General features: G+C 43.7%; 3 protein-coding genes across 3 annotated transcripts in view; all 3 read left to right on the top strand.

The window, feature by feature from the left end:
• Positions 1-6,172, top strand: part of stra6l (STRA6-like) — a 17,317-nt gene extending 11,145 nt beyond the window's left edge. Inside the window, exons 10-17 of the mRNA XM_083655905.1 lie at positions 312-387; positions 589-670; positions 1,554-1,602; positions 2,557-2,674; positions 2,824-2,943; positions 3,904-4,067; positions 5,434-5,577; positions 5,829-6,172. Of these exons, the coding sequence (XP_083512031.1) occupies positions 312-387; positions 589-670; positions 1,554-1,602; positions 2,557-2,674; positions 2,824-2,943; positions 3,904-4,067; positions 5,434-5,577; positions 5,829-6,076 (1,001 nt within the window). The 3' untranslated portion in view covers positions 6,077-6,172. The remainder of the gene's footprint in view (positions 1-311; positions 388-588; positions 671-1,553; positions 1,603-2,556; positions 2,675-2,823; positions 2,944-3,903; positions 4,068-5,433; positions 5,578-5,828) is intronic.
• A 4,396-nt stretch (positions 6,173-10,568) lies between these two features.
• On the top strand, positions 10,569-39,189 carry tdrd7a (tudor domain containing 7 a; the record flags this gene model as incomplete). Its single annotated transcript, XM_083655869.1, has 20 exons — positions 10,569-10,778; positions 12,023-12,170; positions 13,424-13,556; positions 13,789-13,862; positions 17,282-17,319; positions 17,772-17,942; positions 20,501-21,412; positions 22,072-22,259; positions 24,178-24,370; positions 24,503-24,614; positions 26,928-27,139; positions 28,564-28,698; positions 30,793-30,876; positions 30,964-31,098; positions 32,094-32,204; positions 33,887-34,187; positions 34,938-35,122; positions 35,303-35,496; positions 36,609-36,769; positions 38,939-39,189. 20 exons carry the CDS (start codon positions 10,569-10,571, stop codon positions 39,187-39,189), a joined length of 3,948 nt encoding a protein of 1,315 aa, XP_083511995.1.
• Positions 39,190-53,203: 14,014 nt separating this feature from the next.
• tmod1 (tropomodulin 1) overlaps positions 53,204-67,500 on the top strand; it is a 28,127-nt gene continuing 13,830 nt past the window's right edge. The window contains exons 1-4 of the mRNA XM_083655907.1: positions 53,204-53,286; positions 55,111-55,250; positions 62,811-62,967; positions 64,381-64,497. Coding sequence (XP_083512033.1) covers positions 55,128-55,250; positions 62,811-62,967; positions 64,381-64,497 — 397 coding nt within the window. The 5' untranslated portion in view covers positions 53,204-53,286; positions 55,111-55,127. The remainder of the gene's footprint in view (positions 53,287-55,110; positions 55,251-62,810; positions 62,968-64,380; positions 64,498-67,500) is intronic.

Here is a 67,500-nt window from a genome sequence, read left to right as displayed (position 1 = left end):
TGAGTGAGTGGGTGTGCATGCGTGTGTGTGTGTGTGTGTGCCTGCCCGCCTCAGTATGGGCGATTGGGAGTGGGTATGATGTGGGAGATGGATGCTGCATTCATATCATGGGAAAGATGATATTGTTTTTGAGCTCATATACAGTAAGTTTAACAATATTCAAACATCTGAATTTGTTGGATTGAAAATATAAAAAGATTGTATAAAAATAAAAAATTAAGTAAAAAAAATGTAACAAAAAAATGTATAGTAAAGTTACAAATAAAAATAAAGTAAATAAAATAAAGGTGAATGGTTTTGTTTTTGTCCAGAGTCTTGGCTGGCCACCACCATCTTTGCCAGTCTCACCTCTGTTGCCTACACCTTCCATGTCTTGGCATGTTACAGGTAAGAGATACAAGAAAGAAAATTGATATCTGATATATATTATCACATTATCACATTAAATCACTCCCCCGCGATGATTGGCTGTGAGCATTTTTTTTAAAATCTGTGTATAAAAAGGGTTGAATGCAGGTATGGTTTGACTGGAGAAGTTTCAACTTGATGTTGAGTCAACTTGTGTTCTCACTGTATCCTGCTGCTTAGGAAACACTTGAAGAGACTGTGGGCTGGACAGAAGGCTTTTCTTCCTGAGAAGTTCCACAACCCTAGTTCTGCTGTCAGTGTGGTGAGTAACACACACACACAGACACACACACACACACTGACACACACACACACACACACACACACACACACACACACACACACACACACACACACACACACACACACACGGATCAAGCTTTGTCACGGCACTGAACGCTTGGCGCCAGCAATCACAAGTGTCACATGGGCCAACAATGTCCCATGCTGGGCCAGGTGCAGCCGGGCAGCAGGCTCGGGCTTGGACAGAGGAAGTGATACTGAAAGCTGTAGTTCCTGGAATGGCCACTTGAGGCTGGCTCCAAAACCGAGTCAATCCCCATAGGCCCCCATGTTAAAATGCTTGTCTTTACCACAGGATTAAACATGTTTCCAGCCTGGTTCAAAACACGGTTTTGGTCTACATAGCTAATGTCACCTTTCATAACAACTGTACGGTGGGTGCATTTTTATACAACTCGCCCATTTATATTTATATTAAATACTATGTTTTGATTGACATGTTGCCTGTCCAGTGATCTTGCCGTCCAGTGATCTCTGGCAAACCCCTCGTCTCGTGCCATGTCGCGCGAGCTGCGCAGGAACTCAACGGCCACACTAGGCTTCAAAACGCGAGTCACGGTGGACGTCATGGTGACGCCATATCGTTTAGATGGTTTATTCAAGACATGGCCTATAGGTCTTGAAAATTGTAGGCCATACGCCATGCTATCATCAGCCATGCAAAAGCACAAGATGACTATTAAAACTTGGATTTGATCAAAGTTCTGGTCCTAAACTTGCTTTATATGGTTCCTGCGATGGAAAGAGATAGCAAACAGTCTATGCAAGGTTATACCAAGTATGAGGAGGAGTCTGTATTCAAGTGTTTCATGTATGTGAACATGTTTTATTGTTTGTTCCAGGCTGCCATTGCAAGGTACTCTGGATGGCAAATAGCTTTCACACTGTGGGGTAAGCTTCTGCTACTTACTCATTTATTTATACTTTCACACTGTGGGGTAAGCTTCTGCTACTTACTCATTTATTTATACTTTCACACTGTGGGGTAAGCTTCTGCTACTTACTCATTTATTTCGAAAACAGGGGAACTTGATGTCAGCCAATCAATGTTGCCCAATGCCCAAATGACGGGTGAGGAGAGGATGTGATTTTATTCAACTCACTTGAGGGCTGTTTCCACCCTGGCAAGAATACAATTCAAGGGGAAACAGTGAATACTGTAATTATTGTCATGGAAATCATCCTATATCATGCTGTTTTTAACTGTATAAAACATGTCTCATGGGTCTTTATAACAAGGTTATGAATTCTGTTGCAAAACAACAACAACCCTCAAATCCAGCCTGTGTGGGACTTCTCTGTGCTCTGTCTCTCCCCTCATTAACTATGCTGTTTAGATAAGATCAGATAAGATAAGATAAGATAAGATAAGATAAGATAAAGATAAGATAAGATGATCTGGAGAGATCCATCTTTGGGGCAGTTGATTGTTTTCTGGTCATTTTTCCATGCTACACAGTTATGCTACAGACAACAAGGTTTGGTCTTCCACATTCAGTTGGCGGAGCGGCAGTGTAAGCAGGGAAATTAAATTTGTGTTACTTTGTGATGTCACAAAATCACGGAAGTGAAAACAGCTGATTTGGAGGCACGTTTTCCTTACAAAAATCTGGCTTTATCTGGGGACCTTCATGTGTTTTGAAAAAAGTAAAAAAAAAAAAAACATGCACATCCCAGCAGAATCGGGCAGATGCAGAGCAAACTGGAAAATGAAAAAATAAATAATTATAAAATAAAAATAAACAAAACAGCTCACACACTGCAAGGGCTCTAGGTGAAGTTTCTTTTATTGCAAATCGAAATCCGAAATCGACTTTTTGTCATTCATTATGTGTGTGTTTTTAGGCTACCTGATCGTCCACTTTGTCCAGTTCCTGTTGGCCCTGCTGATTGTCTACGTGCTGGTCCTTCCTATCCAACATGGCAGAGCGCTGGCTATGTTAACCAACATGGGAATCCTACTGTAAGAAGGCCTGCCTAGTGTATGGCTGTAGATCAATAGATACAGTACATTGATTGATTCATTGATTCATTCTAAACTAGAGGTAGACGATTAATCAGTTTGGCCGATTCATCTATCTTTACTCTAACCTTGTGTCCCGTGTGTCTCAGTCTGACCCTCGGCCTGGTGATCGGCCTGGTCATCCTCCAGGTGGTTCTGGTCCAGATCTTCTTCCTCCAGGACAAAATGTCTCCCACAGACAAACACAAACCTCTGGCCCTGAACAACAGGTAGGAGGCTCAGTTATACCCCACATCCCCATCTGGACAACTTGTTTATGTCGTCACTTACTAGACTGAAGGTATTCATTCCATTCTGAAATGTGTTTTCTTAGGTTTTTACTCACGGAATAGTCCGCACGATTTTTTTCTGCATAGAGGAAACGAAAATGTATTTCACTTCCTACCACTCTCCAAACAATGCACTGCCATTTTCTTTGCTTTTAGCTAGATTTAATTCAAATTAGCCTTACTGACATGGTTTGAAAGCTACCGGCTGGGGTTGTGGTACATCATCCAAATCACATTAGTAATGTTGCTGTTACAATGTTACAATGCGTTAGCTCAAATGTTAATCGTTTCATGTAGCCTATGTGGATGCAGTATGCTAACCGCCAAGTTCCAGGATGTATGGTAAAATAAAAACACTGATTTGGGTGCTCTAACCTAGTTTGTTAGGGTATTATTCAAGCTCTCTAGTCAAGTATGGTACGGTCCAATTGGTAGTTTGTATTCGTCCTAAAACGTCCGCCTAAAAGAAAGAAGATAATTGCTCCTCGCCGCCCACCTGCAGTACCTCCATGGCCCACTAGTGGGCCAAAGCCCACACTTTGGGAATCACTGCACCGTCTCAAAAATATGGACCGAGTCAGCAACCCATTGGTTTTTGGACTCCAGTTTAAACATGTTTAATCCTGTTGTAAAGATTGGCATTTTAACATGGGGGGTAAACAGGGAACAACTCTGTTGGGAGCTAGCCTCAAGTGGCCATTCAAAGAACTACAGCCTTCAGTACCACTTCCGCGGCTTCCTTTGCTGAAGACCGAGCTTCACCCCCTAAAGGCCCATTCTGAGCCAGGAAAAACCCTGATCTGTTGACAACTGAATATGATTTTTTTTTTTTTTTTTTTTTTTTTTTACATATTTTGAAGCTGTAATGTTACATGGTCATTTTTGCCTCCTCTGCTTCAGGAAGGCCTTCCACTGCTTCAACTACTTCTTCTTCTTCTACAATGTGGTGATGGGCCTCAGCAACTGCATCCTGAGGCTGCTGTTCAGCATCGTGGTGGGAACGTGGCTGGTGGGCCGCATCGACCGCACCATCATGCAGAGGGGCTACGAGAACATGGACCCTGGTAGGTGCAAGTTCAACTCCCAACAACGGCAAATGCTACGTGCCCAAGTGAAGTATTGGTTTGTGGAATTCAGAGATGTGGGAAATAAAAAAGTGGAAACACGCCATAGCAGCTTCATCCAGGAGATGGCAGTATTGCACAGGGACTGATGATCAGGCTTCAAAGAGCTTCTCAGTGATGTCCACCTCACTGGGAAATAAATTGCGGGAAGGACCATGGTGAGCCACCAGGCCGACCCTGAAAAGTAACGTTTTACAGCCAGCCTACAAGAGTGAATGTCATTAAGGCATTCAGCAAGTTATGACACCACTTAGGAGTGGGCTATTTGTAAAAATAATAATAATAATTAATTCATTAAAGAAACTAAATCATCATCTTAACGATCATTGTGGAGGAAGGACCCTTATGGAGGCCTTTCTCTTCTTCTTTTTTTGACTGTTTATTCGTTTTAGTTGTATTTCATTCATATGTTTTTTTCAGATATTAGATATTATTGCATCCATTGCAGTTAAGGTTTTGTCTTGTTTCTTTTTTGTAACCTCTATATTTCCAAACTAATTTCCAAACTGAATGTTTCCAAATTATTTTCTGAAAATCTCTGTTCTCAAGAAAGTGAGGGAACCATGTTTGTGCATCTTCGATTTTTTTGTTTTTGTTTTTTTTCTTTGCCTGGGTTTATCAGGGATTTATGACATCAAGTGGTGTAAAAGAGATTCCATTATGAACCAACATGGACTTGGTGGTATACACTATATTATCTCTGCGGTATGAAGGTGATTGTACAATATGAATCTAAGCAGTTGTATACATTGTATTATCTCTGCTGTATGAATGTGATTGTACAATATGAATCTAAGCAGTTAGAAATGATCTTAGGGCTGGGGGGACAGGAAGGACATTTTTTTTGTTTTTTTTGTTTGTCTTGTTTTGTTTTTTAGGATGTGTTGATTGTTGTTTTTGTTGTTTTGCTTTGATTGTCTTGTTTAAAAAAAAAAATGAATATTAGGGGAGTATTGAGACTACAGATGTTTCTGTACCACTGTCTTGAAATTATACTGTCTGAACTGCTTCCCTGATTTTTTGTCTAAAATAAAATATAAAAAAAAAAAAGAAAAGAAGTGAGGGAATATGCACATTTATCATTTCTCACTAAGAGCAAAAAAGACCAATCATGATGAAATTCACTTTAGTCTTATCATTGTTGTTTGAGGTGTAGTTTTTGCCCAGTCTCAGCATGTGAATGCACTGCCAGGGACCAGTCCAGCTCTGCCACTAGGGGCTGGTCCCCCACTTCTCAAGGCCCCGAGTAACATTGTGCCTTCCTTGACTGTCTGATACTAACAGCATGTCCCCCTCCTTATTCCAGGCTACAGCACATGGGTTGGGATGATCTTTGCTGACCATCACCACAACAACCCTGTCATGGTGTGTTTCTGCCAGCTGCTGGTCTCCTACAAGCTGGAGAGACACACCCTTACTGCGTACTCCACCTTCAGCAACACACCACCTGGTATTATTGTTATTCTCCTGCTGGTATTGACTATTGTTTTGAGTTGTTTTGGGGGGATTGGATGATTCAACTCTCTAACAATGAACAAACAAGACATAATGGCAGTTGTACACTTGATTCATGGAATACAATCAGGAGCCTCAGTAGCGGGTGGAAGAACCATACATCATCCCTTACATATCATCAACTCTGCTTTTAGATAACTCTGAATAACCTTAACTATTAGTATTCTCACGTTTTTCCCTCCCCAGAATGTGCTGTGCATAGCAAGGCCAGGAAGCGCTGGATGCTCCTTTACACGTTGCTGAGGAACCCTCGTCTGATCCTGCTCAGGAAGGGTCATCTCACCTCTTCTTCATCCCCACCGTCCTCATCCCCCTCCTCGCCCCAGGCTGACACAGTGGTGCGGGCCTGGGTCATGGCCTCGCAGGCAACACCCAGCAGCCCAGCGGCAGCACGGACAGCGCCAGAGGTCACGCTCACACCGGCAGAGGACTGAGAAAGAAGCGTTTCCATCTTGTGTTGTTGCTTTTTTTCTTCCCATTTTTCGGCCATCTTCTCCCTAATGGTATACTTGGACAATTCCCCCTGCTGTCCCGCCGGTCGTTGCTCCACCCCCTCTGCCGATCTGGGGAGAGTTGTAGACTAGCACCATGCTTCCTCCGATACATGTGCAGTCGCCAGCCACTTCTTTTCACCTGACAGTGGGGAGTTTCACCGGCAGGACGTAGCGTGTGGGAGGATCACGCTATTCCTTCCAGCACCCCCCCCCCCCCGAACGGGCGACCCGACCGACCAGAGGAGGCGCTAGTGCAGCGACCAGGACTCATACCCCACCCACAGACACGGCCAATTGGGTCTGTAGGAACGTCTGACAAGTCGGAAGTACCGCTTAGGGAATTGAACCCAGGTCCCCGCGGTGGTAAGCGGCAAGTGCTTTGACCTCTACACTGCCCAGACACACCTCTGTTTTAGTCTTGTAGAAATATAAGTTGGGATGCAAAATGGCACAGACCATGTTGTAGCAGTGCTTTGGTGTTTTTAAGGTATGGACATTAAGCAAAGCCAACACATCTGATCTCCTTTGCCAGCAAAAAATCACTTATGTTGACATAAGCACTCAGGAGATGCACTCATTTAGTTGTACAGCTATGCAATGACAATAAATGAATTCTATTCTATTCTATTTCTGTTGACATTTCTTCCACTCCTTGCTACCAGTGCAAGGAGTGGAGCTGAATGGTTGGAGCAGCAATTCAAACAGCACTGTATCTGTACTTTCAACGCTTCAAATCAAATAGACCTATTGTAGATGTGTTAATTGTTGCTTAATATTTCCTTGTCGTTATATATATATTTAAAAAAAATCCAATATCAGATCTGGACTCATTCAGGCAAAGGTGTGGGCTGTTGCCATACCTTCCCATAAATAAATAAAAACAAGCACAAATTCACAATAGCTGCGACCACAAAATGTGAATTTCCGAAATGCAGGATGGTAGGCGCAGCCCACCCTACTCTGCCTCTACCCCCCCCCCCCCCCGCCCCCTTTTAGCCAATTGGCATGAACACACACACACACACACACACACACACACACACACACACACACACACACACACACACACAGACACAGACACACACACACACACACACACACACACACACACACACACACACACACACACACACACACAGACACACACTCTTTCTCTCAAACTTGATGGCCCCCCTCTCAACAGAAATTGTAGCCTGTTTCGACTTTGTTTTAGAGGGAGACATACATTCGTCCAATTAAGTGCCCCCCCCCTCTCTCTCACACACACACACACACACACACACACACACACACACACAGGCTCCTACAGTAGGCTACATAAATGTTTACATCAGGTCTGGTTTATGCTGGGAAGTGTGTTAACTGTTTAAGAAACTGTAATGCGTTGCCGTTGTATATTCTGAATAAACCAAGGCTGCACTTCATAATAGTTTGTACAGCTCTAGTTAGCTAGGCCTACTCAGAGAGGACACTAGGCCTACTCAGAGAGGACACTAGGCCTACTCAGAGAGGACACTAGGCCTACTCAGAGAGGACACTAGGCCTACTCAGCCAAAGCAGTGACATCATAGAAATGGATGTATCTTGATGGCCAAAAATTTTACAAATCGGCACAGAGCTACGTTGTAGCCTACTGCAGTAGAATGAAGAAACAAATATGTAGGCTACATTAGGCATGTATTTTCTTTTAATTGATATGTAAATATGATGTAGGCTACAGTCTATCTTGTAGTACAAGACAAAAATGCATGAACAAATTTAGAATGGAAATCAAACTACAATAACTCTACACAAAATGACACACGTTAAATTATATCACTAACACATGGTCTACTTTGGCCCGTAAACGTTAGCCTAGGTAAACCCAGCCACCACGTGACCTGCTCTCTCAGTTCCCAGTCACTAACAGGTCTGAGAGCAGGTCACGTGGGGGATGGGTTTACCCAGGCTACGTAAACGTAACATCTCGACTCGGCCAGTGGAACTCGGTAAAATTCCCACATTCCCAGCCGTATTAATTTAATTAATACCACCATGTTTGGTCGTTCACACCACACTTGTTCACTTCAGTTCACACAGGCGTTATAGTCCAGTAAAAATGTCACTTGACCTCACACTAATTGCAACAAAACCAAACTCAACTGATTTTGTATCCTCAATATGTCCTCAATGAAGGAAAAAAAGTGTTAAGGAAATGTATGAAGGGACATTTTTGAAAATGAGCTATATGATGCTACCAAAAACGTTTTTTTTTTGTATTTTTTTACAATTTTTGTTTTTTTTCTCCTTGAAGCAAAAAACACATAGGCTACAGGATATAAGTGATGAGATTTATGGCACATTAAAAAAAAAAAAAAAAAAAAAAGGCTTCCATAGGCTTCCATAGGCTATCATCATATTTAGGTCATTTTCAAAACTTTCCCTTCATACATTTCCTTAACACTTTTTTTCCTTCGTTGAGGACATATTGAGGATACAAAATCAGTTGAGTTTGGTTTTGTTGCAATTAGTGTGAGGTTGACCCACATATTTGCGTAAAATGCCTGGACTATTACTGGTACAGTTCCGCCAGCCCCTGAAGGCAGCATCCCCTTATATTAGCCGCTTGGGGACACTACACTCCAACGCACCTGACTGATTGATCAGTGATCACTGTTAATACAATATCAGATAAAGTGGTGTATTTAGTTACATGCCCAATGCATGGACGTGACTATATTTGACGAGCAGATTTAAAAACACGTTTTAAATGTACATGAACAGCTGCAGCGGCTTGACCCGGGGCTGACCTTTTAATTTGGTAGCGTACGCGTGCTGCGCACACACACACACACACCATTATTAGCAGAGGAAGAAGACCACACCTGTTGGATCAAAGACTTTGGCGAACAATTACAGGTAAATTAAACCGCAAAATGCCTACCCTGCAGCCACAGCTGAACTAAAGTTATGGTTTATTGTAAATGGTAACAGGTCGATTGTGGGGCGAAATGTTATCTATCGCAACTCCAAATTAAACATGTGCCGACTTGCTAGTTCGTCAAGCTATCGCTATTGTGTTCTGCCATCTCTGCCATGAACAGCTAGCTACGACCTTAGCTGCTATTTCGCTAACTTTAGCTGTCCCTTCTCGAAAAATGGATGCATGATGTAGGCTAGCGCGTGATGCACATTAGAGTGTAACGCTATTTGCCGTGATTTGCCCAAATTGAAGGGCTTTTTGACCAGGCTGCATCTCGCTATGCCTAGCAAAAACTGTCCGATAATGGAGACATTGGTTAAAAGTTGGCCTCCATGAGCCAGAAGAGAGCCCCAAGCATGGAAGTCACCTCGATGCGGATTTTATGCATCAAAGTCGGTCTCCATGAGCCAGGACAGACCCCCCTGGCCTGGAGATCACGTCTACCCCACACAATTATATCATTTGTAAACAGTTAAGTTTCCTATAAATCATTACAATACGCTCCCGTGAGGTGGGGATGCATTTGGCGGCGCGGGTGCAAAACTCGGCATGACACCTGTCCGCCCATTCAGCCTCTACTCGTATGGAAGAAGATTGACGCCAAACTCCATTACAAAAAAATGGCAGTTTGATGCCGTCTTGCAAACGTTACACACTGAGGACATGAGAGGACTTTTTGAGTAATGAGCCACTCTTCAATTTAGTCATACTCAGTCCTTCATAGCGCAATTATAAAATTTCAACTGTTAGAATAACTCTTTTACCAATGCTGCTACAAAACGGGTGAGTGGAGGGTGGTGGCGTTAGGTAGTGCAATGTCCGCTTGATTAAAGTATCAGGCCCACTAGTCAAGCCGGTTGCAGCGCTAGTAGTGATACATTAGCTAGCAGTGTGGACCAGTTTTATAATATATTTTTATTGTATCAAAGTGCAGTTTATATTTCGAATAGGGGGGGGGGGGGTGTAATGGCTGAGAAGCAAGCTGCATGAACTGCCAGATTTTTGAGCAGAATATGGGGGTGACGTTCTCTCCATACGAAATGCATGGAGGCCGACATTTGTTGACCAAAAAGTGTTGTCAATTTCCCCATTGGAGAAGAATAAAATGTGCATTTGTGAATTGCTTTTCTATCGCTGTTAATAGGGACAAATGTTTTGAAGACTTTATGGGATTGGAAAGATCAAAAGTCATCTACCTAGTTGCCTCCTATAGGCTAGTTGCCTCCTAGCCGTGTCTCAAACCACAAATGAATGAGTCTACAGTGAAGCTGTATTAGCTCGATCAGGCTATAGCTTACATTTGTCTACTTGTCATGTCGCACTGCCAGGGACACATTTTTAAGGTGATACAGCCTTTTGTGCTAACAGCTTTTGGCTAATAACATTAGTTAGCCGCGCAAATGTATTTTTTTAATGTATTGGCACTTAATCACATACATGTCTCTTTCTTTGTCAGTGTATATTTTCAGCATGTCGGACGGCGAGTCTGTGAAGAAAATGCTGCGCTCTGTACTGCAGGCCAGTAAGGACGGAGTGTCTATCAGCCGTCTCCAGTGGGAGTACCGGTCTCTGTGCGGAGAGAACATCCCGCTGAGGAAGCTGGGCTACTCCACCCTGGAGGACTTTCTCCGGAGCATCCCCGCTGTAGTCCGGATGGAGAACCGCATGGGCATGGGGGAGGTGAGGGCCGCTTATTATTATCTAACCAGGTTAGGCCTATTGACTTTGAAGGCACTTTCTCACCTAAAGGTCCATCTGCTCAGTCAGAACCAGTTTGACCTTGAGTTGATCTTTTTTCAGTTGTCTGGTTGGCTCAAGAGTTGCGTGTGGGATTAGTAGAGATCAATTTGTTACTTTTTTACTTGGATGTTATTACCACTATTTTTTGGGGGGAAACTCCAACCCCAAAGAATGCAGAGTGCAACACATGTGTTTTTCTGGGCTTTTCCAAATGTTTTTTTTAAAGTTTGTGTTTGGCCACGATGCCAGTACATCATTTTGCACAAAGCACCATGAAGAGGGGGTAGAGCAGGCACAACACAAACAGTCCCTGAGGCGAGGCGGTCATTTACATCACGTCTTTTACAGATATGAGAGCACACATGACCGAACACCCCTCATCACAGTGTAAAGATTGTTAGCTGATGGCATGATCGCTACACTCAAACCTTTAAAAGGAGAACTTCACTAAAAACAACGCAGATTTATTTTTCATTGAGTTAAGTTGTGGACCAGTGATGCATGGATGACATGTACCGTTAACGAAGCTGGTTGGAAATCGGCGGAGTGTTCCTTAAGTTCTAGAAGATGATTCAGGATTGAACTAGAGAGTAACTTGTGATCCTGTTGACATGTGACATGTTTCTTGTCCAGGCCAAGGCCAATCGTGTCTTTTCCTGGTGTCTTGTTGTAGCCTAACCTAAAGATGACTGTGCTGTGTAGGTCAGATGCTGGTGTCTTGTTGTAGCCTAACCTAAAGATGACTGTGCTGTGTAGGTGAGATGCTCGTGTCTTGTTGTAGCCTAACCTAAAGATGACTGTGCTGTGTAGGTCAGATGCTGGTGTCTTGTTGTAGCCTAACCTAAAGATGACTGTGCTGTGTAGGTCAGATGCTGGTGTCTTGTTGTAGCCTAACCTAAAGATGACTGTGCTGTGTAGGTGAGATGCTGGTGTCTTGTTGTAGCCTAACCTAAAGATGACTGTGCTGTGTAGGTCAGATGCTGGTGTCTTGTTGTAGCCTAACCTAAAGATGACTGTGCTGTGTAGGTGAGATGCTGGTGTCTTGTTGTAGCCTAACCTAAAGATGACTGTGCTGTGTAGGTGAGATGCTGGTGTCTTGTTGTAGCCTAACCGATGACTGTGCTGTGTAGGTGAGATGCTGGTGTCTTGTTGTAGCCTAACCTAAAGATGACTGTGCTGTGTAGACGAGATGTTTTGCAGCGGTGTGTAAAGAGACGGCCCACATCGCTGAGTTGGTGGCCAGGCAGAGGAGCGTGAAGAAGCCAGGTCGCTCCCAGCGAATCAACTGCTTCCTGAGACCCAAACCGTTCAACCCCTACAGGCTGTTTAACGGTAGGACAAACATGGCTGTACAAAATAGTGACTTTATATACTTGGGAATTGCAGCCTGCTTTCTTAAAACAGCTGCTTCCCAACCTTTTTTGTCTTGGGTACTAGGGCTGTGAATCTTCACTGGCCTCACGATTCGATTCGATTATGATTCAGAGGGCTACGATTCGATTATCGATGCATCTCGATGCATCTTAAATCGATGCATCACTTTTTTCCGCAATACATGATTTATTTTTTCTCACTTTCTTTTTTCTCACTGTGTGGCTACTTTTAAAATAAAAGTGCATTTGGAATTGCATTGTATTATGATCCATAATTAAAATAAACAACTGCATGTACTTCCATTATATTCTATTTGATTATAATACTTTTTTTTTTTTTTTTTTTTAATGATTTTTGACATTTGTGAATCGATGCAGAATCGTGCACGTCCGCATCGCGATGCATCTTATAATCGATTATTTTTGACACCCCTATTGGGTACCCCTTGATCTGCTGTGCCATGGCCATGCCAATACATCAATACTGATGCTGGATAGAACTTATTTCAAAAAGTCACTTGAGCGATATCCTAAATGTAATATCGTGATACTGCTGCTCTGAATAGTCCCCTGAAGGAATAGTGGTGTTTAATTTAATTTCTAACTGATCATTTCTCAGATAATATTGCATATTATCGCCCCAAGCCTAAGCAGAAAATATGCACTCACTGTGCCTTTGCGTTGTATCTTGCAGTGCGTTCCAGCCTTCACTACACGAATGGGCTTTGGAAGTCTTTGAATAGTGAAAGGAGCTAGAGAAAGAAAGATCTCCCCAAACGCTGTTCCTCCAAGTCTGTTCCCACCCTTGAAAAAAGCTCAGATAGAGAGACCTATTCTACCAGGACAAAACCTCTCCTTCACTTTCTCTCACATGTACAGTACATGTATATTCACCACCGTTTTGAGTTCTCTACTTATTTGATCTCTTCACTCTCCTCTCCTCACCTCTTTCGGTGCTCTTTCCAGCTATTCACGAGATTCAGCGTTTCCAGGGTTCAGCCTATCATCCCTTCACTCATCCTCCCCCACCAGCCTATCTCCCTCTCCCCATGCCTCTCTCCCCTCTCCCCCTGCCTCTCTCCCCTCTCCTCCTTCCTGGCCTCCTCTCTCTCCACCCCTCTCTCCCCATATCTGCTTCTTGTGTTCATCCTCCTGTCCCCTTCTCCTCCCCCCATCCCTGTCTCTCCTCTGTCCTCCATCCCTTCCTCCCAGCCTCCATGCTTGCAGTGAGCCCCAGGTCGTGTCTCCGCCAGCCCTCGGCTCAGGGTTCCTCTGGCTGGTCGACGGGCCATCCTCGAGGCCACAGCCAGTCCAGATCAGGCTCCAGCGCCTCAGGAGACTACAGGTAGAACATAATATACTGAAGAAAAATATAAACGCAACACTTTTGTTTTTGCTCCCATTTCTCACGAGTTTAACTAAAAGTTACTAAACTAAAACTACTAAAATACTTTTTATATGCACACAAAGGGCTTACTTCACTCAACATTTTGTTCACAGTATGCATTTCATTTTTGAAAGTGAAAACATCAAAAGGAAGAAGCCAAAGTTGTGTTGCTCGTGCTCTCTCCTAACAGGCAGCTGGACCAGAGGTTCCGCTCCGTCATCCCCGTGGAACACAGAAGCCCGGCACTAGTCTACAAACCACCTGGTACTCCGCTTGACAGGTGAATAGAAACAACACGCGGCCAAAACTTTCCACTTTAGCGCCACCTGCTGTCACACTGACCAGATGAATCCAAGTGAAAGCAATGATCCCCTACTAATTTCAACCATTAAATCTACCGTACTTAAGTCACAAAGGGGAGATGTACTTGGCTACAGACGGGTTGAACTATTCAAATATTTTGTCGAAGCCTATTTTGACAAGCATATAATTAGTGATAAACTATGACCTGTTAAGCTCCATGAAACAAATGAGTCTATTAGTTACTTACCTGTAAACTGGTTTAATCATAGTTTATCATTAGTACGCCTGTGGGTTAAACCGATATAGGTGATTACCAGACAGCAAATCATGAAAGGGGTCGCTCTGACCTCAGCAATTGAAATGAAACTATTGAGTGCTATGAGTCCAATATGATGTCAATAGATATGGATGATCAAAAACAGGCAACGAATGAATGAACAATGAATGATAAGAAAAAAATATCATTGATATAATTTAATTATGATTAATTGTCATACTCCTCCAAAAGACGAGCCATAATCTAAAAGGTGGACATAAATTGAAAGCTACAAAATGGCATATATAATCAGATTAAGAGCAGGGGGTATTCATGGAAAACTAATGTTCCATTTATTTTGGTCCGAGTGTATATAACCAATCCGGAAGGGGGGAGGGCCTCAAAGAAAACTCTGCTGGTTTTTAGGGATGGGCGATGAATTTCGGATTTTCGAATAATCGTTTTTATGGTCAAGATCAACTTTAAATATTGAAAGTTGAAAATCGTTTATTGACAATCTTGTCTTAAAAAGTAAATTTTCCATTGTTTTTACCAGCGCCTGTCTCTTTAAGACCAACAAGTTTGTCCATGTGACGATGCCGTAGCTGCTACGCAGTGCGCACTCACGTCGCTCACGCATGGAGCAGAACGAGTGAGTGTAGCTAGGGCTGGCCGATAAAATGATACGATAGACACGTCATCAATACAATAAAAATATATAGGGTGTCTTGTTCAGCCAAGCTATATTCACCTTATGTAGCCACGCCCATTTGACCCGGTTCTGTGGCCGTCCTACGACTTCCGGCTAAAAATAATAATAAAATAAAAAATGTCTGCGCTGCTCCAATATCATCTAACTCTGAATTAACTAATAATTTAGCCAATTGTATGTAACATACCAAATAAAAGCAAACGGCAATGTCTAAGAATGCAACGCCATGTAACTGGCTCGTTAAGTCTCGCATTCCAGGGAATTACGTTAACGTCTGCGGGTCTTTATTGACGTTAATGGCTCGCGCTGCTATCGCGCTGCCTCGGAGGAGAGAAAACTATCCGAAGCTTTCTTTGTTGGAGTCCAGGTATGTTTTACAAGAAAGTGCTCATCATTGTCGACGATAACGTTATCTGACCTGGCTAACAGTGGATACTCGCTTGCTTGCTGTGTACCGGCTCAAAGTAGTAGGCTACGTTATTTATTTTACCCCTTCACTGTCCGCTCCAAAAACAACTCTTTTATTTTGCGCCGTGACCGCCGGAAGTGTTAGAAGGACCCGGAAGAATTTGGTCCACTGTAAGGTCTGAACATAAGGTGAATAAGCACCAAAATAGGAGTTTGTCTGGCAGCCAAAAAATGAAATAATTTTTTCCTCCTAAATTTGATTATTTATTATACATAATATGTACAACAGTGATGTTTCCTTTAGATTGGGTTGTTTTATACAGAATAGTATCATTAAATGAATGTGGCAAATGTAGGCTACTAGGCTATGTTTCTCCATATTTTGTGTAAAGCCATACATGGAATAGATGATGGGGAAGAAGGCGCGACTGTTTTGATGCCATTTGCCTCCCAAGCTGTTTAGTCAGTCTGACGAGCGCTGCCGATGCGGCGAGGTGTTTTTGAAGCAGATGCGACGCCACCATGGCTTCTTGCTGTGATGTGTGATTCTCCTGGCTGCAGACTTTCCCCATAACCATGCATTTAATCAATCACGTGTCTTGAAAACGACATCTAACCCCTTCTACTCTGCCTCTGATTGGCCCTGATATCGCTCAATCATCACTCCGCTGTCCTGTGTGTTTGAGAGAGAGAGAGAGACAGAGACAGTGGGCCAAGGTGGAGTTTTGCGAGGGGGAAAAAAAATCCCTCAACATCTGTTGTACCGGTCAAAATCCCGTTGTGGCGGTGCGCCATAAATGTATCAATGAATGGGAAACACTGGTCCCACACTTGAATAGGGTTAGATTGAAGCACTCTTTTGTGCATCAGTCAATCCTGAATCTAAATATGGAGCTTAATCCCACATCAAATGCATGTTAAAAGCTGTTGAATATTGTCCTTTGTGATTACCGGTATGTTGAATGTATCTTTGTGTCCCGTCTTAATATTAGTTTCTTTTTGTGATTGTGTTAATTGGAGCTGCTGTGATGCAAGCAACATTTCAGACTGGCTCTGACAATAAAGTATTATCGTATCGTATCTTGTTGCTGTAAATGACACATGAAGATGCTCCTTGGAGATGCACGTTTTCACTACTATGTTTCCAATAGGAATGCAAACAGATTGACAAACTACCAGAAGCCTTCAGGTGTGTTGCCTTCAGGTAAAATCTACAAAGCATGGTCTTGGCCAATTCATGTCACTCCTTTGTATGCAGTGATGGGAGATGTTTTGAATTGCACAGAATCACCTACCACAATAAACTCATTAGTGTTTATCTCTTAAAGGAACAGCTCACCCTAAAATACACATACGGTACATATTCCTCTCACCTGTAGTGTTATTTATCCATCTATATCGTTTTGTGTTAGTTGTCTGAGTTTTGGAAATATCGTCCGCAGAGTTTCTGCCTTCTCTCCAATACAATGGAACTGGATGGCACTCGGCTTGTGGTGCTCAAAGTGCCAAAGAAAATACATTTGATAAACTCAACGGCAATGTCTCTTTCCAGAAATCATGACCCGGTTACTCAAGATAATCCACAGACCTTGTTATGAACAGTTTCATGGAGGAACTATTTTCTTTTGACCGGACTACACCCGCTAGCTGCTAGCTAGTTCCTACATGAGACTGCAAAAGAAAATAGTTCCTACATGAAACTGCTCACAACAAAGTCTGTGCATTATTTTGAGTAACCGGGTCATGATTTCTGGAAAGAGACAATGCTGTTGAGTTTTTCAAATGTATTTCTTTGGTGCTTCGAGCACCACAAGCCGAGTGCCATCCAGTTCCATTGTACTGAAGAGAAGGCAGAAACTCTGCGGCCGATATCTCAAAAACTCAGGCAACTACCCCAAAACGATATAGAAGATGGATAAATAGCACTACAGGTGAGAGGAAAAATATGTATTTTGGATTTTAGGGTGAGCTGTCCCTTTAAACCCTGATTTCTTCCCCTCTCAGCACCATCGATTACAGAAAGGACCTCCAAACCTCCCAAGGTACTGAAAGTTTTACTGGAGATTTCAGATTTCTTAACGTGGTGCCGTTCCCGGTTATCTTCTTTGCATTTTTGTCTCGTCCTGATTACATCCCTGATTACATCCCTGATTACATGCTGTGCAAATGGTTACACGACTAGGGCCAGGCTTTTGAAGCGCGCTGTGGCCTCCCTAGCATTATAAGTTTAATGTCTATATTAACTGCAGCCTAATGGGCTAAATGTTCAAAACAGCTCCGAGCTAACCCCTTTTTGTGAACACAATAACTCAAGAACAATACATGATAGAAAGTAACGTCTTCTCCAATATACTGTAAGCCCAATTTACTGGCAAACTGATATTGGTTGAAATCTCTCAATGGATAAAGTTTCAAACTATTGTCTTTTCTACTGTTCTCATTACTGATCTTTTATGTAACACCTATGGGTTGTTGTCCCCCCCCCCCCCCCCAGCCCACTGTCTACGACCCGGAGGAGGTTCAGAGCAGATTAACTCTGCTTCTTGCTAAGTACTGCAGCGGCCTGTGGCTCTCCAAACTCCCAGTGGTCTACGTGGAAATGTTTGGTGAGCAACTTCACGGCCAGGCTCTCCACGATTTGGAGAATTGGACACACATCTGCTCGGTGAGTCAGTAACCTGCAAATGTAGACAAACACACATGCATAAACACACCTACCAAATTTCAAGCCTACAGTATATACCTTCTGTAGAGGACAATATGTGTGGTGATATCACGTGGCACCAAAGACCAGCCAATAGCAGATGGTCATTTCAGTACCATACTTTTCACCATTAGGTGTCAGGCTTCAGTACAGGTTTGGTTTTTGGGTAGTTACTCTTAAAAGGGTCGCTAAACCCTAAAGCACTTTTCCCCCAGCTTTAAACCAATGTATATGGCAGGGGTCTCAAACTCACGGCCCCTAAAACGATTTAATACGGCTCGCGACTTGAAGTTATAGTGAAAGCAGGGCCGCACCTCCGCTCGTTGTAAAACACAGAGCACGCTCCCGAAGCGCGTGGACGAGACGCTGCCTTAATGCAGACGAGCCGCACTTCACACCAGGGTTGCCAGATACATTTCCATAAGTGTGCAGTTCCTTGGGCTGTTTTGTGTGCATTTTGGCGGTTTTTGAACATTTTGTGCTGGAAACCGTCAGCAGTATCTGGCAATAGGGATGTTCATTTTGAAAATTTTCCAAAATCGATAATCGCTGAGAATTAACGATCAATTATCGATTATCGATTTTATTAATACTTAGAAAATTTTCAATATTTTCAATTTTTTTTTTTTTTTTTTTTTTTTTTTTTTTAACAAAATGAATGCCTATGGCAGAAAATACGAAAGACAACGTGTTCTCCTCAATGAACTCTTTATTTCAATGTGTCTCCTCTCCAACACTGCTGTCCCCGGCGCATGCCGGTGTGAATTTCTCATGTTTAAAACAGTTTTGTTGGCACAAAGGCCCGTGCCCAGCCAGAAAACTAGAGACTATATGAAGCTCCACCTCACGTTAGTCGGCTGTGCAATGGAGTGGGGCGAGGAGGAACGAATTCCACCCAAACCTAGTCCAAAAAAAAAAAAAAAAAAAAAATTTTTTGTTTTTTTTTAATAATTAAAAAATCGATCCAAATGCCACAGGATCGATTCCAATCCTTAACGATCGATTATCGATTTTCGATAATTGATGAACATCCCTATCTGGCAACACGGCTTCACCCTCCAGGCCAGCGGGATCATCACTGCATGTCAAATCCACCTCATTATCAGCTGATTCGGCTCCCCCGAGTGAAAGAAAAACATTTGCACGCTAAATGTTGTCTTTTAACATGTCGCTGTCAAAAGGCAAAAGAAAGGTTGATGACGAGCACAGACAGTTTCAGGAGAAGTGGGAGAGTGATTATCTTTACGTCAAGTTCAAAGGGAATGCCGCCTGCCTCATTTGCAAAGAGAAAATCGCCGTACTAAAAGAATATAACCTGAAGCGACATTATTCAACTAAAGTAACATGCAGAGCAGTAGCCTATGCAAAGTACCGGGGAGATGAGCGGGACAAACACGCTGCACAGCTAAAGAAAGAGCTGTCGATACAACAAAATATCTTCCAGAAGGCAGAAAGGAGGCTGGTGCAGCAGTTGAAGCAAGTTACGTGGTGAGTGAGATGATCTGCAAAGCGGGGAAGCCGTTTACTGAAGGCACGTTTCTAAAAGACTGCATGCTGCAGGTTGCAAATATCGTCTGTCCAGAGAAAAAGAGTCACTTCAGCAACATCAGCCTTTCAGCCAACACAGTGGCAGAGCAGATTACTGAGCTGTCAAGTGACATTTATGATCAGTTCTAATTCTAACTGGAATTCCAAGGGACAGTTGAAAATTAATTTAGTAATGTGCATTGTCCCTAAAAAAAAAAGAAAACAAAGTCCCTCAAATAAACAAATAAATTGTTAATGTAAAAAATAGATTGTCCCTCAAATAAATAAATAAATTGTTAATGTTGAGAATTTGAACCGTTGCATTTTTTTATTTTATTTTTAATACTTGAAGTGGCCTCCTTGTGACAAGACTTGACACTCAGCGGCCCCCAGGTCATTTGAGTTTGAGACCCTTGGTATATGGCCTTTGTGTAGTGTTGCTAAAGGATTCTGGGCAAATTCTCCACATTTGAGACGAGTAAACTGTTTGACACTGTATAATTTTCATGCAGTGAGAGTGCCCTCTAGGGGTTGAAACCCACTTTTGCAGTTGGGTCTGCTAAGTGGCTGATCTTGGTCAGTCTAAAGGCTTTTGTACACCAAGTCTGTATTTTTCATATGCGTTTTTTTGAAAACAGAGAGGGGTCAAACAGCTCGCAAAAGGCTATTGACTGATGCGACAAACGCAGAAAAACTAACCTGTTCTGAAAACTTTAATGACGGGCGAAAGTTTCGGAGTCGGTGTGTAAACATCAGTGACACAACATGAGGTTGTATTCATTTTAAAACGTGCAACAATTTCGGACGAAAAATACGGACTTGGTGTGCAAAAGCCTTAAGTCCCGCTCCACTCATTTGCATTTTTTAAATCCCAATTAGAGGCAGGTCCTTTACAACGGGAATGCCGTCCATGTTCAATAGTCAAATATTCCTGTTAGGATTATTGATCTAGCAGCTCTAATCTTTCATGCTTGCCGCTCCGTCTTCTGCAGATCGAGAAAACACCCAACTCCAACCGAGCTGATCGGCTGCTCTACCCGCCTCTCCCTCCCAAGCCCTCTACCCTGTCCACCACCAAGCCCTCTACCCTGTCCACCACCAAGCCCTCTACCCTGCCCACCACCAAGCCCTCTACCCTGTCCACCACCAAGCCCTCTACCCTGCCCACCACCAAGCCCTCTACCCTGTCCACCACCGCCCCTGCTGCTATCCCAGCACCTGCACCACGTCCCGGAAGTCCCACCGTCCTCTTCACCCTCGCCTCTCCCCCGAAATCTCCCAAAAGCCCATTGGCCAAGCCAACGTTCATTTTCCCTCCTCAGCCCGTCAGCAGTGACTTTCCAGGCAAATCGGCGTTTTCCGTTAGCTTGCGCAGCCCTGCTCCCAACCCCGCCCTCGCTCCCCGGCTGTCCTCCAGTTTTAGGTCTCTTCCTAACGCTAAACCTATTCTGCCTGCCGACAGCGCTGCTTCCAATCCCCCCTCATTTCAACTCATTCCCAATGGCGGATGTAAACATGATCTTGGCTTGCCTACGTCTTCCACCGAGCTCGGCCCCCTCCGAAATGCCCCGGCCCCTACCTGGAGCCTCCCAGCAGCAACCGCTGCCCCTCCCCCTTCTTCCCTCCCCCGCCCCCGCCCCAGCCCTTTTCTCTTTTCTGCCACCTCCTCCAAACCGGCCCCCGTTGTCCCGCCAAACCCCTCCGCTGTCGCTGTGTCGGCCGATGTGCGTCAGAAGCTGAAGGAGCTCCTGTCCAAATACACTCAGGGTTTGTGGGCCCAGGCTTTGCCCAAACTCTTCATGGACACGTACAAGACTCCATTGCCCGAGCATGTCCTGGGCAACCTGTCTCTGCTGCTGGATATATGCACAGTGGAGTACCCCATGCCGGATGACAAGAAGAAGGTAGGTGGATGACGGTTCAAAAAATTCCAAATAGGTGTTAGATAAACTGCTCACATATTGAGAATGTTACGTTCTCATCCGAAAAAATATTAAAACTTTATAACGGGGTTTTTTTTTTTTTTTTTGCTTAAACTGCTTTTTGGCAAGTCTAAAAATTATAAAGGTAGGAGTAATCTACTTCTGGGTCTAAAACGGAATAACGATTACAAAACCATGTAGGCAGAAGCGTCCTGATATGGGCAAATGTATTTGTAATTAAGTTTTATTTGTTTATTTAAAAGGATCCCCATTAGCTGCCGCCAAGACGGCCACTAGTCTTCCTGGGGTCCAGACACATTACACATTACATACAAAACAGTGTAAATAGCAGTAGTAAAATACAAAAGTAAAAAGATAAGAAATAGTAAAATGCAATGAGCACAAAGGATAATTACAACAGAGTAAAAACAGTGCAAAGACAAGATGGAAAACTAAACAAAAAAGCTTGTCCAGCTAGTCCTGTAGTAAGTAACCTAACATTTATTATCGTAGGACTAATGCAGTTCTTTTTCATTGTGTTTGGCACAGCAGACCTCTGCAATACTACACCTGAGCATCAAGACTGTCTGCCTGCTTGTCTCTAAATGCTATATTGACTATGCACTTTCTTCCATGGTCAGGCCATCATGTATAGCTTCGCTATAGAAGACTTGGGCAGCACAGTGAGCCAAGAAGGTTCCTGCAGAAGCACTCCTTCTGGACTCAAGGTCCTAGGCTCCGTGGTCCCGCCACCTCTGGTTCTGCCCCTGGAGCAGTTTCCCTCAGTGCTCGTTACTGATGCCGAGAACAGCAATGCTGTTACACTAAGGTAGGACATGCTGTTACACTCAGGTAGGACATGCTGTTACACTAAGGTAGGACATGCTATTTTGTGTATATACTGTATAATCGGGTACTGTGTGAAGAACTCCAGAGATGAGAGCAAATGTTAAGAGTTTTTTATTTGAAACTTGCTCATAGTGACATAAAGAAAAGAAGTCGCACACTCAAAATCTCCTCTGCTGTGTTTTAATGGTTACACCAACATGTTTGGGCGAAAGTGCCTTCGTCAGGGTACACCCTGATGAAGGCACTTTCGCCCAAACATGTTGGTGTAACCATTAAAACACAGCAGAGGAGATTTTGAGTGTGCGACTTCTTTTCTTTGTTACTTTGAATTTTCATTAGTCTGCACCTCTTCAAACTTTTTGGGTGTGCTCCACTCTATATACTTTGAAACTTGCTCATAGTGAAATCACTATTTCAAGATTCAAGATTTTTATTGTCACTCCGTAGTACAAGTATCACATGTGAAATTCTTGTGCTGTAGACTCCGTTACAACATAGTGCAAAAAAAAAAACAAAAAAAAAACAAGAGGCAACAAGCAATAAAGCAGTAAGACACGCCACAGACAGTGGCGTATTCACTGCACATATGTGCAAATGGCATGAACATACTTTAAACATAATTACCGGTAAACATAACATTCTGTTAGGTGCAAATAGCATATACCTAATTAAACATACTATTGAACATTAGTCATACGTGATGGTAGCAGCTGCAGTGCGGTACAGTACGGCTACTACACTATTTGTATATGTTAAGGAGTCTCGTGGCCTGCGAGAAGAAACTGTCCCTCAAGCGATTTGTGCGTGCTCTTGGGACCCTGTATCTCCTCCCTGAGGGTAGCAGGGAGAACAGACTGTTGTGGGGGTGGTTTGTGTCTTTGATGATCTTCAGGGACCTCCTGAGGCACCGCTGGTTGTACAGATCTTGCAGTTCTGGCAGCTCACATCCTGTTACGTGCTGGGCCGCGCGTCTCACTCTTCGTAGCGCCCTGCGGTCCATGGTGGTACAGTTCCCGTACCAGGTGGTGAAGCAGCCAGTCAGCAGGCTTTCAATGGTGCCTCTGTTGAAGTCCCTGAGGATTTTTGGCCTTAGCCCGAATTTCTTCAGGCGCCTGAGTCCGTGTAGTCGCTGTTGGGCCTTTTTGACAACAGTGGTTGGCCTATGTCAGGTCCTGGTGGATATTGACTCCCAGGTACTTGAAGCTGTCCACCCTTTCCACCACGTTGATGGTGATTGGGGGGTGTGCAAAGTCGACTTTTAATCGAAATTCGAAAAAAAAATAAAAAAATGTTTTTTTTTTTTTTTTTTTTTTTTTACATTGACATTTTCGAAAATAAAAAACAGTTTTGACAATCATGAGTGGTTCATTAAATATTTAGTAGGCTCAGGTCTGAGTGCCAAAGGGGTGCCAAAGTCACCCCCTCTCCCTCTTCATGGGATTTCATCCGCCATTCACTTTTCCAGAAACCTTGCTTAAAATGCTTATAAAAATTGTTTTACTTGCTCAAACCAAGCGATTCGACTATACTTAGAATCAGGGGAGACAATGCAACATTTCACTAAAAAAAAAAAATCGAATTTCGACTTTCAATAATAAAAGTCGACCTTGATAATAACAACGATTATTCGAAAATTCGATGCCCATCCCTACCTTAGAGTGCAATACGTCAGCCTCGCATATTGCAATTTCTGTAGTATGCTTTTAACCATTAGATGTCAGATGCTTTTCTAATACGTCGTAAAGTGCCATTTATTGTCGCAAGTTCTGCCTGCACAGTCGAAGACATTTACAATTTGGATCAGCTTTAATGTTGGCAGCTGTTGACATTTTCTGTCCCTCTACAATGCCACCAACAACATCCTAACATCTGAACATCCATGTGCTCGTCCTGTTCAGGTATGTCGGTGAGAACTACTCTGACGCTGTGGAGGCCATGGAACGTGCCATGTGCGCATTCTATAGCCAACGCCCCGCCCACCAGCCCCTGTCCAGCCCTGCCATTGGTCAGCTGGCAGCATGCAGAGGGGAGGAAGGAGACGAGCTGGCCAGGGTCCAGGTCTTGGAGGTCACGGCCTCCAACAAGGTCAAGGTGACTTGTATCGTTCATTATTTTACTGGTGTTTTGGAAATAATTGAATGGTGACAGAAACGAGGCTGGAACAGAAGTGCAGTGTGTGTTGGGAGTTTTGTTTGAGAGCTTGTGTCTGCGTGTGTTTACCAGGTGTACTATGTGGACTATGGCTTCTCTTTCGAGACGAGTGGGACCAACCTGCTGGAGCTGCACCAGGACTTCCTCTCTCTGCCCCTCCAGGCCACCAATGTCCGACTGGCAGGTACATACAAGCTATAGGTTTTACTATAGGACTTGTACGTAAAAACGCTAAAATATCACAATAGAACAAACTCATTTTGTTCTTCCAGGACAAAAAGCTTAGGTAGATAACCGTAGAATTTCAATTAATAGCCCAGGCTTTTATTTTCTTCAATCACTGAACTCAACCAGGGGGACAGGACATTATTTGGGACAGGCGTCTATATGGGACATAATTATTTTGACATAAAACTCTCGCTTAGCAAAGATGGGAAATACTATCAAATTGTTTATTTAAGCCAGTATGAATATTGTATAAAAATTAGGCCTTCAAATAACATATCAAGTCATTAATTTGTTCTCCCCCCGAGAGACAGATCATCTATAGGCTAGGGATGTCCCGATACTGGCCTATTTGACTGTACTCGCCCGATACTGACGCGGTACGCCCGATACCACTTTACGGCACGCGATGTGACGGTAACCTGAGAGCAGCAAGGCTTTAACGGCATGTCTGCCTGCATGTCTGCCTGGAGCGCTTTGTGAGGAGAAATAATAAAAAGCCATCAGGTCAGTAATCAGCTGATAGAGATGCACCGCATCGCTCGCACATTCACTTTCTGACTGCGTTAGCTTACCGTTAGCTGTTAGCCTGCAGCAAGCTAACAAAACATTCTGTTTAACTCATTGAGTGCCAGCCACTTTTGGAGAACGGAAGCTCCCAGTGCCAGAGTTTCAGAGCGTTTTCAGTGATTTCTCGAGGCCCACAGAATATTGTGTGATATTACTATGTAAACACCGAACACGCACAAAGAACGAGGAGACTCTCTTCTATCATCTGCAAAAAAAAGTTTATTGATCCCATTTTCCGTTCTTTAGTTATGAGCCGGAGAAGATAGGCTGTTTTGAGCAAAAAGACAGGTTTCAAATTATAAGCTGAGATATTCAGCCTTTTGTGAAATGCAGCATTTCAAGCACATTCACTGACGCTAGCTAATATTTTCTGATGTAGTGACGTGGTGTAGTTCTGTGGAGCCTGCGTGCCCCACCCCCCTCTCCCCGCCTCAGCTGCAAACTCCTCCCCACACACACCCAGTCTATTTTCGGAGCCTCCGTTTTTGCGCCGGGCGGCTCCCAGCGCGACAAGGAAATGCCAAACGGGACTGCAGGGATAGGTTTGGCCCTTCGGCGTCGGGTGCTGCCTTTCTGGCGGGTAATCGTGTGGAGAAACTATATACAGACAGACAGAGGCAGAGGAGCTCAGTTGTGTGCGCGGATTGACTGATGTTCGCAGCCCGACGTCAGCTGCAGACAGAGCAATCTATATGGCTCTGGCTGCAGCATGCATCGGCTTCTCTTTGATCACGGCTTTTTGCTGCAGTTTTCCGGACCTTTCTGTAATCTGGAGAGCACTGTCGCCACCTAATGAGTCCGTAAAATAGGTTATACACCTTCAATAGCTCCCATATTTGTACAGGAGATGCCTGATGCTTTGATCCACGTCCCACCGTCAAAAAACGCAATTGCCGAACATACTCGTCCTTGGCACTCTACGTTACTAAACGAAATGACGAACATACTCGTCCATGGCACTCAATGAGTTAACTTACAGGTTATCATTAGCTGCTCTTCTAGCAGGCAACAGTGTTGTGGAACAAGCAAAGGCTTACCAGATAGTTGCAATAGGCTACATGTCCCGTGTAATTCTCTTGTATAAGATGTCTTACACCTGTCTGACCATGCACTGCTGTCTCTATGCATAGGCACCTTTTCTATTGATGTGCACTTTAATATCTTGCACTTTAAATTTGAGCTGGAGGACTCTGATCTATCCACATGTGCACTTGTCTCATTTTATTATAAATAAATAAATAAATATATATATAAATTCCAATGCAGTTTCTACTGCAGATGGCAAATAAACTGACTGACTTTGACAAGGAAGGAATTAACAATCAAACTTTGCGGATTACAGAGAAATTTGAATGACAGAAATCTGTTGAGAATTACGCAGGCAGGTTAACCTTGGATCCCGTGCATATGGTAATCCTGAACAGAGAGGAGGAGACGAGGGAGCGAGACCCCTAATATCGTAACCCCAAAATATCGGTAACCTGTAAAGGATGAAAGCCGAAAATTGCAAATTGCTTCTAATTGAGACCGGCAAAACGTGTAGCCACACCCGGCCAGTAAAAGGCAGTCTGCTCTGCTATGCAATTAAGTTTGATGGCACACAGCACACGGAACACTATTTCCCTCTCATTCGGTGGTTGCATCTCTCCCTCTCCTGTCCTCCTCCACTTCCCCCCAAACTCCTTCTTTGCCCTCCTCGCAGGCCTGGAGTTCTTGAGCTCCCATGAAGCAGTGCGGTCCTGCCTGGACAACTTGGTGGTTGGAAAGATCCTGCTGATGGAGACGGTGGAGCCGTGTCATCAGAGCGACATGCTGTTGGCCGTGCTGTACGACACGTCGCAGAATGATGACCTCAACATCAACGCCACCTGCCTCAGGAGCCTGCAGGACAAGAACATGGACAACCCGCTGACTGTGAGTACGCTGGTCTTTGTGTGATGGCAAGGTGTGGGTGCGGAGCCCTAACACTGCGAGGCAGCTGGATTTGCGCAAGATCATACATGTATCTTAACATGTATGATCATACATGTATCTTAACATGATCACGGTCACACGACAAATCTGTCTTGCCACGCTTCAATCTATTCAGCTCCGGTGGCCCCTCCCTCCACAGCTGGCACATGCTCAGTGTCATCACATTTCAGCTCCGGTGGCCCCTCCCTCCACAGCTGGCACATGCTCAGTGTCGGCATGTTTCAGCTCCGGTGGCCCCTCCCTCCACAGCTGGCACATGCTCAGTGTCATCATGTTTCAGCTCCGGTGGCCCCTCCCTCCACAGCTGGCACATGCTCAGTGTCGTCATGTTTCAGCTCCGGTGGCCCCTCCCTCCACAGCTGGCACATGCTCAGTGTCATCACATTTCAGCTCCGGTGGCCCCTCCCTCCACAGCTGGCACATGCTCAGTGTCGGCATGTTTCAGCTCCGGTGGCCCCTCCCTCCACAGCTGGCACATGCTCAGTGTCATCATGTTTCAGCTCCGGTGGCCCCTCCCTCCACAGCTGGCACATGCTCAGTGTCGTCATGTTTCAGCTCCGGTGGCCCCTCCCTCCACAGCTGGCACATGCTCAGTGTCATCATGTTTCAGCTCCGGTGGCCCCTCCCTCCACAGCTGGAACATGCTCAGTGTCGGCATGTTTCAGCTCCGGTGGCCCCTCCCTCCACAGCTGGAACATGCTCAGTGTCATCACATTTCAGCTCCGGTGGCCCCTCCCTCCACAGCTGGCACATGCTCAGTGTCATCATGCTTCAGCTCCGGTGGCCCCTCCCTCCACAGCTGGCACATGCTCAGTGTCATCACGTTTCAGCTCCGGTGGCCCCTCCCTCCACAGCTGGCACATGCTCAGTGTCAGCATGCTTCAGCTCCGGTGGCCCCTCCCTCCACAGCTGGCACATGCTCAGTGTCATCATGCTTCAGCTCCGGTGGCCCCTCCCTCCACAGCTGGCACATGCTCAGTGTCAGCATGCTTCAGCTCCGGTGGCCCCTCCCTCCACAGCTGGCACATGCTCAGTGTCGGCATGTTTCAGCTCCGGTGGCCCCTCCCTCCACAGCTGGCACATGCTCAGTGTCAGCATGCTTCAGCTCCGGTGGCCCCTCCCTCCACAGCTGGCACATGCTCAGTGTCATCATGTTTCAGCTCCGGTGGCCCCTCCCTCCACAGCTGGCACATGCTCAGTGTCATCATGTTTCAGCTCCCGTGGCCCCTCCCTCCACAGCTGGCACATGCTCAGTGTCATCATGTTTCAGCTCCGGTTGGCCCCTCCCTCCACAGCTGGAACATGGCAATGCAATAAGCAGCCATCCTCTGGCCTTAACCCTTGATGTGCTCTGTTGCCTGCAGGTAAGCTCTACCTATAAGAACGTGTGTGTGACCAATGTGTGTTCGGACGGGATCATCTACTGCCAGCTGCCCTCCAGAGGAACTGCAAAACTCAACGTGCTACTGGACAAAATAGAGGCCTTCTTCATCTCCCAGGTACACAACACAAGAACTTACAGTGCTGAAATCCCTCCATGAACGGAAAACCACGATTTAGGCGGTTAGTTTAGTAAATGGAAATGCACTTAATCAGCAAAATGTTAGGATCACCTGTTTGTATAAGATGTAGAGATGCGGTGAAAACCATGTTCCGGATCTTGTTGACTTAGGCCATGTTTAGACGACAACCGTCTCTGCATAAAACGGCAAACTAGCGTTGCGTCCTCACCTTTTATTTTGCATTTACACACAGCTGGTGTGATAACGATTTGCGTGCAGAGTGCAGACTGTCAGGCTGACTGAAGCCGCAAAAGCGTCAAGTGAGCCAGAATAACATTGAAACTTCTGGTTAAAACCTTCACGATAATGGTAATTAAAGAAACTAAGTCTTATTGATGCATGTCACAACGTTTTTTGTGTGTGATCTGAAATACACAGAAGACATATAGAACACAGACAACTAAAAGTCCACAACCCTGACTTTTATTTACCCAGTTATAAAATACGGCTTTTATTTTGAAGGTAAAAACCGCCTAGCTTCCCCTATTCTGTCTGTTTCTAACGGGCTTGATTTAGCTTTGTGATTAAAGTTTTTAAATGCATTTTCCACGCGTCTGACACAGAAGTCACAAATGGTAGCCTAATAAACTGCTCCAGATTAGATTACCGAATAAAAACCCAGTAAAGCAACATAAAAAAGACCTGAGCACAATTGGGACTTCACTTGAGGAAATGCATCCAGACAGTGAGTTGTCAATTATTCAATGCGGGAGACAGTGATTAATAGGCTATGTGCGACGTTAGTAGGGGGGGACTTAACGCAGATTGTGTTTTTAGCAAATCGTTATCACATTTGTTCAATGTCAATGCGACTCATTATGCCTGTGCCATAAGGCTGTATTGGGCTAGATGTTCCTATTGTCTAAGATGGTGAAGGGGGACTGTCATCACCTGAATAGCGTTTCTCCACTTTACACAGCGACAGTAACGGGCAGCGTTTTCAAGAATTCCACTCTGGAACCCGTTTTCAGATTTGGGTGTTTTCACCCCCCAATAACACCGTCACCGTGTAAAAGGAAGGCACTAACGCTAAAAAAGTTTGCTGTTTTTATGCAGGGAGCGTCGCCGTGTAAACAGGGCCTAAACCCAGTGATTACAAAACTGTGGGCCGTGGTGGAGCCTCCCTATTTTTAACCCTTTCTGCCACTGCGTTCCTGATTGGTCATTTCTCCCATTAATCTCCTGGGGCCGGTTGCACCAAGTGGTCTTAACTATGCCTGGTCGTAACTCCTACGTCGGTCTTAGTTAAGACCAGTCTTTAGAGTGGATTTACGCCTGTTGCACCAACACGGCTTATGTCTGGTCTTAACTATGCTGGTCGTAGCAATGCGCGTCCATGTAAATTGTCGGGGAATGCCCTCTGATTGGCCCACAAATGTGCCTCGCGCCGTCACCCACTACTGTATGTGCGTCACTACACCCTCCCTCCTCCCACCCCCCTCCTCCTGTAGAAGCCCCTGGGGAAAATGGCGGCGCCGATTAGTGTCAGGCAGTCTGAATGAAATTGAATGTAACGTTCCCAATTCTATGTATTAAATTCTAAAAAAATTAACGGCAACATTTGGGAAGGCTAAGCCACACCAACTAGTTAGTTATAATCTTAACATCGTGCTTCAAAGACGGAGAACTGGCTGTGTTACGACGATGACGGTCAAAAAGGTCTCCGCAGAGATCTCTGTTACAGGCAGGCGCTACGCCTCCTCCTGACCAGGCGTAACTCTTACGCCTGGTCGTAGTGAAAATAAGGCTTAAGCCATCTTGGTGCAACCGGCGTAGCTGTTAGGTCGTAAAGTTACGACCAACTTAGCTTAAGACCAGTCGTAAGACCAGTTGGTGCAACCGGCCCCTGATTTCATAAGTTATACAAATCAAATGGCTGTAGGGGGCTTGGTTTTAAAGGCAGAGTGAAGTTTCTGGTAGCATCTGAAACTAGTTGACCGTGGAAAGCCATGGGCAAAATTTATTTTTATTTTTTATTTGGAAGACTATTTGGAAGGTCTTACATTGTGCGTTTGTGTTTATCTCTCCCAGGTGACGGCAGAGTCCCTGGTGTCCAGGCCGTTCAGTGGCAAGTTCTGTCTGGCCCGCCACAAAGGGAAGTGGTCCAGAGTGGAGGTAGGAACTGCTGGAAGACGCTGTAACCTGAAAACACATTTGTATTAAGCGTGACAAGTTTTGAAATGTCTCGTCTTCAATTGTTAGATCATCAGCCTGTACGGCAGCAGAGTGATTGACGTCCTGTTCGTTGACCTGGGCATACCAGCCTCTGTAGAGGTGACTGAACTCCGAGAGATCCCCCCTCCCTTCCTCAACGACTTCACCGTCATCCCACCGCAGGTCAGTGCTTCTTGGTTCGTGTGCTCGTCTGTGTGCGCCTCAATCTCAAGCAACGCAAGGCAAACAAAATACATGTTTTGTGCAAAATAATTTCTCATGTGCGCATGCTTCACCCCCGCTGCTACAACTCCATCCTAGGGGAAACACTGGCTTGTGCAATACAAGTCTGGTTCTTCTGTCTATTTACTGTACTGTGATTTGGGATGGGTATCGTTTGGATTTTATCGATACCGGTATCGATATCGGTTCCGGTATCTGTACTGGTTATCGATACCGATACTTAAGATATCCTTTAGGGGTGTCACCGTGTACACGTGTAACCGGATAGTAATTCATATTATTCATAATTCAAATATATCCATATATTCATAATTCAAAAAAGACTACCCGTCTTTTTTGTCCTTTTAAATAACGTTTTCAAATAAAGTTTAGATTTTTTTACGGTGTTTTGGACTCGCAATCATTCATTTCTCATCAAAAATAAACTCTTTTAGAGGTGATAATGCTGCCTGTTAAGCTACAGATGATAACTTTAACGTTACACTAACTAATTAGTGCAGTAACGTTGCACGTAATGGACGCATGGCCCAGTGTAACTTTAATAAAGCGGGCAATATTCCTGGTTCCGACCAATCAGGAACCGGTACTAAATAATACCAGTGCTCGATACCCATCCCTAACTGTGATACGGGTTGTATTGTGTTTTTGTTTATTGTATTTATTGCATGAGATCTATGTTGGAACCTGGCTAATGTAATGTTCTGAAAAGTATCTAATCTAATGCTCTGTAGCGTGTAAACAGGAATATGAATGGAATATTCTCTAAGCAACTCATGTAAAATCCTTAATTGAACTATTGTTTTATTTAGAATAAGTTCAAAAGTCAGATTATTGCAGTCCATGTAAACATAGTCAGTGATTGCATACAGTTTTTGGACACGGTCACAAAAATTCTTGAAGGTGTATTGTTTTATTGCGTGTCGTCTTTCTCCCAGGCAATCAAGTGCCGTCTGGCTGACCTCCCTGTCCCAGCAGGAGAGTGGCCCACTGAGGCCATCATCTGCCTCAAGGAGGCTGTCCTCAGCTCTGTGGACTGCAGAATCAAGGTGTGTGCACGCACACATATACAGTATGTACATATACCGTAAATTCCGGACTATAAGCCGCACCTTTTTTCCCGTTTTTTGGCCTTTTTTGGCCCCTGCGGCTTATATAACGGTGCGGCTTATCTATGGATTTTTTCAAAAAAAAAAAAAAAAAAAAAATCTCTCTTTTTTAGCACTCTTTCTAACTATAAATCCACTTGTGTTTTAATTTCCTCTCTTGCCCTCTTTTCACCACACTGTATGACACTGTGTGCACTGTAAATAACAACACAGATGGTGTTGTGTTATGTTGTTTTGTTGAAATGTTAATAAATGGGAGCTTCCTCAAACAGCCATCTCTTTCCTGACAATCCCCTCTGTGCATGAACCCTTACATATGGTAATTAAACATTAAAACACAAAAAAAAAAAAAAAAAATACCATTAAAACACCCGCGGCTTATAGTCCGGTGCGGCTTATATAAGAAAAAAATAGTCAACTTTGCAGGTGCGGCTTATACACCGGTGCGGCTTATAGTCCGGAATTTACGGTACATATAAATGAACATCCGTTACATTCAAGACATTGCCAAACCAGTTCCCACAATGCTGATTGAGACTATCACCGCCACATAACTCTGTATTTGGCAGTACAGATGACTTGTAGATCAGGTGTATTTGGCAGTACAGATGACTTGTAGATCAGGTGTATTTGGCAGTACAGATGACTTGTAGATCAGGTGTATTTGGCAGTACAGATGACTTGTAGATCAGGTGTATTTGGCAGTACAGATGACTTGTAAATCATGTGTCGACCGGACCGCACAGATGACTTGTAGATCAGGTGTCATCCGGACACTACAGAGGACTTGTAGATCAGGTGTCGTCCGGACAGTACAGATGACTTGTAGATCAGGTGTATTTGGCAGTACAGATGACTTGTAGATCAGGTGTATTTGGCAGTACAGATTAGGGATGGGCATCGAATTTCGAATTTTCGAATAATCGTTGTTATTATCAAGGTCGACTTTTATTATTGAAATTCGAAATTCGAAAAAAAAAAAAAAAAAAATTTTTTGAGTGAAATGTTGCATTGTCTCCCCTGATTCTAAGTATAGTCAAATCGCTTGGTTTGAGCAAGCAAAACAATTTTTATAAGCATTTTAAGCAAGGTTTATGGAAAAATGAATGGCGGATGAAATCCCATGAAGAGGGAGAGGGGGTGACTTTGGCACCCCTTTGGCACTCAGACCTGAGCCTACTAAATATTTAATGAACCACTCATGATTGTCAAAACTGTTTTTTATTTTCGAAAATGTCAATGTCATGTAACATGTTCTTTACTTCAGTGGTGCAATGCTTGTTTGAGCTAAAAATCCACAGCAGAAGCTTTTTATATTAATTAATAAAGCCGTAGACTTAGAATCAGGGGAGACAATGCAACATTTCACTCACAAAAAAATAATAATACATTTTTAATTTTTTTTACATTTTTATTTTTATTTTCGAATTTCGAATTAAATTCGAATTTGGCCAGCGAATTTCGAATAGTGTTTTTGCTAGAAATGCCCATCCCTAGTACAGATGACTTGTCGATCAGGTGTCGACCGGACAGCACAGATGACTTGTAGATCAGGTGTCGTCCGGACAGTAAGATGACTTGTAGTTCTTTCTCACTTTCTGTTTTTATTATATCCTTTTTAGAAGCTAGACCAGGACAAAGAGGACAGGGTTGTCCATATGTACCTGTTTATCGGTGCGGACAGTCAGGATTTGGACAAGAGTATCAACCGTCAGCTGGCCCAGTCAGAGATGTGGCAGAAACTCACCGAGCAAAACAACAACACCACCGCCATCCCCAACGGCAACGTTGTTATCGGTGCGGACAGTCAGGATTTGGACAAGAGTATCAACCGTCATCTGGTCCAGTCAGAGATGTGGCAGAAACTCACCGAGCAGAACAACAACACCACCGCCATCCCCAACGGCAACGTTGTAGATGAAGGTAAAGCCAACGTCAAAAACAAATTCCCTGTTGAAACCGAATCTCAGACAATTCAGTGTCTTGTGTAGTGTGTACATGAATAAGTCTGTCCAAACTCAGTTAGAAGCTAGAAAACTACAGCTTCAGCCTGAGAGTCCTGGCTCTCGTTTCTAACCAGCTTTGAGAGTTTTGTTATCTAAGACTGACCTACCAAAGATCAAAGGAATAACAGAAAGATCATGTTTATACTGTATAGAGTGGATTTACTGTTCAATGAGTACAATATCTTCATCACGTCTGGGCAAAATTAGATTCAAAAAATGTATTTCCCAGTAAGTGGTGACATATTCTACAGTGGGGGAAGTAATCTGTGGTCATACTAAAAAATAAATCAGGAATGAAGAAATTAAGACTTATTTTCTCAAGTTTTAAACCCTTTTCACAGGGTCATCCCTGCAAGTTTCAATCCCCAGCATGCTAGTTACTGTATATGATGTATGAGTTTTTGCAACATATGATTTCTCCATAATAACCACATTGGCTTATTGTAATACTATTCTAATGCGCTTATATTTATTTCATGCTCATTATGTGGTATATTACCAAACATCTTGATGACTTTGGTATGACGATGCTTACATATTTAAATAATCAATATACATTAGAATATTTTTGGCTGTTGACACTACCTGTCGACAAATTTCAGCACCCATCATTGACAAAGCTATTATTTGTGCTTGTGTGTGCATGGATTTTCCTGAAACTCCATAGCTCATCTCAGTGTGCTGGTGGAGAAGTTGTCTCTGAGCAGCCCGGCCCTGAGCACCACCACATTCAAGTCCGCAACCCAAGCGCAGCAGGGTAGAGGGGACACACCCCACATTCCTGCCCCAGCGAAGACCACCACAACTGGGAAGAAGCCACTGCCGATGCCTCCTCTCCTGGATCTCCCTCAGGTGGGCGGGGAGGGAAAAACTTTCTCTAGGGGTTAGCTTAGTAATGAAGGGAATTATTTTTGCATCTTTTGCCTTTTGGTTAAGAGAAAGGTTTCTATCATTTGTCCTGTCCTTATCTATTGTTCTTTTTGAATGTTGTTTTCTGTATTTTTAAGTTGCTGTGCTCCCTCTGTCTTTTAGCCCGGTCAGAACATGGATGTGTTCGTGCCGGTGGCTCTGCACCCTGGCTACTTTGTGCTGCAGCCCTGGCAGGACCTGCATAAGCTGGTGGTGTTGATGGGGGAGATGATCCTCTACTACAACCAGGCGGAGAGCACCGCCGCAGCCACGCACATCCAGAAAGGAGAGGTCTACGCTGCTCAAATAGACAAGAAGTAGGTGGCAATTACCATCTGTCACATTGAGGGAATTTGATTTCACAGAGTTGTGGGATTTGGAAAGAAAGGTTTCCGACAGTGGATTCAAGCTCTAGTCTAGTGTGTTACATCAATTCTGTTACATTCAAACACCAGTTCCACAATGCTGATGAAGCCGATCGCCGCAGATAATACTCAGTATTTCTCAGTATCTCCTCCTGAGTTTCCAGATAACACTCAGTATTTCTCAGTATTTCCTCCTGAGTTTCCAGATAACACTCAGTATTTCTCAGTACCGCCTCCTGAGTTTCCAGATAACACTGAGTATTTCTCAGTATCTCCTCCTGAGTTTCCAGATAACACTCAGTATTTCTCAGTACCGCCTCCTGAGTTTCCAGATAACACTGAGTATTTCTCAGTATCTCCTCCTGAGTTTCCAGATGACACTCAGTATTTCTCAGTACCGCCTCCTGAGTTTCCAGATAACACTGAGTATTTCTCAGTATCTCCTCCTGAGTTTCCAGATAACACTCAGTATTTCTCAGTACCGCCTCCTGAGTTTCCAGATAACACTGAGTATTTCTCAGTATCTCCTCCTGAGTTTCCAGATGACACTGAGTATTTCTCAGTACCGCCTCCTGAGTTTCCAGATAAGACTGAGTATTTCTCAGTACCGCCTCCTGAGTTTCCAGATAACACTCAGTATTTCTCAGTATCTCCTCCTGAGTTTCCAGATAACACTGAGTATTTCTCAGTATCTCCTGAGTTTCCAGATAACACTCAGTATTTCTCAGTATCTCCTCCTGAGTTTCCAGATAACACTCAGTATTTCTCAGTATCGCCTCCTGAGTTTCCAGATAACACTGAGTATTTCTCAGTATCTCCTCCTGAGTTTCCAGATAATACTCAGTATTTCTCAGTACCGCCTTCTGATGACTGCAGCACACATACTCTCACTGCCAGAAGGGGGAGACAAAAGTTCCCCACCACAAAAGTTACGCACTCGGCTTTAAACCGGGAAAACTAAAATACCATTTGTTTGCTGCCCGTCTCCTCGGTGCACCACTGAATTTTGCAGTGACTTTCCAATGATTCCAGTGGGTCTAACCTCAGGCCTCATTCCTACACAGTTGGCACCGTGTGCAGGTGAAGGGGGTTCTGACCAACGGGATGGTTTCTGCCTATGAGCTGGACCACGGCAAGCATGAGCTGGTACGCAGCACGCACCTGCGGCCGCTCATACAGGAGTTCAGACAGCTGCCCTTCCAGGCCATCACAGCACAACTGGCTGGTGAGTGGGATCATACTTGTCTTTCATTCATCATTACCTTTCCATGCATTGCTATTTCAATTTGTTGTTTCCATTCTGGCAAGACAAATGGCATTCCTAGGAAGATTTGTGTCTCAGAAATAAACATAATTCTTCAGTCAGACTTACCGTAAATTCCGGACTATAAGACGCACCGGTCTATAAGCCGCACCTTCAAAGGTGACTATTTTTTTCTTCTATAAGCCGCACCGGTCTATAAGCCGCGGGTGTTTTGATGTTTAATTACCATATGTAAGGCTTCGTGCACAGAGGGGATTGTCGGGAAAGAGATGGCTGTTTGGGGAAGCTCCCATTTATTAACATTTCAACAAAACAAAAGTCAGGTCACTAATCCCCAGACAAAATCACACATTGTGAGATGCTTAAAAATCACCATCGGCGGGAGCTGCTGTGCAGCCAAGAACACAAGTGAAATTCGTTCTCTCGTGACCTGTGGTTCTCAACGTGATGGACGATTCACCTTTCTTGTTAACAGTCCTAGTGAGAGGCAGGTCGAACGTCAAAGGCACTTCATCCATATTTATGATCTGCTCCGGTCCGATGGAATATTCCTTGATCTTTCTTTGTGTGAATTCGCCGAAGTTTGTAATTTTCTCCTGGTAGTCGGGAGGGAGTTGCTGACACACAGTCGTCCGCGCCCTGACGGACAGTCCCTTTCGTCTCGGGTTTGTGCATTATCCTTTGCTGCTGCTGCTGTTGTTGTTCCTGTCTCGCTACTGTCTCAGACATGGCTTTCAGGCTCAATCGCCGCCATCGTCGTAACACAGCCAGTTCTCCATCTTTTGAAGCATGATGTTAGATTACAACGAGCTAGTTGTGTGGCTCAGCCTTCCAAAATGTTGCTGTTAGTTTTTTAGAATGTAATACATAGAATTGGGAATGTTACATTCAATTTCATTCAGACTGTCTTTCCAGCTCAATCGCTGCCTTTTTCCTCCCGGAGCGAGGGAGGAGGGAGGGAGGGTGTTTTACCGTAGTGGCTGAGAGAGAGTAGTGGCACAGTGCTCCAATCAGGTCGCGAGGCACATTTTTTGCAACATCATCCAATCAGGGTCTCGCTCTCATAATGTCTGTCTTGCTCTCGTTCTGCCTCATACCAACATCCATAGATTTTGGAGGTTCCCGAGTGGCCGTTTGCTGGAAAAATCCATAGATAAGACGCACCGTTATTTAAGCCGCAGGGGGCAAAAAAGGCCAAAAAACGGGAAAAAAGCCGCGGCTTATAGTCCGGAATTTACGGTACTTTTATTTACTGAGTATTGTATTAATTGAGTGGTTGTATTGAATCATGACCCCCATCTCATGTATTGAATTGTATTGTGAGATAATCATATCACTGCATCCCTAGCTAACACTTTTTGGGAGTGTCCATATAGTGTTTTCTCTTGCTCGTCGTCTTCTGAGTGCCAGCGCCCTTTCCTCATCTGAAGTAACTAGCGGCTGCAGCTGCTAGTTAGAAGCTGCCTAGAAGCTAGAAACTGCCTAGTTAGTGAACTAGCAGCTGCCTAGTTCACTAACCAGCCACTTATCTCTTCACAAAAGCGCTTCCAGGCAGCGCTTTTTCCACATAAAAAAAACATTATAGACACACGCCCTTACACAGCCTCCCTTCTGCTTTCTCTTTTCCCAGCTCCTTCTGTCCTCTCCCTCCTTTGTCTTCAGTAGCTCCTTCTGTCCTCCTCTCCCTCCTTTGTCTTCAGTGGCTCCTTCTGTCCTCTCCCTCCTTTGTCTTCAGTAGCTCCTTCTGTCCTCCTCTCCCTCCTTCATCTTCAGTAGCTCCTTCTGTCCTCCTCTCCTCCTTTGTCTTCAGAAGCTCCTTCTGTCCTCCTCTCCCTCCTTTGTCTTCAGTAGCTCCTTCTGTCCTCCTCTCCCTCCTTCATATTCAGTAGCTCCTTCTGTCCTCTCCTCCTTCGTCTTCAGTAGCTCCTTCTGTCCTCTCCTCCTTCGTCTTCAGTAGCTCCTTCTGTCCTCTCCTCCTTCGTCTTCAGTAGCTCCTTCTGTCCTCTCCCTCCTTCGTCTTCAGTAGCTCCTTCTGTCCTCCTCTCCCTCCTTCGTCTTTGATGCAAAACGCTTGGCTTGCTGAAACCCTGAAGCCCACCTGTCAACACTCCTCCTCTCTCTCCGGTGCAGGCGTGACGCAGCTCAAGTGGTCTGAGGAGACCTCCCTGGTGTTCAGGACCCACGTGGAGAAGCGAGCGCTGGTGGCCCTGGTGGAGAGCGTCCAGGAGGGCTCGGAGGTCAAGGGCGAGCCATGGGAGCGCCGGCTTACCGTCTACCTGGTGGACACGGCCCAGGATGAGAAGGACGTCTGGGTCCACAATCTGATCAAGGACGTCGCCGACTGTGAACTGACAAATGCTGACGCTGCCTCTTCATCTTAAACTGCCACTCGTTTTTTTTTACCAGGAATTGCTTCCTTCACGTTCATCGTTCTGGTTCTTCCTCCCATCCTAAGACTGAAGCCTGCTCGGCCAAAGTTCACAGAGACTCCAGACTGAAGCTCTGTAATAGACTACTTGCACAACTCCACTACTTCCTGAAATGAGTAGGGCATCTTGGTTTCCTGTCCTACACTATTGGATGAACTGATTAATGTCAGGTGTGCCTGACTGCTGCAGTCACAACAACAGTGATCAGGCACACCTGACATTAATCAGTTCATCCAATAGTGTAGGACAGGAAACCAAGATGCCCTACTCATTTCAGGAAGTAGTGGAGTTGTGCAAGTAGTCTATTGTAATTAGTTAAAGAAGTAAGAGTTTTTTTTTCTTTCCTGAATTTGAATTACCGGCAAGTTTTTTCCATAGTAATCAACATTGGGGCTGAGACACACTGGGGTTGAGACACACTATCTCCTTGCCTTTTCCTTCCCCATCAAAGAAGAGCAGTTGTGCTTAAAATGGTTATATTCTTCGATCAACACAAAACCTTTGTTCCTTGCAGTTAAGTCATAGTGTTGTATATTTGTTGTTTAATTGTTTATAACTTTTTGAATTTGATTTTCATGTGGAACTGTTTTTCCAGTTTGCTGTGTGTTTGCTGTTTGCTGTGACATGTGTAATTGTGTGGCTTACTTTGCCCTTATTTTTGTGCATGTATACATTTATTTATTTTTGCTGTGTAAATGACTTAACTGCAGGCATCTACCCCACATGTAAATAGTTGTTTCAGCACTTCAGATGCAGTCCCCTTATTATCATTATCATTATCCTTGTCCTCTTACTAGGCCGAAGAAAGCAGGTTGTTTAAAAAAAAAAGCTGTTTAAAAAGGCTGTTTAAAAAAAAGCTGTTTTTTTGTTTTTTATTAAAACAGTTTATATTTTGATTTGGGACAGTGTCGAATGCTGTAATACACTCATTTGAACGTATTTGTTGCCTTTTTCCCCAATTTTTTTGGGTACAAGATGGAGATCTGAGCTACTGCTAAACACAGATTAGTACGGTAAATGCAAATGGCCTGCATTTATATAGCGCTTTCATCCAAAGCGCTTTACAATCAGTAGGTACATTCACCCATTGCGATGGTGGCAGGTTACCACGCAGGGTGCTGGCACACCAACGGGAGCAATTTGGGGTTCAGTATCTTTCCCAAGGACGCTTCGACATGCAGACTGGAGGAGGCGGGGATTGAACCACTGACCTCTTTTATCCAAAGCGATTAGTGGATGACCGGCTCTATCTGAGCTACAGCTGGCCTCAAATAAAGTAAAATCCTTAGAAATATTTCTATTGAAAACGCATGATCCCTCCCCCACCCAGATAGCTTCTAAAATGTATGTGATGTGACCCACTGACTCTAATCTAAATGAAAATCAATCAATTTTTATTACAAGTGCAAAATCACCATGAAGCATGGTAGCATAGGACAAAGTATAACAAACAATGCTCTAAAACTTAATGTTGAAAGGATGTTTACAAACAAAACAAACAAGTGAGGGCCACATGAAAAAACAAGTTAAAAGGGGTGTTCGAATACAAATAAAATAAATAAATGAATAAAAACTAGTAAAACAGCCACATTAAAATACATCCCAAATAAAAGGTGTTTTAAAATGTGACAAACCCAACCGTAGTTCTAGGGAAGGCCGTAGTGCAGAGAAAAAAGGTGTTTTCACTCTTGATTTATAAATGTCAACTGAACTAGATTCCCTAACATATAGTGGAAGTTTGTTCCACAGATAGGGGGCGCGGTAGGCAAAGGCTCTCAAACCAACCGTTTTCTTAACCACGGGAATGGCTAGAAGACCAGCATGGAGAGAGTGAAGGGGGCGTGCCGGTACATAAAGTGTAAGAATTTCTAATAAATATGGTGGTGCAAAGCCATGCAAGGCCTTATATGTTAAAAGAAGAACCTTAAAATCAGCTCTAGCATATACTGGTAACCAGTGAAGCGAGGCCAGAATGGGAGTGATATGATTAAACTTTCTAGTCTATATTCTAGCTGCAGCATTCTGTACCAGCTGAAGACTTCTCGTAGCACAACTGAGGGTTTCCAAATTCCAACCATTGGAAGTTGGAAACCCTCATTAGTGTTTTGCTTGCACCTGTGTTTACCCTGCCTTTTCGTGAAAAGGGTCTTTACAATAAATTATTACACTGGACAAGTAAGCCACACCTCTTTATATTGTATTTTAGTGCTTCTTCTATTTTAGTAAGTAATTCTTTATTTCTATAGCACCTTTCACAGCACGAGGTCATTAAGTGCTTTACAGAGAAACAGTCGAAATTACAATAAAACGGGTAAAAAACAAGCAACGATGAACAAGATACATACTGTACATGATAAAAGACACAGAACACAAACAATAACTGGTTATCTGAAGGCTTGCCGGAACAGAAAGGTCTTTAGCTGTCTCTTAAAAATATCCACAGAGGCAGAGGCTCTTAGGTCCAGGGGGACAGTGTTCCAAAGCTTGGGAGCTACTGTTTTAAAAGCGCGGTCACCTTTTGTTTTGAGCCTGGTCCGGGGTACGACCAGGAGACCCTGGTCGGAGGACCTCAGTGACCGGCTGGTAGCATAGGGCTGGAGGAGGTCGGTGATATACGAGGGAGCTTCCCCATGCAAGGCCCTAAAAGTGGTCACCAGAACCTTGAAATGAAACCTGAAGGCCACAGGGAGCCAGTGATTTGATTTGATTTGATTTGATTGATTTATTTAGACGGGACAATGCAAAATTGATGAACACAATAACCATGGAACAGATAAAAACATCTGGAACATAATAAAAGTGTAAAAATCGCCAGATTTAGCGCGAGGCTAGTTTCCATCCGTTGTCCCCGAAACATAAGACACAAAAACATAAAAACAGAATATATAAAACAGCAAAACATAGGCATCAAAGTGCTTTACACACGTAAATCAAGTATACATATGCAAAACAGCAAAACACAAGCAACAGTAATACACTCAAAAAACACAACAGTATAACATCTGAGTGCAGTGAGAACAGGATGGGAGTGATGCGACAGGATTTTAGTTTTTATGGCAAATTCATGTCTTATTTCAATAGCTCCAATGTAATGTGATGCAGTGACTCTAAAGCATACATGGGCAACATACGGCCCGCGGGCCGTATGCGGCCCGCGGGCGCCCCCTGTGTGGCCCGCGATGGAATTGCACAAAAAAAAAAAAAAAAAAAAAATTTTTTTTTTACAGTGCACCTGAACGCAACATGCAAGATACCCGCTGAATAAGTGTCCAAATGTTCATGTCATTCTGGCCAATACTCTTCTGTTATAGCATTTCAGTCTGGAATATGCAATAGCCTATCTTTCAATAATATTTATGACTAAAAGGCTAAAAGTAATCTCATGTGTAAGAAATGTCTGTTCTACATTGAAGTAGAAATTTAAATAATTAACTTGTTGGTTTTGGATTTATTTAGCTTCAAGAGTGCATTTTTGTTCTTGTGTGACCCTCAACACAGGCTTTAAGAATCCCGGGCCACTTACTGATACTTATGCTTAAATTAACCAACTCATATTCTGGTTTATTTCAAGAAAAACATTTCGGCAAGTGGAAATTCTAATTTTCTGGTAACTTTAAAATCTAGCAGCCATATTGGCAGGTGGTGAAAAAAGTTAATTTCAAGCCCTGCAGGAAGAGCTGGTGGTGACATACAGTAGGAGTGAGTGAGAAAAGGATAAAATATTGGTGGTTAAGACTATCACAACTGTTAATTTAAAATGAGTTATTCCTCTAAACCTGGCTACAAATGCCCTAAATTTTTCGCGCTGGTGCCGTTCAGCCCTCAGCAAAATCTGGTAGCGACTACTAGCGAGGACATTTTTTTGTGGCCCTTTCTATCATCAAAGTTGCCCATCCATGGGTTACGGCATGACAATATTTGTTCGGCCCCCGGCAACAATCTGTGTTTCTCATGTGGCCCCCCATGAAAAATAGTTGCCCACCCCTGCTCTAAAGCGCTAAAATCCAATATAAATAGGTGCATCCTACTGTCTAGTACTGTAGTCATTTCTGGTATTGATTCAGAGTCACTGCCTACATGGAGATTATGTCTCCACCTTGAAATCCTTGAACATTTGTGAATTTGATAGGGGTGGAAACAAGGCCTTGAACGTTTTTGAAAATAGACATGCGTGGGTCATTGAAAGTGCTTTTATTTTGTGCAAGATACATTTTTCTTTTTTTACTATTAAGTGGCCATAGACTGATACAGTAAATTAACAAATAAATAGGTAAACGGCACAGTTGGGAAGTGTTCACACATTCGAGCTTGAGAGACTGCTACCTGTAGTTCTCGTAAAAAAAAAAAAAAAAAAATCTCAGTTTTACTTTTGGTAATCAAATCCTATGTATTGGCTCCTTGAATTGGAGGGAAATGGGCTTGGAAAAGTCCTTGCATTTGATATTTTAAAGGAACACTCCGCCCATTTTCAACCAACTTTGTATCATTAGAACATCAGTAGTATATCAAAACTAAACGGTTTTGAAGTCTGTCATTTAATTTGACAGTTATTGAGTGTTAAAGTGTGGACCAGTGACATCACTGGTCCACACTAACTCAAATGAATAACTCATTAACTCAAATCAACTCTCAATAACTGTCAAACTATTCATCATTCATCTAGTTTGACAGTTATTGAGAGTTGCTTTGAGTTAATGAGTTATTAATTTGAGTTAGTGTGGACCAGTCCACACTTTAACACTCAATAACTGTCAAATTAAATGACAGACTTCAAAACAGTTTACAGTTTTCTGATATACTACTGATGTTCTAATGATGCAAAGCTGGTTGAAAATGGGCAGAGTGTTCCTTTAAGGTGTGGGAACCATTGTACTGTCCGATAATAGACGCAGCCACATTGCATGACATCACCGGAGTGACAGACAGGGCAGCCGTGTGGGGGGAGGAGAGGAGGAGGAGGAGGAGGAGGAGGAGGAGGACCTCGCTGCCTGGAGAAGTTTTTACTTTGCCCTTTGCGGGAGAGAGAGGAGCTCGCCTCGGCCGAGAGACGACTCAGCAGCCCGGCTGCTTGGAGGAAAGAAGAAACTCTTGTGTGCACCAACGTCTCTCCTCTCGGCTCTTCACGGACTATCTCTTCGGGTCATGGCCGGGTCGGTCTAGTAGTGGAGTTCGGGGCAGGAATATTGTGCTGTGTGCTGCTCGCACCGAAGCGGACCGAGCAGCCAGGAGGAGCAGCGGCTCTGGAGGAAGCCATATCTGGTCAAAGTATTCACTGCTGTCACCCCACCGGCGGGACCGACCGTCCACACGCAGCTATAAATAGCCTGGAGGAGGTACGGAAATACATGCAAAAATTATACCGCCGCAGATAAAGCGGGACACATTAGTGACGGTAACGCTCCTAGGATGAAATAATGAACGGGATAATAACACATTTCAATTAGGGGAGAAAAACAATGCAAAAAGAAAGGTTTTCAAACTGGGGCCCGGCGACCTGATGGGGGCCTCCTTGAGGGGTTCCCCCCTGGGGTTTCCACGAAAAGTAATGTTTAATTTCACTTAGCCTACATTTTTACTTTCTTCCTATTCAGAATCGTCTTTATTGCCAGGTAGGCTATGTTTACACATACAAGGGCTTTTTCTTTGGAGTTTTGGTGCATAACAATTAACAGAGAAAATAGAGAAAATACCTAAGTACTGCAAGTCCAAACAAGAAAGCTAAATATAAAATACATTTATGATAAGAAAACCATGTAGGCCTACATGTAAATTTGTAAAATGTATGTATGTAAAATAATGTATGTGCTAGTCTTTTTTTAAATGAAAGAGCTATGCAGTTTGCAGGATTGTGCAAAAATATGAATGAATGTGCAAATGTAACAGCATAAGAATAAAGTGCAATGGGCAAAGATAATCCAGGAAATGACACAATGCACAACAGTGGGTAACGTATACTCTAATCTTAAGGGTTTCATGTCAAAGTGACAGTAGGGTGTTGATTCAACAGTAAATCAACATACTACAAAACTCACTATAAACAAATTAATGGGTCTCCTAGTAAGTTCACATAAAGTCGGATCATATGGGGGTCTGTAGTCAAATGCGTGTACTTGGGGGGTCCTTGGCATAAAAAAAAAGTAGGCTAAGTGTGGAAATTAGTTAAGCCAGTTGTTCTAAATTGGGTCCTTGGCAGGATGCCAGGGGGTCCCCAGCAACCGGACGAATAGTTTTAACCTCACTATAATTTGCAACTGTAATTATCCTTATTTATTTTTATTCATTTATTTTTAAGATTTAAGTAATTGTCGTTATTTGAGAATATATGGATGTTCTAATCATATAGGGATCACTCTCATAACTGTTTTTTTCACCCTCTATGTACAGTACAGGTCTGAAACTGGTTTCAAACAAAACGCATGCAGAAGCACCAGGTTGGCATAGAGTTGAATGCGAGGGTGTTCAGCAAAGCCGTTCGATATAAAGTATAGGCGAGATTTTCATCACCGCCTTGCATAATCAGTCAGCAAGTGCTGCGTAATCAGTCAACAAGTGCTGCATAATCAGTCAACAAGTGCTGCGAGATGCAACAGTTGTCTGCTGACACGCTGGCAGTCACTTCTTCCATGACCTACATACTGTACAGTACATCCATCAGCATAGAGATATAGAGCTGCTCCACTAGCTTCACTTTCTCTCTGTTTTGTTCAACAGCGCAGCATTCTCTGTTGTTCACTGTTGTAAACCTGAGATAAAACAGCTTCTTCAGTCATCTGTTTAGTGTCATCTCAACACTTTGTAGATGTAGAGAGGAGTTTTATCTCGCTCATTCATTCTCGCATCTACAGACTTTGTTTCATTCTGTAAAGACACACAGTATAAATTAGGTATTGTTTGTTTATTCGTTTTTTCCGATTTTTTCCAACTGTTTTGGCCGATTGGCAATACCAATTATATACGCGTGCATTTTTCCCGCCTAATTTCAGAGAACATCAAGATAAGAAAACTACTTCAACTTAGGTTATGCAAAAACATTCCATATCTTTTTTAACATTTACCTTCACGGTGGTGCAGCGGTAGCGCTGTCGCCTCACAGCAAGAAGGTCCTGAGTTTGATTCCCGCCTGGGACCCCTGTGGGCGCTGAGGGTGTGTCGCCATCCCCACGTCCTCAGTGCCTACTGCCCAGGTGGGCTCGTCAAAAGGGCTTATCTGTGCGGAGTTTGTATGTTCTCCCCGTGCTCCCACAGAGGTTCCTCCAGATACGAACCCCCTGCTATTTATTTTATTTTATTAAAACAAAACAGATTCATCCTACTTATATAAGCTTGGATTTGGGCCTGTGATGTCAGCAGAAGTGTCATGTTGGGCCAATGCATATTTCATTTTAAATCCTTTATGGGCCGATAGTGATGACATGCCAATGTCATCGTGCATCCCTAGTATAACTCCATTCGTCACCTCTGTTACGGTTCCTTTTCAGCAAGCTGTCCTGTGTGTGTGACACAACACGTAACATTTTGACCTCTGACCCCGGGCCAAAGCAGCCAGCGAGCTGATAGGCCCCTGGTTATCCAGTTACGATTCCATACTGTGTCCCAAAGCGTGGTCCGGGGCCCACCAGCGGTCCTCGATAGACTCCCAGGGGGTCCTCGGCAAAAAAGAAACTGCTTGATTTGACTTTTACTGTTACTACAAAATAGAAAAAAGGAGCTTCTTGGATATTAGGATCACATTTGAATTAAGAAGTAATGTACAAGTGTACTGAACAAGTTTACTAACAATGTACATCTTCAAACAAAATCACGGGCAACAAAACGCAACGCGTTTCAACCTCGCTGGTCTTGGTCAGGCTGTATTAGCTGGGTGTGTGGCTGCCGCACCTGTATAAAAGAGCATGCGTGACACAGGTGAGGTGACGTGGCACACGGAAGAAGTGTCTGACGCAGTGGTGACGTCAAAATATAGAAAATCATATAACAGATGCATGTGATCAACAAGAGCATAGAGAAGACATACTTCTGTCCTTGTATCATCTAGGGACCCAGGGACTGCAGATGAAATTTAGCTTCCTAGCTAAGTCTGGGACAGTTTCTGACTGTCCATTGTCCCTGTCAAATAAAATAATCAAATAATTTTTTTTAATAATAAATTATAAATGTAACAAGGAAAAGAGAAAAAAGCTTATTATGTAGGCTACAAGGGACAGGCATGATATGTACATGTATGTGTATGAGGGGATACACAATACAACACTTTTACAACACTTACTAATACAACACGTGTCAAACTCCTCATTGAGTCCGTGTGGAGCGACTGTGTTGAGCGTTCACGCTGCAGGAGCGCTCTGTCAAAGTCTGTTGAAGACTTTTACTGTTACTTCATTCAGTGGTCATTTCATTCTGTCCATGGTTTTGTGTTGTTTTCTACTTACATGGCATGAAGAAGACACAAATCTTACATGGCATGAGGAAGACACAACTCTTGCTGTAGTGTCTGAGTAAACATCCATACTTTGTTCTTCCAATATAAGGCGAAAGCCAGTGAGTACCGTAAATGAAGGGACACCCTCTTGTAGCCCTCCTGTCTCACACACACACACACACACACACACACACACACACACACACACACACACACACACACACACACACACACACACACACACACACACATGCACATACACACATACACACACACACACACACACACACACACACGTCACACACACACCTCTCCTGGTCTATCTCTGTCATGCATCGCTTCCCTTTTGGTTGTGGGACAGCTGAGTTGCCGCTCAGCTGTTGTCTCTGGGCTTTACAAACAAAAACTTTGTAATCCTGTAATAAAATGTAGGAGGCTACACAAATAACACAGCAAAAAGACCATGAAGTATCCAGTCATAAAACCTCTATAACCACAAACAGTATATCCCAGGAGGAATGTTATAGGAGTATTATGGTGATATTTTGTTTCGTATTTCAACCAGGATCCATCCACTACCCCATCTTCAGACTTGGGTCAAATAGTACGAACAAATAATTCTTGACATCACCTGTTTGAAATACCCAAATTTACAAGATTAGGACAGATAACATGGGGTTAAAGGGATACGCCAACATTTTGGGAGATTACCATATTGCCGACAGTAAATGGAGAATGTGAATGCCTTTATAGTCACTGTGCGCGCAGTACAAAGAGCGGCACAGCCCTCGCTGCTACTTAGCTTAGCGCTACAATGGCAGTCTCTGGTACTTTTGCCTACTCCCGTTCAGTCGCCCAAAATACACATTCCAACAGCGCCACAAACACTCACATGTACATGTTGTGACTCGTGTACTCACCACGTGATGAAATAATAATCCAAAGTTACTGGAAACGGTCATTTTCGAAGTAAATCCACACACACCCAGAACTAACAAAGATTAACCAAACTAACCAAGAGTACCTGAAGTTACTTCCTCGTTTGCCATCAGGTGCCTGTGTGCAGTCATCAGTATAAACCGGGCCACAAAATGCAACGCATTTTAAACGCGTTGCGTTTTGTGCCCCGGTTTATACATAATGATTGAACATTGTTTGTTAAATTGTTTCAGCACACACGTACTTTACTTCACGATTAAAACTTGCTCCAAGTATCCAAGAAGCTCCTTTTTCTCTCCATTGTTATACTTTTGGCCTGCCAAGCTTTCTTGTGCCACGTTTTTTGAATTTTCTTTATAAAATAGAAGGATGACAATATAGGGCCCTATCTTCCCACTGGCCTTAGGCGCTAAAACTGGCATTAAACGGAAGAAAACGTGCCTTGCGCCTGCCTAGAAGAAGAGGCGTGGCGCAGTGCCAGAATGGGCGTTTCGGCCTTAAATACCGGCCTAACGCTATCTTCTTCCCTGGCGTTAATTTAGCGTTTAGCGCTTTTCAAAACCAGGCCTTATTCAGTGCGCCAGAGATATGACTGCGTAATTGCGCACAGCTCTCCTCTGCCATGAAGAAAAGGTAGCGAGAGAAAACGATTTTGCCCAAACTTTCACCAATCTAATCTCATCATGACATCCAGCCAGGGATAGGCTATATTTTTTCTAGCCGATGCGTTTAGAACATTCTTTTCACTTTGATCTTGCTATAGTGTAGCATATTTACATGCTTGCTGTATTTAAACTGCAGTGAGATTGGTTTGAGAAGCATAATAATGTGGAATAATATATATGGAGACAGACGGGGATGAAAGAGGGAGGGGGGAGCTCAGAGCGCTTTGGTCGGTCTTTTCTGAGCGGATTGGATCGCTCCGTGGAATGGAACATGAAAGGGACATTGTGATTTGTTTACTGCACTTATCCAATGAGCACGGTGTGAATAATTCTACGCTTAAAAGGCGTGGTTATAATGCTTAAGGCCGCGTGTAGCGCCGACACGAGAATAGGCAGTGCGCCGGTCCACGCCCACTAATATGCGCTGCGCCTGCCGCTAAGCGCTAATTTAAGGCTGGTGGGACGATAGAGCCCATGGACTCAATGGAACGCTATAGTTATAGTTATATTTTACATCATGAGGACAAGCTGGCAGCTGGCTTTTTAACTAGCTACTGTAGCTGTTAGCTAAGCCTGCTGTAAACCAATTAGCCGGGCTCAAAACGCCAATTTAAAACAAAAGCAAGTTGCTGCAGGTCTGCTGCCACTCGACGTTCAATTCTATCAAGAACTTTTTTTTGTCCCATTTTAAAAAGCCAGTACAAGAAGCCAGAGGCTGGAACACATCTTTAGAGGTGACATCCTGCTGGCTTATGTCTTCTATGTATTTAAAATGAATGCCAGAAACTATAAAACACTCGGCGAAGCATTTACAAGTCTCTATAGTATATTATTGCAACGACACAGCTCAGACTCCCATGTTTGGTGGGTCGCCCGGTTCTAAGGTGTTTGTCATTAGCTTCCAGATGACAGCCGCGTATAACAAGCTTAGTAAGCATCTTGCACTTCGATTTACCAAAGCTCATTTCAAGACTTGAAGAGAAAAATGATCTTCTGTTTCCAGCCACTTCCAAACGCTGTCGTCTCGTCTCGTTACCTGCTTTGTTTACATCGTGATTCATTGCATGGAAGAGGTTTTTGCTGCTCTCAGCATGTGGCGGTTGTCTTGCAGAGATTTATACGACTCTGGAATCTGAAAAAGTTTTGTTTACATTTAGTAATATTTTGTGAACTCTTCCGAGGTGCATGCATCAAAGCAAAAGAGAATTATTCAGAGATTCTTCTCAAGTTCTGAAAATGTTTATTCTACTCAAGGCTGGGACCAAGGCTGTTAGTGTTGGTTTTTAATCAACAAAGCATTGTCCATTGTTCTCCAAGAGTTGAATTGTGTAATTCTGGAGTAAAACAGACTTGTCTTTTTTCACTTTGGCCCTTGGGTTAAGAAAGTTCAAGAACGTATTGTATGTGACCAATAAGTGTGCAGATCTAAGACCAGTTTGACCTTTTACAACAACATCAAGGTTTCATGTCAGACTTGACTTGATGGTCCTATATCAGGGCTGCTATTCTTAGAGGGTGTGGGTCATGCCATGTATCGGTGACCTTACAGGCTACATACACTCTGGCTCATGACCTGGGTCACATATCATCCCCCTTTATCTTGTCTTTCCTTTCGTACCCACTGCGTAAGAAACGTAAATCATACAGGCCTGGTCTGTTTGCTTTCACTGGGTCACTTCAGGCTCTTCCAGGAGACTTCCAGCATGATCTGGAGCTCAGCCCAGTTCTTCATCTTTGGTTCTGGAAAGTCGTTGCGCTGCGTTAGAGAAAGCAGAACAAAGGAAAGGCACGCTTGACTCCACCTTTTAGCAAAGTAACCCAGCAGTCAAAAGGCACCCGAATGCATTTCTAGCACTTTAGAGACTTGGTTCCGTTTAGAGACGGGGTTCTTAAACGGTTTCAAATGTGGAACTTTATTCTTATCTAGAGATGCAGGCTCAGTAAAATGCAGGTTATTATTAGTCTTCTTGTGTGGGATCATCCGCAATTTTAGCCACAGCACATTTCAGGCCATAGTTTTAAGAAACCCTGGCTTAGAGACGGCAAGTATGCTGAGCATCGGGTGTTGTGACCCCACAAATGTTCCACTCCACCTCATCCATCATCACCCATCTGGTCCCACACAGCCAAGATCCTCTCCAGCCACACTCTGTCACTGTCTCCTCTCAGTGGGCTTAGACAGAGAACAGGGCCCAGGAAACGAAAGGAAACGTGGAGAAAATACGTTTCCGGACAAAGTATTTGGTTTATCCACAGTTGACTTTTATGATTTCTGTAGATTGCATTGTGAAGAAAAGCAGACCTGCACTTTGTCACTGTCTCTTTGCAGATGGGTTGGAAACAGGACACGCTAGCAGTCTTGGGAACATTCTGAACATTGGCTTGAATTTAAGTGGGAATTGGCTCGCTTAATGGAGCTGCTAACTACTAGAATCTCGTTACTAACGGTAATCTCAAAATGTGAACCCTCCAGATTCTTCAGACCCATTCATTTGGAATATGTTTCTCAGTGGGCAGTCTGTGAAATGATCAATCATCAATGTTTGTATGGTAGACAACACTAGGACTTCTACTATTGCTCTGAAGGTTCAGTTTCCCACCAACACTGTTGAAAATGGCCGACGTGTCTGAGGTTATCATAGCTCACTACTACAACAAACACCGACGTGTGAGGTCATCATAGCTCACTACTACAACAAACACCGACATGTGAGGTCATCATAGCTCACTACTACAACAAACACCGACGTGTGAGGTCATCATAGCTCACTACTACAACAAACACCGACGTGTGAGGTCATCATAGCTCAATACTACAACAAACACCGACGTGTGAGGTCATCATAGCTCACTACTACAACAAACACCGACGTGTGAGGTCATCATAGCTCACTACTACAACAAACACCGACGTGTGAGGTCATCATAGCTCACTACTACAACAAACACCGACGTGTGACATCATCATAGCTCACTACTACAACAAACACAGACGTGTGAGGTCATCATAGCTCACTACTACAACAAACACCGACGTGTGTGAGGTCATCATAGCTCACTACTACAACAAACACCGACGTGTGAGGTCATCATAGCTCACTACTACAACAAACACCGACGTGTGAGGTCATCATAGCTCACTACTACAACAAACACCGACGTGTGAGGTCATCATAGCTCACTACTACAACAAACACAGACTACGCTAATGTTACATCCTCAACAAAGGTTGAAGCCGACTTGCACTGATCAGACCGTTTGCAAAACCTAAATCCAACAATCCAGTGTTGTAAAGTGACACGACTTACCTTATCAGTAAACCAAGGAACTTGGCATTAATCTACTGAACTAGCTAGCTAGCTTCCACGATTGGACTGGAGACATTTGAAATGGAATAATCAAACCTCCAATGCAACTGCAGTGAACACTAGCTGCAACAGGAGCAGTAACTTCTGTCCATCAGTTGCATTGAGAAGACAAGAGACTCATATAATCTGTCATGACAAGGGAAAGAAGAAAGACAAGGGAAAACAAGCAAAGGGACAAGATGTTTAATCTGCTCCTCCTCCATGGCTGACTGACTGTATCTACTGCATTATAATCTAGAGGGCTGTTCATCTCTCTTCACTCTGTGCTTCACCCTCCTCAGGTCTGGCTCTTTCCCAGGGGCTCTCCAGGCACTTGGCTGCTGCCTTCCTTGTTGTTGGACTCGTGAGCTGGGCTCACTGAGGTGAGTGCGCTCAAGATGACTGCAAAGGGACATGTAGTGCAGTGTCTGCTTGAAGATGCTTTGAAGGATTGTTAGCAGTGTGACTTCTGTGAACTTGACTATTGGCATAATTCAACCGGTAACAGTTCGCTTTGCATAAAGCGCAGATCCTTCAGATGTTCGTTCCAGCATTAAATTCATATCTCGTTTTCTTTGTTGTTTCTATCTATCCACAGGTATCTCCTATATCTCCCCAGGGTTTTTCCAGGCCTTTGGTTGCCTTCATTTTGGCATTTTTGTTAGGAGAGGTTACTCAGGTGAGATACATTTTGTTTGCAGAACGTCTTGAAAGTCTTTCAAATCCCTTTATTGAAAAATGAAAATCACAGCCAGGTGTTGAAATAAACGGTGTGGTTTGTGCATGTCCGACCCGTGCTTGCATCCGTGCGCGTGCCCATCCGTGCCGTGTGTGTGTGCGTGCGTGCATGCTAGGGGTGGGAATCGCTGAGTAGCTCACGATACGATATGGTCACGATACTTGGCCCTCGATAACGATATTATCACGATACAGCGATTCTGCGATAATCGATATATTGGAAGACGATACATCACGATACCTGTGTAACTGAAGAGAAAAAAATACCCCTAAAAGGCAAGAAGCAGGTATTATGTATTTATTAGCAGAATTGACATGAACTCTCTCAGAGTTCACTCACTCACTCATAACATTTCCGATACCACGGAGGAAAAGTTACACATTAAGTCTTTTTATTATTATTATTAAAACAAGAAAACCTATATAACCTACCTACCTATATAATTTCTAAAAGTAGATATTAATGAGCAAACATTTCCATTCATGTAGCCTACAGTATTTATGTTTTTGTTTCAACTACAAACATAAATAAACTAGGGATGGGCATCGAATTTCGAATTTTCGAATAATCGTTGTTATTATCAAGGTCGACTTTTATTATTGAAAGTCGAAATTCAATTTTTTTTTTATTTTTTTTTTGAGTAAAATGTTGCATTGTCTCCCCTGATTCTAAGTAGAGTCGAATCGCTTGGTTTGAGCAAGTAAAACAATTTTTATAAGCATTTTAAGCATGGTTCATGGAAAAATGAATGGCGGATGAAATCCCATGAAGAGGGAGAGGGGGTGACTTTGGCACCCCTTTGGCACTCAGACCTGAGCCTACTAAATATTTAATGATCCACTCATGATTGTCAAAACTGTTTTTTATTTTCGAAAATGTCAATGTCATGTAACATGTTCTTTACTTCAGTGGTGCAATGCTTGTTTGAGCTAAAAATCCACAGCAGAAGCTTTTTCTATTAATTAATAAAGCCTTAGACTTAGAATCAGGGGAGACAATACAACATTTCACTCACAAAAAAAAAAAAAATGTTTTATTTTTATTTTTATTTTTTACATTCCCCCCCCCCCCCCCGAATTTCGATTAAAAGTCGACTTTGGCCAGCGAATTTCGAATAGTGTTTTTGCTAGAATTGCCCATCCCTAAAATAAACGTCAACTTGAAACTATGTTTCAACTACCACACACAGCATAATATTTTAGCCTGTTTATTTTATTTTATTTTTATTTTTATTTTTTTTAATAAACATATCGATACTTGGTGCCAGTGTATCGATAACGTATCACAAGTGGAAATATCGCGATACCGTGAGTATCGAAATTTTGTCCCACCCCTAGTGCATGCATTACTGGCTTGTACGTGTTTCGAACCGGTCTCTACATAGCGTGCCAAAGTCTCGCCAATGAGGAAATGAATTCGCCATTCATTTCCAGACGTGTCTTAAACTGTGGGAGCGTGTGTGCGTGCGTGTATTACCGTCAAAATGCTATCGTCCTCCATACATCTCTCTCTACGCCTGCCCTGTGCCTCTGTCTGTCTGTGCAGTGCAGACCGGGGAGCTCGGGGCCATACCCCCTTCCTTGTGACCTCGAGCCAGTCTAGACTCCCCAAAATCTCAGTGCACTTCCCCGAATCGCGGTGAACTCCCCCAAGTTTCACCATACTGATTGATTCATATGATTCACTTTGGCGTTATAGTTCTGTGCTTTCAGACATTTTGTAAAAGATTTAACTTTTTTGCTATGTATTTCCTGGTATTCCCAGCAGGTGCGTAGTCCATCATGTCGGTGATGAAGAAGGAGATGGAGAAGTACCGGGACATAGACGAGGACGAGCTACTGAAGAAACTGACAGAGGATGAGCTTCAGCGGCTAGAGGACGAGTTAGAGGAGCTGGATCCTGATGTGAGTTCATACTGTGCTGTTCAGTAGCCTGGGTGAGTTAGAGGAGCTGGATCCTGATGTGAGTTCATACTGTGCTGTTCAGTAGCCTGGGTGAGTGAGTTAGAGGAGCTGGATCCTGATGTGAGTTCATACTGTGCTGTTCAGTAGCCTGGGTGAGTGAGTTAGAGGAGCTGGATCCTGATGTGAGTTCATACTGTGCTGTTCAGTAGTCTGGGTGAGTTAGAGGAGCTGGATCCTGATGTGAGTTCATACTGTGCTGTTCAGTAGCCTGGGTGAGTTAGAGGAGCTGGATCCTGATGTGAGTTCATACTGTGCTGTTCAGTAGCCTTGGTGAGTGTGAGTTAGAGGAGCTGGATCCTGATGTGAGTTTATACTGTGCTGTTCAATAGCCTGGGTGAGTGTGAGTTAGAGGAGCTGGATCCTGATGTGAGTTCATACTGTGCTGTTCAGTAGCCTGGGTGAGTGTGAGTGTGAGTTAGAGGAGCTGGATCCTGATGTGAGTTTATACTGTGCTGTTCAGTAGCCTGGGTGAGTTAGAGGAGCTGGATCCTGATGTGAGTTCATACTGTGCTGTTCAGTAGCCTGGGTGAGTGTGAGTTAGAGGAGCTGGATCCTGATGTGAGTTCATACGGTGCTGTTCAGTAGCCTGGGTGAGTGTGAGTTAGAGGAGCTGGATCCTGATGTGAGTTCATACTGTGCTGTTCAGTAGACTGGGTGAGTGTGAGTTAGAGGAGCTGGATCCTGAGGTGAGTTCATACTGTGCTGTTCAGTAGCCTGGGTGAGTGTGAGTCAGAGGAGCTGGAACTTACAGAGCAATAATGTTGCATAATTAACTCTCGTGTATTTCAGGAATTCATACATAACAAAATATTTTGTCTTTTCCAAGTGCAGAACCTTGTTCAATCTCATCAAATTTGTAAGGCCCATTTTCAACGGATTTTGGACAATGTATCTGGTCAAGTGAATTTCGGCCAGCAGAAATAAATCCTAGAAAATAATCCACCGTTGATGTGACTGATTTTACGATGCTGCTGCCTTTGCTGCTGTTACGCTGCCCGGGTTCCCCCATCGTCGATGTCTGTGTTTGATGTATCGCTGTGATGTTTGCCCAGGTGGTTTATCATGTAGTTAGTGAATGAATGCTTTGTAGGTAACAGCACCTCATCACTTATGCTCGTGTTTAGTTTGTCTTGCTTTTTTTTTTATGGTGGTGTTTATTCCTGCATGCGAAGCATCTACAGCCAGTTTAGTAACAGTTATCCATCATGGGTGGAGGTGCCGACGACAGCAGATGTAATAGCTTTCTGATGAATGTCTCTTAAGTGCTCCTACAGAGAGGGGACGCCCCCCCCCCCATCCCCCCCCTCCCCCACCCCCACCCATCTCCACCCCCACCCACCCATCTCCACCCCCCAGTGCCAAGAGAAGAAGTGGAATAGTGTGTCCGTGCGCCCGGTGCCAGGGCCTGAGTGATCTGCAGGCGTGCATGACGTGCACAGAGCCACAGAGAGACGGAGCATGCTGACAGTGTTTCTGCCTGTTTTAGATGTGAATCGATGACACAACACAGTGAGGTGGGAACATCTGCTGAAACACGGAGTAACGTTTCCCAGCAAGGCTGATGCCCACATGTGTTCCAGTAAAGCCAGGGAAGTTCAGATCAGCCAATGCCGGGCAGAAGAACAACATGTCTGCCTTCCTTTAACCCTAAATAGACGCGTCCTTGTCTTCGTTTTACCCGGAGAGGGATCACATGCTGCTGTGTTACATTCATGCAGTTGCACATTAGAGAGATAGACTTTGGTTCATTGATTTGCTATATTAGATCTGGTCCAGTTGGTGTCGTCATCCACCTCTGACATGATGACGCCCGTTTGTTTGATTACAGATTTATTACGGAATTGATGGTTGCTACACTGCTTATCAATTGGAATCCCTTAACCAAATTGATTCTCATAACGACATTTTAACCGGATTCCACGCAGGTATGCGTGAATATGGTTGTTGTCGTTGTCGTTGTTGTTGTTGTTGTGTGTTGGTCAGAGTTGTAATAGACCCTTTTCACGGGGGCCATTTTGTGCCAAAAAGGCAGGGTAAACAACACAGGTGCAAGCAAAACACTAATGAGGGTTTCCAGCTTCCAATCATGGAAGTTGGTTGTTTTTTCTTAAACCCTCTGCTGTAGAAAGATGGCTCCTTTAACTGCAATTGTTTGGGTGAAGGCTTAGTTTTCAACTGACATGTAGGTGAGGTGAGTAGATAATGACAGGATAATGACATGGCTGAACTTTTCATTTAAAAAGCACAACACCAGTGACATAACAGATCTAATCCCTCCATGCTAGATTTCACCAGAAGTAACCTGGCGTTCTCATGAAGTATATGAGATGTGACAGCTCATAGCGGTGTTGTGTGATATACCATAGGCTGTACTATAGATACCATGTGACATGTCATGTCCACTTACAGATGAGCACTGAGAGAGAGAGCGAGGAACAGGCTCGTACTGTTCAAAATAACACCTGCAGGTACTGGACAGAAGAGGCCTGTCCAAACCCACAGTGATGCTGTGATATACTCTCCGCTTCACTATAAATAGAGAACCTCCCCGTCACAGGGACAGTTTCTACCCAACTGCCATCCGCCTCTACAATGAGACCCGAAAGCTCCCACAAATAAGGACTTTTACAGTATCAATATACTGTATTGATACAGTATATTGTAAATTGTGTAGAGTATTGCAATAGCAATATGTATTGTATCACAATGTATCGTGATTACTTACCCTGGCTATTAAAGTGAATCTTGAATCTTGATACTGTATTGATATACTGTATCGATACTTCCCATATGGACTTTTTTGCACAGCCATGTGGTCAGTGATACAATAAGAATACTTTTTATTTCAGTGCATTCAATAACACACTTAACACTCAGCAGTTTTGATTCAATTTGTCCACTAAGTTATCAATATAAAGTATGTATGTATAAAGTTGTATTTTTAGCTATATTTTTTAATTTTGAGTAAATTGTGTAGAGTATTGCAATATATCGCAATATGTATTGTATCGCAATGTAACGTGATACAATCGTATCGTGACCCATGTATCGTGATACGTATCGTATCGTGAGGTCCTTAAACCCAGCCCTACACCCTGCCTTGCCCATCAGACGTCACTTTAAATGACTTTATATTTTGCACTTTATTAATTTGTGATTGTTTTTCTGTATTGCTTTGTCTTCTACTATTGATGTGGTCGCTGCACTGCATACTTCCACTAAGTCAAATTCCTTTTGTAATCTGATTACTTACTGGCTATTAAAGTGAATCTTGAATCTTGATGCAAAATAATCTCACATCATGGTTTGACTGTTACAAACTGGCGATATCGCTCGTGATAAACAGTCGTGCCAATAAGAATTGAACTGACAGCGTGGGGAGAGAAAGACTGAAGGTGGAAGAAAGACTGAAGGTGAGAGAGACCTACAGAGAGAGAGACCTTTAAGTGCAGAGAGATAAGATATGAAGCTATAAGTAGCAATTTAGTCACTGCTTTAGCTTGAGAATAACTGAGTGGCTTGAAAGGTCTGGGAAATGTCTTGGTGCTGTTGTGTTGTGTGTGCTGGAGTAGAGATAGGGACTGTTGTGTTGTGTGTGCTGGAGTAGAGATAGGGACTGTTGTGTTGTGTGCTGGAGTAGAGATAGGGACTGTTGTGTTGTGTGTGCTGGAGTAGAGATAGGGACTGTTGTGTTGTGTGCTGGAGTAGAGATAGGGACTGTTGTGTTGTGTGCTGGAGTAGAGATAGGGACTGTTGTGTTGTGTGTGGAGTAGAGATAGGGACTGTTGTGTTGTGTGCTGGAGTAGAGATAGGGACTGTTGTGTTGTGTGTGCTGGAGTAAAGATAGGGACTGTTGTGTTGTGTGCTGGAGTAGAGATAGGGACTGTTGTGTTGTGTGTGCTGGAGTAGAGATAGGGACTGTTGTGTTGTGTGCTGGAGTAGAGATAGGGACTGTTGTGTTGTGTGTGCTGGAGTAGAGATAGGGACTGTTGTGTTGTGTGCTGGAGTAGAGATAGGGACTGTTGTGTTGTGTGTGCTGGAGTAGAGATAGGGACTGTTGTGTTGTGTGCTGGAGTAGAGATAGGGACTGTTGTGTTGTGTTGTGTGCTGGAGTAGAGATAGAGACTGTTGTGTTGTGTTGTGTGCTGGAGTAGAGATAGAGACTGTTGTGTTGTGTGTGCTGGAGTAGAGATAGAGACTGTTGTGTTGTGTGCTGGAGTAGAGATAGAGACTGTTGTGTTGTGTGTGCTGGAGTAGAGATAGGGACTGTTGTGTTGTGTGCTGGAGTAGAGATAGGGACTGTTGTGTTGTGTGTGCTGGAGTAGAGATAGGGACTGTTGTGTTGTGTGCTGGAGTAGAGATAGGGACTGTTGTGTTGTGTGTGCTGGAGTAGAGATAGGGACTGTTGTGTTGTGTGCTGGAGTAGAGATAGGGACTGTTGTGTTGTGTTGTGTGCTGGAGTAGAGATAGAGACTGTTGTGTTGTGTTGTGTGCTGGAGTAGAGATAGAGACTGTTGTGTTGTGTGTGCTGGAGTAGAGATAGAGACTGTTGTGTTGTGTGCTGGAGTAGAGATAGAGACTGTTGTGTTGTGTGTGCTGGAGTAGAGATAGAGACTGTTGTGTTGTGTGTGCTGGAGTAGAGATAGGGACTGTTGTGTTGTGTGTGCTGGAGTAGAGATAGAGACTGTTGTGTTGTGTGCTGGAGTAGAGATAGAGACTGTTGTGTTGTGTGCTGGAGTAGAGATAGGGACTGTTGTGTTGTGTGTGCTGGAGTAGAGATAGAGACTGTTGTGTTGTGTGCTGGAGTAGAGATAGGGACTGTTGTGTTGTGTGTGCTGGAGTAGAGATAGAGACTGTTGTGTTGTGTGTGCTGGAGTAGAGATAGAGACTGTTGTGTTGTGTGTGCTGGAGTAGAGATAGAGACTGTTGTGTTGTGTGTGCTGGAGTAGAGATAGGGACTGTTGTGTTGTGTGTGCTGGAGTAGAGATAGAGACTGTTGTGTTGTGTGCTGGAGTAGAGATAGGGACTGTTGTGTTGTGTGTGCTGGAGTAGAGATAGAGACTGTTGTGTTGTGTGTGCTGGAGTAGAGATAGGGACTGTTGTGTTGTGTGTGCTGGAGTAGAGATAGGGACTGTTGTGTTGTGTGTGCTGGAGTAGAGATAGGGACTGTTGTGTTGTGTTGTGTTCTGGAGTAGAGATAGGGACTGTTGTGTTGTGTGTGCTGGAGTAGAGATAGGGACTGTTGTGTTGTGTGTGCTGGAGTAGAGATAGAGACTGTTGTGTTGTGTTGTGTTCTGGAGTAGAGATAGGGACTGTTGTGTTGCGTGTGCTGGAGTAGAGATAGGGACTGTTGTGTTGTGTGTGCTGGAGTAGAGATAGGGACTGTTGTGTTGTGTTGTGTGCTGGAGTAGAGATAGAGACTGTTGTGTTGTGTGTGCTGGAGTAGAGATAGGGACTGTTGTGTTGTGTGTGCTGGAGTAGAGATAGGGACTGATGTGTTGTGTGCTGGAGTAGAGATAGAGACTGTTGTGTTGTGTGTGCTGGAGTAGAGATAGGGACTGTTGTGTTGTGTGTGCTGGAGTAGAGATAGGGACTGTTGTGTTGTGTGTGCTGGAGTAGAGATAGAGACTGTTGTGTTGTGTGTGCTGGAGTAGAGATAGGGACTGTTGTGTTGTGTGTGCTGGAGTAGAGATAGGGACTGTTGTGTTGTGTTGTGTGCTGGAGTAGAGATAGGGACTGTTGTGTTGTGTGTGCTGGAGTAGAGATAGGGACTGTTGTGTTGTGTGCTGGAGTAGAGATAGAGACTGTTGTGTTGTGTGCTGGAGTAGAGATAGGGACTGTTGTGTTGTGTGCTGGAGTAGAGATAGAGACTGTTGTGTTGTGTTCTGGAGTAGAGATAGAGACTGTTGTGTTGTGTGTGCTGGAGTAGAGATAGAGACTGTTGTGTTGTGTGCTGGAGTAGAGATAGGGACTGTTGTGTTGTGTGCTGGAGTAGAGATAGGGACTGTTGTGTTGTGTGTGCTGGAGTAGAGATAGGGACTGTTGTGTTGTGTGTGCTGGAGTAGAGATAGACTGTTGTGTTGTGTGCTGGAGTAGAGATAGAGACTGTTGTGTTGTGTGTGCTGGAGTAGAGATAGGGACTGTTGTGTTGTGTGTGCTGGAGTAGAGATAGGGACTGTTGTGTTGTGTGTGCTGGAGTAGAGATAGATACTGTTGTGTTGCGTGTGCTGGAGTAGAGATAGGGACTGTTGTGTTGTGTGTGCTGGAGTAGAGATAGATACTGTTGTGTTGTGTGTGCTGGAGTAGAGATAGGGACTGTTGTGTTGTGTGTGCTGGAGTAGAGATAGGGACTGTTGTGTTGTGTGCTGGAGTAGAGATAGGGACTGTTGTGTTGTGTGTGCTGGAGTAGAGATAGGGACTGTTGTGTTGCGTGTGCTGGAGTAGAGATAGAGACTGTTGTGTTGTGTGTGCTGGAGTAGAGATAGAGACTGTTGTGTTGTGTGCTGGAGTAGAGATAGGGACTGTTGTGTTGCGTGTGCTGGAGTAGAGATAGGGACTGTTGTGTTGTGTGTGCTGGAGTAGAGATAGAGACTGTTGTGTTGTGTGTGCTGGAGTAGAGATAGGGACTGTTGTGTTGTGTGTGCTGGAGTAGAGATAGAGACTGTTGTGTTGCGTGTGCTGGAGTAGAGATAGGGACTGTTGTGTTGTGTGTGCTGGAGTAGAGATAGGGACTGTTGTGTTGTGTGTGCTGGAGTAGAGATAGGGACTGTTGTGTTGTGTGTGCTGGAGTAGAGATAGGGACTGTTGTGTTGTGTGTGCTGGAGTAGAGATAGAGACTGTTGTGGCATTTACATTACACCATAACAAAGATGGTACCACCTCTCCATCTCATGTTTAGCACTTATTCACACTTTCTTGCATTTTCTGTTTTGTTCTGTCCTCTCTCTTTGTCTTTTTATAGCTTTAATATGTGTTTAAAGATGCAATGGAGATATTTTGTCATCTGACTGTTAGACATTCACATTTTGCTGCATTTTGCAGATATTAGCTTGCATTTCAGTGCCCATTTTATTGTTTGGTTTTGTCTTTTTCTGGCTAAAGGTAAATGACAAGATGTTGCATCGCGACATGTCACATTTTTAGCTGAACGTATATGAACGTAAATGTCAGATTTAGGTGTCAGTCCCTCAAAAAAAAAAGAGCGAAGAATTCTTTCTTCAGCTGCCATTTTTCACCAAGTTCACCATCACACAGGACGAACTCCATCGTAGAGGAGAGAGGAAATAAACCTACTGAAGTCGAAGAGGCAGGTTGAGGGCAAGTGGGTTCAATTCCATTTGTGATGGTCAAACAACTCCTGGAACTGTTTGAGCATCACAAACTAATGATCTATAACAGCGTAAGAGTATACAAGGGTGTATTGTTTGCTGTAACCAATGCAACCCTCCTCTTGGGACAGTCCATATTGTTAACCTTTGAAAATGCTCCTGCCTTTTCTAGAATGCGTTGTTGCCGGCCGGGATGAGGCAGAAGGACCAGACCAAGAAGGCTCCTACAGGAACTTTCCAGAGAGACGACCTCCTGGCCCACCTGGAGAAAGATGCCAAAGAGCAACCTGATAAAGAAGACCTGGTGCCCTTCACTGGAGAGAAGAGAGGTAAAAGCGTAAATGTGATTTTTAAAATTTTTGATTTTCAGAAAACGCTTCAAAAGTCATAAAAGTGGTCCTCATTTGTGAAGATGATCTTGCTGAATATGAAGTTTGCTGTTTGCTGTTTTCAAAATTCACCAAACTTTATTCTCAGACAGTTACAACTATACTCTCCCCCTAGTGGCCACTTTCAAAGCACTGAACTACTGAGGGTTCAATGTTTTTTTCAATGGCACCTCAACAGCAGGTTGCTTATTAATTTCCCGTCAAGTTTTAGCAGCCAGTCGGGGGATTCGAACCGGCAACCTTCCAGTCAGTCACAAGCCTGCTTCTCTAAGTGTGTGTGTGTGGCTGTCCTTCCAGGGTCTTTAGGGTGATGACAGGATGAAAACCAGCCGTGATAATATGTCTGGCTGAAACTCTAGAAGCAGACCACACACATACACATACACATACACATACACATACACATACGCACGCACACACGCACGCATACACACACACACACACACACACACACACATACACACACACACACACGTATATAAAATAGCCTACTCTACTTTGAATAATAATTTGTGTCTGATATGGTTTTTCCCACAAAAAAGTTCAATTATCTTGTTACAACCCTTAAAAGGACATCTGCTCCTTGTCCCTCATTAAAGAGTCTATGAATATGCAAATATATTTAATCTCAAGCTGCCTCCTACTTCGCTGTAAAGTCCATGCTCAGTGTATGTGCTTATGCCAACACTCACCATTACCTCTTGCAAACTTCCAGACCGAGCATAGAACATAATCTGAAGTGGGTTATATCACTATAGATTCATACACACGATCCATCATTTCCAATCAACCAATCAACACCCTCCTAATGTTGAGTTGTTGTCCCATTTACACAACCCACATGTGATAGGAGGCATTCTTTAATCTGTTTACTGTCCTTCATGATAGAGTGTGTTTCATGGGTGAAGATATGACCGCATCACAATCATCACATCACAACATTCATTCACCTGGTCATCTTCATCCATCACTTTAAGTGTTTTACAGTGTAACTCTAAGATGCTGTTTTTCTACTGTAACAAAGATGTGTTGAAGAAAGGATGTTTTACAGTGTAACTCTAAGATGCTGTTTTTCTACTGTAACAAAGATGTGTTGAAGAAAGGATGGCTGCTGTTAAATACGTTGCCCACATACAGAAGTATGCAAAGAAATTCCATCCTATCTCTCTCCTTAGTTCTTGCAGTAGTAGAAGTATTTATTTTACCCCGCCCCAAGAGAGTGATAGTAGTCTTACTATTTGCATCATCAGGTAAAGTTTTGACTACTTAGTTGTAGTAATATGTACAGTTGCAGTGGTTGCCATATAGCAGTAGTGTATTTCTTCATATTGACTGTATCCACTCATGTTGTAGGGAAGGCGTGGGTGCCTAAGAAGAGGGTGGACCCCATTATGGAGAATGTGACTCTGGAGCCAGAGCTAGAAGAAGCCCTGGCTAATGCTAGTGATGCTGAACTCTGTGACATCGCAGGTAATACACACACACACACACACACACACACACACACACACACACACACACACACACACACACACACACACACACACACACACACACACACACACACACACACACACACACACACACACACACACACACACACACGTATACGTATGTGAAAATACATGTTCACACATTATTCAAGGTTGCCACGGGTCTGGAAAATACTTGAAATTGTTTAGATTAAAAAAAATACCTTGAAAGTGCTTGGATTTATAAAGAGGCCCTTAAAAGTGCTTTGGATTTCGCCTACTGGAATCTCTGAGTTTGAGTCTCGTGCGCTCCGTCATCTCAAAATTCGACCCCTGCTTCTCCCCCTCAAACAGCTGTGTTACTTGCGAGCAGAGCTCTGCAAAACTCTCATGACTCTGTGCTGGAGTGGAGAGCAGAGAGAAACGTGCTGTGTTCTGACTCTGTGCTGGAGTGGAGAGCAGAGAGAAACGTGCTGTGTTCTCAGCTCTCAGCACTTTTCTAGCTTCTAACTGAATCTCTGTGGTCTGAAGTTTAGTTCCTCTCCTGTGTTTTACTTTGTACTTTCAGATATCTGCTTTCTTTTACCGTTTCCCGACCCCTTTCAGCCATATCGGAGCCGTGATATGTTACTGCACATTAAAAGCTTTCCACTGACAAACTAACGGAAAGCTTTTATTGTGAAGAACTTATAGGAAATGCAATGTTTATCCACCGTTTTAGCGGTGACTTTTTGACCATTAGTGATTACACAGCCATATCGATGCTGCCACGGCTTAAAACGGGAAGCCATGTTGTATGGAATCACAAATCCCAGCCGCGCTGGGCTACCGCGCCAGGCCAGCTTTTTGTGTGGAAAAACCCCATAGGTAACGCGCATTGTTTAATGTTCAAAGTCTAATCTTAAGACCTTGATGATGCTCAATAGTGAAGCTTTTGGGATTTCATCAAACGCAAGGTGCGAGGACCTGATCATCACACCCCGACATCGACATGCACGAAGGTGTGAGGACCTGATCATCACACATCAAATATAGGAACCCTGATTATTCTTTGTCCTTTATCCACACTCGTCATTATAAACACATCATAATAATAACCTCACCAGCCCATGTTGTTCATCTCTTTTTCCTCAGTCTAACTCTCCTCCATCTCCTCTAGCGCTCCCTCCATCTTCATCTTCCTCCACCATTTCCTTCACTGTGTGCCCCTTCATCCCTCCACCTTCTTCACCTCCTCCATCAGTGCTGACTGTCCATTAGCTGAGCACCACCCGGGGTATAGACTGCACAAAGTCTGCACGGACCCACTCTGTCATGTCCGCTTGTGTCTAGTCATCTTTAGAAAGTCTTTTATCAGCCGTTTGGAACTTACTCTACTGTACGTCGTCTACTGCAGTGGTTCTCTAACTGGTTTTCCTGACTACAACATTTTGCTTAGAAAACTACAGCATAATGATGCAATGAATGAATGATAACCTATTGAAGAATATAACATAACAAAATGAGAAATGGAGTGAAAGGGTTGTCATTAGTGCCTCCTGAGCACATTCATTTTAACGTTTCATTTATTGCCATGATTTATTCTTACATTTTTAAATTTCCCCCTTTCTCTCAAGTACCCCCTGTAGTACCTCCACGGGTACGCGTACCCCAGTTTGAGAACCACTGATCTATTGTGTACATGCATCGCACAGAAACTCTCCAGGGTTCTATGTGATGCATGGTGTCTGACTTTACTGTAGCATGCACACGCTATGCACTTTAAAATCGTTCAGAATGGATCGTTTTTTGTCCCCTAAAGCAGATTTGGGAGAAGATTTCCTTTCAGAATGTCTTACATGCATCCATCACAAATCCATCTTAACAAGTCATTTAGTTTCACTTTCGTTCTTAAAACTTTTTCTGAAAAACCTGGGATTTGTTTGTATTTACCGGTATTTATTTTTTATTTTTTGCTGCAATGTGTAGTAGACACTCGTAGTAGTTTTATCCAGTGCAGAGTAGAAACATCATCAAAACCACAATAATACTCCAAAATGTAAACAGTCCCTCTTTAGGGTGGAGTAACAATATTGCAGTATTGTATTAAGAAGTGTTGCCGTGGAAATCGGATGAAAAAAAAAATAGACATAGTGTAATGTAGAGTACAGTAGGAGGACAGCCAGTCTCTGGAGCAGCTGTTGTGCCCACTCAGAATGGCTTGGCAGTGTTCATGTCTTTACAAACACACTCTGTTCTCACGTGCTCCATCTCTCTGACTCATAGACAAGGTGATAATGCTCTTAAATAGCTTGTTTCATATACTGTTGTAGAGTAGCTTCTACTCTGTCAAAAAACCTTTTCCTCCTATCTAACCGGTCAATTCACTGCGGTCAGAAGGAAATTAGAATTCATAATATTGAAATAGCTAGGCTGTCCCTAATGTGGGTACAGAAGATGCTGCCCTTTACTGGATTGACTGAAGTGTTTTCATTGTGGTGCTGCTGGGAGAATAAAACAGAATATACAACCAGACACTTAAGTTCCTACTCAGCATAACAACAAGCATGACAAGCTGTGCTGTACAAGGCTGTGCAAGATGTAGCAAATAGTGGACCGAGTGACGTCACCTGCCCACTTTCGGCCAGTCCCAAGCATGAACATGGGTTCGAAGCCCTGATAGCATGGGGGTTTGTGGGCGCAGCCATGTTGTAGTTTTGCAGCTACAGAGGGATTATCAGATCCAAGAATGTCACGTTGATACTTGTGATCTTTGTGGGGAAAGTTCTTCCCAAGTTGTTCCCAAGTTTGTTTGAATGGAAATCTTAGTGGATTTATTTTCTTTTACTATGGTTACAGTTCTGCTACAGTGTAGCCATGGCTGCTACTGTAGCTACAGATGTTTCTATGGTTACGGTTCTGCTACAGTGTAGCCATGGATGCTAGCTGCAGATGTTTCTATGGTTACGGTCCTGCTACAGTGTAGCCATGGCTGCAGATCTTTCTATGGTTATGGTCCTGC

This window comes from Poromitra crassiceps (assembly GCF_964638095.1).
Source record: "Poromitra crassiceps genome assembly, chromosome: 19".
Taxonomy (NCBI): Eukaryota; Metazoa; Chordata; class Actinopteri; order Beryciformes; family Melamphaidae; genus Poromitra; species Poromitra crassiceps.
The sequence above is the reverse complement of the archived record's forward strand: the minus strand, read 5'-3'. Positions and strand labels throughout refer to the sequence as shown.